This window comes from Populus nigra, chromosome 15 (genome assembly GCF_951802175.1).
Source record: "Populus nigra chromosome 15, ddPopNigr1.1, whole genome shotgun sequence".
NCBI classification, from domain to species: domain Eukaryota; kingdom Viridiplantae; phylum Streptophyta; class Magnoliopsida; order Malpighiales; family Salicaceae; genus Populus; species Populus nigra.
This window is the reverse complement of record NC_084866.1, coordinates 4,855,499-4,927,587: the sequence shown is the minus strand read 5'-3', so window position 1 is coordinate 4,927,587 and position 72,089 is coordinate 4,855,499. Positions and strand designations below refer to the sequence as shown.

The 72,089-nt window shown below is 31.4% G+C and overlaps 3 protein-coding genes and 5 non-coding genes across 15 annotated transcripts; all 8 read left to right on the top strand.

Moving 5' to 3' along the window:
• The first annotated feature begins 26,778 nt into the window (after positions 1-26,778).
• LOC133674766 (zinc transporter 4, chloroplastic-like) lies at positions 26,779-29,881 on the top strand. The gene is made up of 4 exons (XM_062095992.1): positions 26,779-27,074; positions 27,160-27,217; positions 27,607-28,361; positions 28,913-29,881. The coding sequence occupies exons 1-4, from the start codon at positions 27,060-27,062 to the stop codon at positions 29,366-29,368; spliced, it is 1,284 nt and encodes a 427-aa protein (XP_061951976.1). The 5' UTR covers positions 26,779-27,059; the 3' UTR covers positions 29,369-29,881.
• A 12,303-nt stretch (positions 29,882-42,184) lies between these two features.
• On the top strand, positions 42,185-47,332 carry LOC133674279 (probable beta-1,3-galactosyltransferase 12). 8 transcript variants are annotated; one of them, XR_009835185.1, is made up of 4 exons: positions 42,186-44,858; positions 44,935-45,034; positions 45,143-45,256; positions 46,194-46,608. XR_009835185.1 is itself a non-coding variant. In XM_062095323.1 (3 exons), exons 1-3 carry the CDS (start codon positions 44,994-44,996, stop codon positions 46,316-46,318), a joined length of 273 nt encoding a protein of 90 aa, XP_061951307.1. In that variant the 5' UTR covers positions 42,187-44,993; the 3' UTR covers positions 46,319-46,608. The 8 variants fall into 8 exon arrangements, 1 of the variants encoding a protein (XP_061951307.1); XR_009835188.1 differs by lacking the exon at positions 44,935-45,034 and having other exon boundaries at positions 46,201-46,608; XR_009835182.1 differs by having other exon boundaries at positions 44,935-45,256.
• LOC133674981 (small nucleolar RNA snoR69Y) lies at positions 43,431-43,527 on the top strand. The gene has a single exon (XR_009835309.1). It is a non-coding gene; the product is annotated as a small nucleolar RNA snoR69Y (small nucleolar RNA).
• On the top strand, positions 43,724-43,818 carry LOC133674977 (small nucleolar RNA snoR69Y). The gene has a single exon (XR_009835305.1). It is a non-coding gene; the product is annotated as a small nucleolar RNA snoR69Y (small nucleolar RNA).
• LOC133674980 (small nucleolar RNA snoR69Y) lies at positions 43,871-43,967 on the top strand. The gene has a single exon (XR_009835308.1). It is a non-coding gene; the product is annotated as a small nucleolar RNA snoR69Y (small nucleolar RNA).
• Positions 44,024-44,120, top strand: LOC133674978 (small nucleolar RNA snoR69Y). The gene has a single exon (XR_009835306.1). It is a non-coding gene; the product is annotated as a small nucleolar RNA snoR69Y (small nucleolar RNA).
• On the top strand, positions 44,289-44,386 carry LOC133674976 (small nucleolar RNA snoR69Y). The gene has a single exon (XR_009835304.1). It is a non-coding gene; the product is annotated as a small nucleolar RNA snoR69Y (small nucleolar RNA).
• A 7,407-nt stretch (positions 47,333-54,739) lies between the features above and the next one.
• On the top strand, positions 54,740-55,950 carry LOC133673750 (pathogen-associated molecular patterns-induced protein A70-like). Its single transcript, XM_062094638.1, has one exon. The coding sequence runs from the start codon at positions 54,835-54,837 to the stop codon at positions 55,780-55,782; it is 948 nt and encodes a 315-aa protein (XP_061950622.1). The 5' UTR covers positions 54,740-54,834; the 3' UTR covers positions 55,783-55,950.
• The last annotated feature ends 16,139 nt before the right edge of the window (positions 55,951-72,089 follow it).

Here is a 72,089-nt window from a genome sequence, read left to right as displayed (position 1 = left end):
CGGTGACATGTTCTATTCTCTTTAATTTAGGATGAAAAATTGAGACTTCTTGTATCACCTTGTCACATAATTAAAAGCGTCTGATTGCTTATAAATCTAGCGGGGGGTATTGATCTTGAGTGTGTGTGTTCGAATTTTTCACTCGAGCACTGTATAATTTTTGCAAATCAATGGAGTTATATATATATATATATATATATATATACACATACAGGCATGGAGAGAGGTGCTTTACAGGTTTGTGCAGACATATGAGGAAATGGGTGGGCAGAGATTTGCATGGGAGATAGCATCCCCTCTTCGCCTTGCCAAAAGGCACTGTAATTAGGAGGCCTATAGCTAGGGACAGCGACAGCCTCTTTAGTCCCCACACAAATTTCGATCAACTTGTTTAGTTCTGATCTTTCCAATTTTGTTTTAATTACCACCATCTGATAAAAGGAGAAATTGTCCAGCTTTTTCTATTTTTGGTCTGATCTGTCTCTTTGATTCATCAAAGATAGCTCAAATATCGAGATGGAAAGGTCTCTCTGTAGCCACATATATGGACTAACTAATATTGTTCCAGATATGTGAAGGAGCTACCAAAATTAGCTAAAAGATAGAACATGGAAAGCCCTTTTTGGATCTTGAGGTTTAGGACCTAGGGTTTACTTCTCCAATATTCACACGTCGGCACAAGTTGAGTTGCTTTAAAAAAAATAATAATAACGTGTAGTCAATACAAAAATGTTTTAAATAAGAAGAAAAATCAATGTCTGATGAGGAAAATCAATGCAAAATGATTAAATAAAAATAAAAAACAATATTGACCTGAGTTAACCTATTAATTTCATGATCTAAGTTATTTGATTAGAAGCATAAATTTGAAAAAAATTTGAAACTTAATTTTCAACTAATCAAATTTTAAATGATGAAATTTTTTAAAAAAATCAATCATACAAAAAGATTTAAAAAATAGCAATTATAAGCCAAAATAATACCCGAGCCACCTAAATCAACCCGTTAAACCAACATATCAAATTATGAAATTGAAATAACTTGATAAAAAGAAAAATCATGAAAATCATGAAACTCAATTTTTAAAAAACCATTGTTATATATCCTATAAAGCACATGACTTGGATCATTTAATCGGAAGCACCAAATATGAAAAAATCAAGAAGCTCAATTCCCGACAAACTAAATATTAAAGGATGAATTTTTTTAAAGAAAAAAAGTCAACCACACAAAGGGATCCTAAAGAAGAAAGAGTAATTAAAAGCAAAACAAAAGACACGAGTCCACGCTAATTAACCCGCCAAACTCACGGATTAAGTCATGAGATTGTGATAACCCAATAAAAAGGAAAACAAAGAAAACCATGAAGCTTATTTGTAAAAAAAAAAAAATCAATGTCGATTAATGAGATTGAAAAAGAAAATAAGTAATAAAAAATTATATCTACCCTTGTTAGCTTATAAAACTCGTGACTCGGTTCATTTGATTAGAAGCATCAAACCTAGAAAAACTATGAAGTTCAATTTTCAATAAATCAAATGCCAAATGATGAAATTGAAAAGAAAAATCAATTTCACTAAAGCATTAAAAGAAGAAACCATCAAAAGAATTATGACTAATTAAATTCCAAAAAAAAAAAGAATCTGGACTAAAATTAAAAAATAAATAAATTTAGATTGAAAGATGAAATTGAAAAAAAATAAAAAACTTACAAAAGGGCCAAGAACAAAAATAACAAATCAAAAAAGCGAGGATAAATACCCAAATACGCGCAACCAAGAGGACCACCCTAAAATTTTAAATGGCCAATGTGAATCTCAAGGGAGGAGAGAGAAAAAAAAACTATTGGCGACATTCCGTCAAGAACCAACCAACTCGCGTCATCTCTAGAAGATGAGGACACTGCGGGGAATCTATTGACATGGCAGAAGGAAATTCTCACTGCTACAGTTAGTCATACAAGTTACTTGAAGGTAATGGAGTAGCTGACGCGTGCAATGCAAGCGTCAATAATTTTTTTATTTTCTTTATTAAATTACCACATTGCCTCTATGACCGAATAATTACTATGAAATTATGCAGAACCCCTAAAGTCATGCTTTTAGAAGTTTGATTCTAAGGCCGATTGAGTCATTACACCGTGCTTAAAAAAGTAAAAAATAAAAAATGCTCCTAGACCATATTGTTTTTGCTTTTAAAAGTATTCAAGTAATTTTATTGTGCAAAAAATTAGAAAAATACAAATCTACCCCTTAACAACTATAGAATAACAAATATATCTCATGAAAAGATTATTTTACCCTTTCAAGCCAGATTTTCAATTTTCAACATAAAGAAAATGAAATTTAGCACTGAAATGTAAAAACCTAAAACTATAGGGACTAAAAATACAAAAATTGAAATCTTTAAGAATGAAATTCAACCTTTACAAAAACTACAAGTACTTAAAATGAAAAAAAAATTGAGAAACCAAATTGATTTTTCTATAATTTATGGATCAAATTATAAGGACCAAAATATAAAAATCATACCCATCTAACTTATAAGGACCAAAATATAAAAATAAAAACTTGGGAGATGAAATGAAAATTTTTATTAATAAAAGAAATAATTCTCACATGCAACATCAGTTATCTAAATCTATTTCCATTTAGTTGTTTTATAATTAAATTATATATTTGAAAGGAATAGAATGAATTAAGTTTTGAATAAAAAATACATTTTGTTGGAAAAATTATTCTTTTCTTATTCATGGTTTTTAATAAAACATATTTTTTTATTAGCAATATATTTTTTCAATAAAGGTAGCGATACTTAAAATAAAGGTATGTTAAAAACTTTAGTCATTTGAAATAAATAGAAAAAACAGCATCAATCTAAACTCTATTTCCTTATAATTTTATTTTTAATTTTTAATTTTTTAATGAAAGCATGTTTTTTAATCAAAAGTATTGTTTTATAAAAAATTATCATGATCTTAAAGGAAAAGTTTAATAAAAAATATTAAAATAATATCTTAATATTTTATATGTGATTGAGGGAAAAAAAATCATTAATGTTATAAAATCATGTCAATAATTTATGAAAAAACAAAAAAGAAAGAAAATTTTTTTTCATTGAATATTCATGAGCACATTTTTAATTGTTTTTTCATATTAGGTATAAAGTAATTAAAAAACAATTATTAACATTCCCTTAAAAACCTATTAATAATTTAAATATCATGTTATGAATTTTATTTATTGTGCATTTCAATCAATATATATATATATATATATAAAACAATTTTGGAAAGAAAAATAAACTATACAAAGAGGTGAGGTGTTTGGATTTAGAAGATTGGGCTCGCACGTCTAGCAGAATAGAAAAAAAACCTGACATGTGAGCTTACAAGGCTAAGCCATCATCTAGCCTTCATTAAATTTTTTTATATTTAAGGGTAGATAATATGTTATTCATTTTTTTATTTAAAAAAAAAAATAAAACCAACTGCACATTGTTTGCTGCTGGTTTAGATTCTAGCTAAAAAGTTAGGTTTCAAGTTCTTTGGACCTTAAAAACCAAATTTCTAACCTACTTTCACATTAAAACACCTATTAAACACCCTAAAAATTCTCTATAAACTCATTTTCAATCAAAACAACACAAAATTAAACTGAATAAGAAAATGTTTCTTAATTTCAATCTACTTTTTTCAACAAGATGGAAGTTCAAAAACACATTATTGACATCAAGATCAACGCTTGTTTTATTGGACACCACTTTCTCTATCCTCCTTTATTTTTTTGCCATGTTCTCTCTCATGTCTTAAAACTTAAGGGTGGGAATGTCAAAAAAAAGTTTAAGACCTCAATATAAATGTCTAAAACTAAATGGACCTAATATGTTTAAATGAAGACAACTAGGATGAAAATGATTTCAATAAAGACATGAAGATCTCATCATAGAAATTTTTCATTTGAGATATTGGAGACATAGAGAAACATTAGTACTTTAATTCAAAATTTCAAAGATAATGGAGATATAATCTTTGAAAATTATTTAATCTCGAGTAGTGCATCATAAGAAATTTTCCTTATTTGTTCATATTTTATATCCTTCTTTATAAATTATTAGAGGTATCCCAAATAAATCACTCTTTATAATCTTTTTCAAGGTATGACATTAATTCTTTAGTATCATAATTATGGACATAATGAAAGTAACAAGACGTGTTAGGGTTTTTTTGTGTTCATTCCACCCTTTATATGAGATGGTATTGCATGGAATCATTTCTCTAAATTGAAGCAACACCTCATAACGTGTAGTGGTAAGAGGTGTGGTTAAGATCTTAAGGGATGTTAAACAATTACGAATGGATCCCTTAATTCTTTTCTAGGATGCCTTGGTAGGAGTATGATGGTGTTGGGAAGATTCTGCTATTTGAAAACAAAGGTATAAGCCGAGTAATTAGACCATAATTTGAAAAACAAAATTAAAAAAAACCATAAAGTGAATTTTTATGTTTTAAAAAAATAGTCTCGAATGATGGAATTTGAAAATAAAATAATCCAAAAAAAGAGGACATTAACTAGTATTCATATTTTAAACTCATAACTCAAGTCATTAGACCGGAAACACCATGCATGAAAACCAATATAAAGCCCAACCTACAGCAAATGAAATTCCAAAGAATAAAATCAGGATAAAAAATCAATTACACAAAATAATCCAAAATAAAATAACAATTAAAAGAGTGAGGGTGAAAATCAAAATAAAAAATAAATTAGAGGGTAAGAATAAATTTGTTATTGGAGGGTTAAATTGATAAGAAAAATAAATTTAACAAAATAAATTAAAAATCAAAAAAATAAAGATCAAATTAAAAAAAAAACAATATATTAGAAAACTTGAATTGAGAGATGAAATTGAAAATTATCAAAACTTTTACAAAATAGCAAAGGAAAAAAATTGAAAATTATAAGAAGGATCAAATTGAAAAAACTTATATATGACAAATTAGACTTGAAGAATTGCATTGAAAACGAATAAAATTTTAATAAAAAAACTAAAAAATATATTATAAATCAAAAAATTAAAGAACGCAAATGAAATTAACATTAAAAACTATGAGAAAAGACTTTGTGAAAGGCCGAGATGAATTTTTTATATATTTTTTAAGTAAAGACAAACATGTCTTTTAACTGTTTTTCAAGAAATTAAAAGACAAAAAACTCTCCCAAACAAGTTCAAGAAAATCTGAACCGGAGGTTAATGATATTATTTTATTATACAAAAATAATATGAAAAGAACAAATATATCCCAAACAAATTTAAAGTAACTAATGGGAAAATACCAAAATACTACCAATACCAAAGCATATAGTTTTTTTTTTTTTTTCAAAGGGAAAAACAACACAATATTATACTGAATAGTTATTTGTGTGTGAGCGGTCAGTAAAAGAGCCTTGGGGTTTAGTTGGGTTTTTTGTATTATTTTAATTACTCTATAAAGTCTCAATTGTTTATTAAAACTCAAATTATCAGCATGTCCTCTCCAAAACTGTCTTTTAGTAAAGGACTAAAGATTATTGGTAGATTGTTATCTTATGTCAAATTCGACCTCTCAAATCGCATTAAAATTAGCTAAATCATTTAGAAAGAAAGACAAAACAACTGTACGAAACATTATCAGATACCTGAGGAATAAGTGATTCACATAGCTCCTCGCTTTGGCACCACCCAGAGGGAAATGTTCTGTTTCTCTTCATCACAGCTCGATGACTTTGGTTTACCAGATAAATATGCATAATTTCCAATCCCTTTGGATTGATCCGAGATTTTTTAAGTTCGTAAAACAGGCTACGTTTGAGTCACTCCTGTTCATGTATGTATTGAACTCCGACAGATATGACATGACTCCGATGACGGAGGCATCTTCACAGAACAGCTTGAAGAGTGTCTCCTGGCTAGTGCTGTTGCTTCTCTAATAATTTGATTCCTTAGCTAATCAAGGGCTGCCAGGGGCAACAAAAGGGCCTTTCCTCAATGCATGGAAACGTTCTGGAAAAGAGAGAGTTTCAAGCACCATCAATTTTAGTTGCATACTTCGATTATCTGTAGATTTGCGTGCAAATTGACATCTTTGCATACCCACAGGGAAAATCTCTACTATCCATATACTTGCTAAATGATGGATCATCCAATTCTGGGGTGGAAGGAAGTTGTTTCTTGGTGATGATATATCTTTGTATTGCGGATCAGTGTATGGCCAAATCATGCAATGCCATGATGCACTGCGCCTGGATAAACTGCCACACATGCAATATGATTTGATGGAAATGTGAATCAAGCTCCCATTTGAGCCCAAGTTCAATAGAATGTGACATTTTTGACTAATTATTTGGCCCAAGAAAAGCACAGGACAATTATTTCTGCTAAACCTTCTTTATTAACATCTGCTAGAACTTACTTTTCTAATTCAATAGTCACAATAAAAAGGAATGAGGGTCACTCATCTCTCTCTTCTGTAAATTTGATAATGACTAATACATATGTGAAAAAGATTTTAATGCCATTTATAGACATTGAATTCATTAACCAAAGCTAAAATAAAAGGGATTTTTATTGTAATTTGTGAGTGAAAACATTATTTATTGTTTTGCCCCTCACATCAAAAGATTTAAAACTGATTATTTGTAGTATTAAAGTCTTTTCACAAGCACATTAGTTATTATCAAACTAACCAGAGAAAAATAAGTTTTTTTCTCATCTCAATTGCATAGTAAAATGACTAAAATATAATTAGAATAAAAAATATAAAACTAGAGCCAAGGGGTAGTTTTGTGTTTTCATAATGATTTTTTTATAATTATCATATCAGACGAGGGACAATTTGATATTTGACTAGACATAAAAAATAATAATAAGAAAAAAAAACACAGAGCGAAACGACTAAAATGTCTTCAAAAGCAAAAAAAAAATTAAGATTTTGCCTTATGGGGCTTTTTTGTCTTTTACAAAGGTTTTTTTGTTATTATCAAATCAGCAGAGGGACAATTGGGTCTTTTAATTAAGAAATCAAATAAAAAAAATAGTTGACACGAGTTATGCACGTGCCAGCATGTGAGAGGCGTCTACATTTGATTTCATCCTTTAATATTTGATTGATTGAAAATTGAATTTTATGATTTTTTTTAGATAGGGTGTTTCGGGTCTAATGATCTAAATCATGGGTTTGAAAAGCTTACGCGGGTTGACATTTTAAAAAAATTAGGTTTTGTAATTTCTTTTATTTTTTTTATTGGGTTATTTCAATCTCATAATCTGGGCTACGAGTTCACAGGATAACTTAGGTTGGCTCGGTTTGATTATCGAGGTCACATGTTTGTTATGCTATCTCGAGTTAACCAAGGCTGATTTTTAGGTTTTTTGTTTACCCTATTTCATCCTTCTTTATTTAATGGCTTATCAATTAAGTTATTATCTCTTTTTGAAAAAATAAATTCTCAAGGTCAACATGATTATTTTTTAAAAAAAGTAGCTCATCTTATATCTTTGTTTTTTTTTATCATCTAATAAAAATAAAATCAATTTATTTAATTTAATTAGGTTTGACCTGAGTCATGAATTCTTTTTATTTTTAAATTATATTTGCGCTAGTTGAATATTGTTTTTTATGGAAAAATAATAGTCTAGCCCTATAGTATAGCGCGGGTCCACACCAAGTACAATATACTGGGTATTGTAGAGATGGTAAATTTGTAATTTTTTACTGTAGTAATGGTAAATTTTGTAAATTTTGTTTTTGCAAAAAAAGTTGTTTTTGTTTTTTATTTCCTTTTTTCTTTACACTTAACATATTTATCATTTTATACTTAATCAATTTATCACCTTTCTTTTTGTTTTTATCTTCGTTCTTTTGTAATTGTTTTTTTTTTAACCTTTTTATTTGAAAAGGAGTTTTTATTTCTTATTCTTGACACTTAAAATATTTATCACTCTATGTTTGCAAACCCGCACATGTGAGCCTTTATTTTTATTTTTTTTAATGGGATAGATAACATATCATCCTTGCTTTTTTAAAATGAGTTAGTAGTAGTAGTGCATGCGAACCTGACTTGCCAGTTCTAGTAGCACATGAATATCTTTTTTTAATATGTTTTTTAAAATATATTTTTAATTTGTATTTAAACTAGAGCACTTGGGCTGCAAACACAACAATAATAAAAACAAAACACTAGTAATTCCTCAAAACAAAAGAAACAAAAAAGTATTAAGATGATTAGATAGGTACAGGTAGGAGATTCATACATTTGAGGAGATGGGGAAGAAAATAGGGCTTTGTTCATCAATGGTTGTTCTGCTTCGAGATGAGTGGAGATTAAGGTTTTTGGTTTTGCAATTAACGAAAGTGTTTTTTTAATATATCCTCAATTGTTGTTGATTGTGCTTCTAACACCTCGTACATATGCGCTCCATTTATTTTTATTTTTAAGATAAGGCTTTACGTGCCTCTTTCTTTCAAAACAACTGTCATGTACCCAATCAACTCAATGTTTTGTGACTTTTCAATTGGCCCATGTACTAGCAAGATGGACTCAGCAAAAGGAAAAAAAATGTTGTTCACGTAACTTTAACTTAAAGTTGAAGAAAAAAATTGCTTTTAAAAATATGTTTGTTTAGGGTGGGTACAAATTCTTCTAAATTGGATTTTGATATTTTATATGAGAATTTATGGATATTGATGATGTGATTAGAATATGACTAGAAATTAAATCTAAAAAAAATAAATATTATCACATGATTCTGATGGTTATTGCAATAAAAATATAATCATGAATTTATTAGCAGTTTTTAATAATTTTTTTAAAAAATATTTTGTGGATGGTAGAGAAAAGGTTGAAGATTTTTTTAGTCATGATTTATTGAGCGCTTTAAATATCCTAGCTGAATTACTTGTTGATGTGGTAATTTATAGATCACATATGATATTTTTATTTGATATTGACGGCAGAACATTTCAATTTGACACACCTCTAACATTTAGTATTACAAAAGAAGTGTGAAAAACAATTAACATCAATGAAGCAATTTATAGTTGTGGTAAATAACAACAGTTTCATCGATTATGTTCACACCTAATTATATGATGTACTTTACAAAATATGGACTATGTGCAATTTATTGATGATCTTTTATTAAACTTGTCATACAAAAATACATATAGTCCATGTTTTCAACTCATACTTGATACATCGTTATGGCATGTATATATTTTTAATTCAATTATATAGATGTTTAATTATATTGTAAAGGCTAATAATTTATTTATACATGATTTAAACGAGGCTTGGTTCGGACTAGAAGAGGTTCTACTATTTCTAAAAGTGTCAGACATATAAAACCATCTATTATTAAAACAGGTCTTAATAATAGATCAATTCTATATATATAAAATTGGTGTCGTTTATCGTTTAGATGATATTTAACTAGAGGGTCGATCATAGATGCTAAATAGGGACATGATCAATTTGTCTTTTGTAGCTATTGTATTATTGTATTTGATGCTTGTATAGATTCAATATAATTTATGAAAGTTTTGTTGAGGCTATAGTAGTACTTTGAAACTGATTTTTCCATTTAATCAAGTAGCTAATTATTCTGTCTTTGATTTATAAATATACTTAACATTTTAATGTTCGATATTTAGTATAACACCCTGAATTTTTTTGGCCCCCCTGGAATTTGTTTTAGTATTTTGTTTTAAGTTATATATCACAATGGATGAGTGACCAAAGGGGGAATAATTTATTACCTGGAGATATTGTGGTTTGACTGGATTTAATATCACAAGTTCATGAATGTCGGAGTCATCATTCGAAGCGGCCTGAGCTGCCCTCTTCTCCGATGATGAACACCGGTGAGAGATTTTCCAAACTGGGCCTATAAGTTTGGCATTTGTGTCACCTCTAAACGAAGAGGTTTTCTCGTAATAGTTTGGTGTAATATTCTTGTGTTATTGAAAGTTGATGGTCCTTGTCATAGAAACATGATGAAGACACATGAATTAACTATGCTTGGGGTTCATGAATTCAACCTCCAATGGAAACTGAGTAGTAGCCAGAATATGCTGGAGATGGTGTGATAGTGTCGGTGTGTGGATGACATGCGCGGTCTATGGGTGTTCCTTGACAACAACGGTGCGTGTAACTCACGTGTCTTCTTTAACCTAAAAAAAGCGCCGAGACCTATTATGGGAAAAAAAGACAACAGACTTCTGGTTGTGGGTGATGGTTTATCAGAAGAAAAGCACTGGCAGTAGCTGCAAAAAAGGGTTGGTTTGGGAGATTGAAATGACATTGTGAGGTCTGTTTTCAGGTGGTAGTGGCTATTTATAGTGGTTCAAGGCCGGGAAAATGGTGGGAGATGGAGTTACTGTTGGGTTGATTTTCGGTCGGTGTCAAGGAGAAAAGAGCTTTTTCCATTGCTGGTTCGGTTGGGTCCTCCACCGTCGACGTGGAGGGGACAACGGAGTGGTGGCTGGTGTGCTGTGTCGCTGAGATAGTTAAGGAAATGGGCCTGTGTTTCTTTGGTTTGGTGGAGAGAAAATAACGGTTAATTAGTTGCGTTTTTTAATTAGTGGGTGCTTATGGGTTTTGTGATGGTAATGGTTATGATGCAGGTGAAGGGGAGAGTTTTTGTCGGCAAAGGAGAGAGGTTGAAGATGAAGATGTATTTGACTTGTTCTTTTTTCAACGAGTGTGACAGTGTGTGCTGTAGAGTGAGTGGGGCTTGTTTTAGAAGATGAAGGAGAGGGAGACTGAGGTGAAGAAGTAGATTTAGATGGAGTTTGGTTACTTGGTTCGGCTGCGTTTTAATTAAAATATAATTTGTAGTTATTTGGTAAAGAAAAAAATTAATTTATTGTGCATGGATCTCATATATTTTTTTGGATTCAAAACGCTGTTAATAAAAAGCAATGAAATCCTACTTTTCATCCATTATGCATGTTAATTGCATTCAAAACACTGTTTTTTTCATTCAAAACGTTGTTAATTACACTGTTCAATGAACAATATAATTAACATGAACAATGTATATTGACACATTGTTCACTTAAAAAATAATGAACAGTGTAATTCACTTGCATTGTTCACACAGGTTGTTTTTTTTTTAGTGTTAATTTTATTAAATTTTAAAAAAACTAGTTTAGAGTAAATTAAATTGATTTGCATTATAATGTGAATAATATTTTTTTTTCCCGAAAAAATAGTATAGAGTGAATTAAATTCACTCGCACTGTAATATCAATTTTATATCTGATAATATTTTATCTAATTTTATTGCACGCTCAAAAAATTATGAAAACTGTAGTTCTTATCGGATGAATTTTGTACGTAATGGAATTATAAATAGTTTAATTAAATAATAAAAAATATTTTATATAAAGTATTATTTATTTCATGATATAATAGGAGTAATTAATTCTAGAATATTTAAATTTAAAACCATCAATATTAATATATATTTTTAAAAATTATTTTATAACCTCAATTTCAAAAGCATTCTTAACCAAACACATTAAACTACTTTTTTTTCGACCTCAATTTCAACCACAGTTTTAACGAAACACCTATTTTTTCAAACCAACCTCAACTAAAAGTATTTTTTATAAAAACAACTTTTTTCAAACCACAACCACAACAGCTGCCGCAATATCAAACACATTCAGGCTTTTTAGGTTTAAAAAGTGTTTTTAAAAGATTTTAAAAATATATTTTTTTATTTTCAATTAATATTTTTTTAGTATTTTTAAATTATTTTATTTCATTAATTTTAAAAATAAAAAAAATATTATTTTGATATATTTGTAAGTGAAAAAAAAACTTTAAAAAGAAACACAACCATACTTCCAAATAAACAGTTAATTTTTTTAAAATGTTTTTTTATTTATAAATAATAAAATAATATTTTTTTAATTTTTTAAAATTTATTTTTAACATTAGTAAATAATTCAAAAATATATTAAAAAATAATTTTAAAAATACTGTTTAACAAAACAAAAAAAAAAACCAATAGGCAATAGCCTTCTTCATTTTTTGTAAGTGGTGGCTGAGGTAGAAATTTTTTGCTAGGTTTTTGAGTGCGTGGCAGAGAATGTGATGGGGGATTTTTTGTTTTTTGTTTGGATTTTTGGGTGAGCGTTTTGTTTTTCTGGGAAAGAGTGTGGTGGATAATTCTCTAACTAATTGTCTACGTGTTTTTTTTTTTTTTTTGTGTGGCTCTCTTGTAATGTTCTAGCTATTTTTTTATCAAGATTTTTTAATATTTATGAACTAAAATTTTTTAATTGTTTAGTTCTCAAGAAACTTAATTTAATTTAATTTTATTATTTTTATTTTTTATGCCTTTGGTCCCATTGTCTTTTTAAGTATTTTTTTTAATATTTATAAATTTTATTTTTTTATTTTTCCCAAGCAACTTAAAATGTTGAAAAATACACGAAGACGTCAAAAAATATATTCTTAAAAGAAAGAAACAAAGCCAACGCTGTCATGGACTGATTACAGCAATCCTCTAAAGTTTAAAAAAGAAAGTTCCAAAGATCTCTAGTTCAGGTGGCCCACTGCTAAAGTGGTGTGGACGGTGCCATTGGGCTCAATAGCCAGTCCAAAACTGAAATATGGGCTTTTTCATATATATATATATATATATATATATATATATATATATATATATATATATATATATATATATATATAAATTTGATTACTCCAATGCATGGGCTTATTTTACAGTTCATCTCTTGGGCCGTTTCGTATTTGGTCTAGCTAATGTTTAAGTGAGCCTGGATTCGTTAAAATGGCAATTCGTATTAAGATTTTTTTTTTAGCATAGTTAAAATAAAAAAAATAATACAGTTGAGAAAATAATTAAAAATCTAAGACACCTTTTCATGTCATGGAATCTACAACTTCATTCAAAATTTAACCTTGGAGACCCTTTTCTTCTCTTGTTTCTCTTTTCCCACAACTATATGCCTTTCTCTTCTCATCGTCATTGCAGCCTTGCTCTCTTTCTCCCCCCCACCCCTCAACGCCAAAAATACTTGCAGCAACTCTCTCTCTCTCTTCACTGCAATAGCTCTTTATTTTTCTAGTCAAAACAGCCACTACAGATCACCATCACTACCAACATTCTATAATTAAAGGTATATTAAACACTTTCTCTTTATCAATTTGATGTAATTTATGTTTAATGTGTGTTAATTTGATTTTATTGAATGTTAGGATTTTGAATTAGGGATTAAGTTCACTAGATATAATTTAAATTGATAATTAAATTATTTTATTAAATAATCAATGAACTTAGGTTATTGTTGATTGTGAATTAACAAAATTATGTGATGGGGTAGTTAGTGTTGATTTAGGTTAAATTATAGATTAGGCTAATTAGATATAGTTTAAGTTGATAATTAGGTTATTTTGTTAAATAATCAATGATTTTAGGTTGTTGTTAATTGTGTATTAACAAAATTATGTGTTGAAAGAGTTACTATTGATTTAAGTTAAATTATGCATTATATCAAATTACGTATACAATAATAATACAAGCTATGAAATACATGAAGTTGATTGATAATTTTATTATGATAGTGAAATTTGACGAATGCAGGTGTTCGCCATTTAATTTAATGAATTTATGTTTTAGCTGATTATATTATCATTATGATTTTGTTGATAAATTATGTACTTTGATTAACATCAGGATATTAATAAATTAGAATTGTATTTTGTTGTGTTGTTTGACAGAATGTCTGATAATTTAGGAATATTATTCTTCCATGGTGGTATCATTGTCAATACCGATAATAGTATCACTTATAATAGAGAAAGCTATAAATTCCTAACTGTTATATCAAATTGTCCCTTAACAATTTATCTGGAACGTTAAGTGATCGACTTTGTTGAAATATGTTTGAAATAAAAGTTGAAATTACATGGAGGATGTTGCAAATCAAGGTCAGTCAAGCTCATTATGTTAGTGTACTTTAGTGACAAGAGTGTGATTTCAATGTTTGAGTTTATGAGGATTAATGAGATTAATATGTTGAAGCTCTGCTTGAATAGTAGACCTAGACGAGGAAACTCTTCTAGTATAGAGTTGACTCAAGTTCCAAGTAACTCTCATACAACCATACAAGCTTTACGATCAATTAGTTCATCTAGGTTAGGTTGTAATGCTAGTAGACAAATGTCGGTGTAGAAAATTATTAATATAGAACTTCAGTTGGGTTTGATATTTGCTCCATATTGCTATGAAGAATCCAAACCAAGTGATGACGAAGATGACCATCACACTAATAGAGTTGAGGTTGAGGGGGAAGATGGGGTTGATGGGGAAGATAGGGATGATGAGTTAGTTGAGTTTGTTAATAAATATGCAGCACCTTTCGGTCCTTAATTTAAAGTTGTTAATGCAAATGACCATTATGGACACAATGATTGGGCTAATAGTCGTAGGCATTCGGGTTTATCAGTTGATGAATTGGAGGTTGGAAAAAAAATTTAGAGACAAGTTTAAATGTGTTAAGGGCTTGAGGCAATAAAGCGATGGCATGTAAAAAACTAATTTATAGATGGTATTTGCATGGGAGATATAACTAAAGGTCTAATTCATAAGAGATTTCAAAATTGAAAGGGTAACACATGTTAGAATCTTTTTATTTTGCAATGTCATTTTTAGATTGATTCAGATTTAATTGTTGAGGTGATGTTGATAATTGTAATGAGGAAGCTAGGTAAAAATGGTGCAATGATTCAAGGTACTATGGAGAGAGATTGTGGGCGTAAAGTCTCCTATTGAAAGGCGTGGATGACTAAACAAAAAATATTGGAGCAGTTATTTGATGTATACGAAGAGTCATTTTAAAACCTACCTAGAATGCTACTGGTCATCAAAGATTTAAATCCAGGAACAGTTGTCACTTATAATCATAAAATGGTTGATGGAAATAACATAACATTTAGGAGAACATTTTAGGCATTTGGTGCTTCAATTGATAGGTCTCAATATTGTCATCTAATTAATATTGATAGTACTCATCTTTATGGTAAGTACAAGGAAAAGTTAATGGTTGTAATTTCTTATAATGTGAATAATATAGTTTATCCGTTGTATTTTGCTATTGTAGAAAAAGGGATGAACAATATATGGAGTTCATTTTTATATTTACTTCATCGATATGTAATAAGCTGTAACACCCCCTACTTGGAGATAAAAAAAAAACAACACTTATATATATATATATATATTCATGGTTTTCATATTAAAATTTACTGAAATTTCGACGGAGTCCCCCCTATACCGGAAGGTCCCAAGTTATTGATATGTAGCCTGTTTACACTTCTAATAACTCGCATTTCATAACTTAATCCCGACCCAATCGTCTTGGGTTTCAATTTCCACAATATTCTCACACCTATTACCCACGATATTCATTATATATATTATATAACAAAATATCATTATGGATGAAAATAAAAGTAACTACTTAGACATGAAAGATGGTTACATGAACTACCGAGATTAAGTTCATTCAATCAAGTTTAAACATTAATTATACAAATTAAGTTATACAAACATTTTCATGTTTACAAAATATAAGGGTATACCCCCTATAACCTAAATTACAAAAAGGAAAACATAAGCTAGGATCTACTCCTGTCGTGCATGTGATGTTCCTGAAACAAAATACATATTATTGAAAGGTGACTATCACATAAAAAGAAATAACAACACGAAATCAAGCAATTTTAAAAGGGTAACATGCATTCATATTTTGTTCCCTTCTTCTCTCTGGTTTCATTAGAATCTCTTCCTTATTCAAACTATTAATAACCGTTCCCTCTTTCACTATTAACCTCCATTCCAGACTTTATAAGATCAAATATGATTATCTTCGTTTAACCCATTTTCGATACCCCCTTCACTGGTATCATCATCATCATCCCATAAAAGTCGTTGCAGGGTGACCCCCTTACCCGGGATCCTAACATACACTGAATGTATGCTAGCCGAAATATGGCGATCCCTTTACCTGAGATCCAAACATACACTGAATGTATGCTAGTCCAAAATATGGCGATCCCCTTACCCAGGATCCTAACATACACTAAATGTATGCTAGTTTACGCCTCAAATCACACTTCTCATAGTTCATTTGTTAGTGATAATTCCATCACTTAGCAATTCACACAATAACCTTTCCCCTTGAGTACACATACATTCAGTAATTCACATTTTACATCAGTAATATATATTAAAACATGGAATTTACGTAGAAGGTAAAGGTGTGATTCACCTACCTGTAATAGAATCTCTACTCGTGCTCCCCTGCTGCTGCTGTTGCACCACGCCTGTGGTCCCTCCTATAAATCATAGGTTTATCTCATAAATTTTCCTCACTCAAAGATATGTTTTATAATAACCATATCAACAGCTAATAAGTCTTTCTTTTAGTCATTTCTTAATACTTTATGTTTTTCTCATTTCACTCATTATTATTGTCGTTCTTTGTGCAATCCTAGTTATAATTCCTTTCTTTATATTTGGACTGTCACTGTCCAACTGTTACTACCTCGTTTTTAAACTGTTACTATCTGACCTCTCCTTGGATTTTTAACTATATTTGGAGTTATAGAAGTCCGATTCAAGCAAAATTTATGTCGTTGGAAAGATAAGACATGAGGCTACAAGTTTTATGATTTGAGAAAAACCCAGTTCTACCTCTAAGATAGTCAAAATTGCTTATCAACAAACACTTGGACTGTTACTGTTCGTTTTTTGAACTGTTACTGTCTGACCTCTCCTCATATTTTTAACTATATCTGGAGTTATAGAACTCCAATTGAAGCATAATTTATGTCGTTGGAAAGATAAGACATGAGGCTACAAGTTATATGTTTGAGGAGAATCCAGTTCTGCTTCTAAGATAGTCAAAATCGCTCATCAACAAACACTTAGACCGTTACTGTCCGTTTTTTGAACTGTTATTGTCTGACCTCTCCTCATATTTTTAACAATATCTAGAGTTATAGAACTTCAATTCAAGTGGAATTTATGTTATTGAAAAGATAAGACATGAGGCTACAAGTTTTGTGATTGCAGAGAACCTAGTTCTACCTCTAAGATAGTCAAAATTGCTCATTAATAAACACTTGGACTGTTACTATCCAACTGTTACTATCCAACTGTTACTATCCGTTTTTGAACTGTTACTGTCTGACCTCTTCTTAGATTTTTAACTATATCTGGAGTTGTAGAACTTCGATCAAGTGAAATTTGTGTCGTTGCAAAGATAAGACATGAGGCTACAAGTTTTATGATTTGAGGAAAACCCAGTTCTACCTCTAAGATAGTCAAAATTGCTTATCAACAAACACTTGGACTGTTACTGTCTGACCTCTCCTCATATTTTTAACTATATCTGGAGTTATAGAACTCCAATTGAAGCATAATTTATGTCTTTGGAAAGATAAGACATGAGGCTACAAGTTATATGATTTGAGGAGAATCCAGTTCTGCCTCTAAGATAGTCAAAATCGCTCATCAACAAACACTTAGACCGTTATTGTCTGTTTTTTTAACTGTTATTGTCTGACCTCTCCTTAGATTTTTAACTATATCTGGAGTTATAGAACTCAAATCTATAATTTAACATCCAGGCATCAATTAATAATCCACTTTAAAACAACTCATAAAACCATGTTTAGAATATCTTACTTGATACGAATCAAGGTCTTCATCCCTTCTTTTCTTTCTAATGACAGCCTACCCTTTCCTCTTCTCTTCTTGTTTAATTTTTTTTCTTGTTAATCCCTTGCCTACCAGTGTTTATTTTTACCTATAACCCTAAATCTTGGATGGGTTCTTGGAATTTGGTGTTTCTCTCTTGATCTGTAAAAATAGATACCGAAACTCCCTCTCTTCTTTCTTCATGATAGTTGTAGATCTGTTTTTGGTAAGAAGAGTAGTATTTATGCTCTACAATTATTCTTATTTACATTTAGACCCCATTTTCTTTAAATATATTCGTTTTGCCCCCACTTCCTTTTAGTTTAGTTTATTTTCTTTAATTTAATCCAGCCTTGATTATCTCGGGATTTATATAAGCGGACAAATTAAGTTATGTATTATATTAGATTTTTCTTAAGCTTATTGGATATCATTGATATTGTTCACAACACTTTGAGAGTAACTTTAACACAAATTTCAACAATGTTGTCTTAAAAAATATATTGCATAAGATGTGTATAAATGCTTCTAAATGGGAGTTTGATATTTTATATGAGGTGTTGTTAGAGACTAATGATGCAATTAGAGCATGGCTAAACGTTGAACCTAAAGAAAAATAGGCACTGTCATATAATTATGGTGGTCGTCATTATGGAAATATAACCATGAGTTTGTCAAAAGTTTTTAATAATGTTTTAAAAATTATATGTGGCTTGCTTGTTTCGGCTATAGTGCTAATAATGTTTTTTAAGTATAATAAATATTTTGTGGAGCGTAGAAAAAAGTTGAAGATTTTTTTTAGTCATGATGTATTATGCCCTCTAAAAATCCTAATTATATGGATTTCAATTTTATTTCAAAGGCTAATAATTTTTTATATAGGACCTCGAGAAAGACATTATTCGAACTAGAAGAGGTTCGTCTGCTTCAATGAGTGCCGACAGGCAAGACAACCTTGTTATTGAGGCAAGTTCTGATGATAGGCCGGTTTTATATATGTAGAATCAATATCGTTCTAATGATATTTGGAGTGTAAAGGTTACATAAATATTTTAATTAAGCATTGTAAATTATTAAAATATTAATGATTTCAATTGTTTAAATAACTAAATTGATTGATTTTCAGGGCAATGATTCTATAACACCTCAACAATATACTTTAATGGAGTTGCGTGAGCTTATCCACCTGTTTGTTATCGACGCTAGTTTTTATGAGATCAGTCAGTCAGCTACATGACATATATCTTGACCACGCATTGATTGCAATATTAGTTGAGCGATAAAGGTGTGAGACACACATCTTCCATTTATGTGTTGGTGAGATGAAACCCACACTCTAGGATATTACAATGTTGACCAGTCTTCTAACCTATGACAGGCCGTTGAGGGTCTATTGACAGAGATATTTTATGTGATCATATATTAGGATAGGTGCCTCTAACCGATGCTTATAGGAGTGACTGTATCAAGTTAACATGGTTGAACATTAATTTTATGACCTCCTCAGCAGATGTGATAAAGGACTAATTGATTATGCATGCTCGGGCATACATATTACATATGTTTAAAGGTAATATTGCTGGCAATGTAATACCGTTGTTCTTTCTAACACTACTTGGGGATTTTTGGGTCATTTCTAATTACAGTTAGAGGACATGCTTACATATCTATATTAGCAACTATGTAAAGTATGTCTAAAAAAGAGAATACAAATTGTTGTGTGTCTCCTATTTCTTCAAGTATATATATTTTAAATTATTTGATTATTAGAATTAATAGCATTTTAAATATTAACTTGTAATTATCAATGTTAATTAATATACTTCTGGTTATAGAAGCATATCAATATCGGATGTCCAGATAGTTTTGGTAATAATATGTTTGACGTTGTCACTCAGATGTTGTTATCCATTGGTTATAGGTAATGATAAAATAAAATTGATTATAGTCAACATGTTATTTATATAAATTGAATGTACAAAAATATACTATTTTTTTAGCTTATCACGTCAAATGGTGTGGGGCTAGATATTATATGGTAAATACCACTCATATCCACGAGTTTTACTGAGATAAGTTGGATGCACAATTTTCACATTAGGTATGTGTTACAAATGTATTAAAAAAAATTTGTTATTTGAATGTAAATTATTTAGTTTTGATTTGTTATCAAATATAAGTTTTTTCATATGTTCTGATAGGTCATATGGATGTTATATACAAAGAACTTGATACTTTCAGTTTCACCTACATGGCGTAAGGGATCTAACATTTGATTAGCACAGGTCCTATTGCACTGCTTTGACATTATTGAGATACATTGTCCAGATCAAGTAACGTAATAATTTGGACTATTTCAACATATATTGGATTATATTGATACCGGTGACGAGCTATATAGTATTATTTGGCAGGGTATGCTCGAGGGGAATTGGTTGGTGATTTATGTATCTTACCTAGATCTATGAGATGCTAAGAGAGATCGTGTTTTATGGAGCGACATCCAAAGATTGATGTAGATATCTACATAAGATGGTACATGTTGATTACGCATTGTTTCTTTACACTTATCTAGTCATGTTTCCTAAGGTGTCCATGCAATCCAATGCATTATGCACCCAGATATCCGAGACATAATCAATTGATATGCAATAATATTGTTTTAATACAATATTTATTATATATCAAATTAATTTTATTATGGATGATGACTACTAATTATTGATTTTTAATGTATGTATATAAATTCATTACTTGGTACGAGAGGCTCATACAGTAATAATCACTATCCGTGAAGGTGTCGATGAGATAGGATGTATTGTGGCCAACACCACGCTTAATTTATATCATGGTGGACTTCAAGAAGTTGAACGTCTTGAAGTGGCATTACTGGAAGGTAAGACTACTTATCATGGGAGTGTTGAGGATGCTTGTCCGTCCACGAGCATCCCAGACTCGTCCATGAGCGTCTTAACTCGTCCACAAGCATCTCAGGTCCGTCCACAAGCATATCAGGTCCATCCACAAGTTAGGATGATGTTGGTCCTCCTCACATCAACATGGATATTACAAACTTGTTGTTGCACGTGTCCGCGCGGCGTCACGACGATCGTTCCACCCTCAAGTATATTGTAGTGTCTATCTGAAAAGTATGGGGAGACAAGAAATTCTTATCTTTTATCGGTGGAAAATTTGAATGGGAGTCGCCACCTAGTATTCTGGTCATTGGAACCGTAACTGGTCTCAGAGATCAGGTACGGAGACTGGTTGCGTAAAGGGAAGGTATTAGCACCCCAACTATGCCCTACCTAAGGTAAGCTACGTTGCTTTATTGTCTAATAAAATCTAAGGTCTTGTTATGGTTTCTAATTGTCGGTTTGTCTACGGTTTAATAAAAGTCCTTCTATGTAAGGAGATCTTTATCTTATGAGGTAAAACCAATTGATCTTTGTCGTCAAAAGAAATATCTTTTTAATATCGGGAATACGTTTTATGTATAAATTCATAATCCCTGATACTAAAACAAAACAAAATATTTTTTTGAAATATTGGCCAAATTCTCGTGATTTTAATAAATTGGTTATTAAAACCTAAATGCATGCTAAAACATATTTTTTGAAGTTTTCTTTGTTGAATGAAAATACAATATGATTTTTAGCTTTGAGAGACCTGGTCGTATGCATGAAACAATTTTTTATATATGTTTTGACAAAAACCAAGTATTTTAATACCGAATTTGTATTTTTACAGTATAAAAATACAATCGATATTAACCAAAATGGATAGAAAAATACGTGAAAACATCACTAATGTTTTTTTGAAAATATTTTTAATTGGAACGAGCTGGGCCTGGTCCAACATAAAATTGGGCCCGCACCGACCCAACCTAAATATGGGCCAGCACCGGCCCAACAGTTTATAATCAGCTGGTTACTGTGGTGCACAGTAACCAACTAATTATTTTCATTTGTTGCAGAACATGAATTGCTCACGTTCTACATCCAAATGAAAGAAATGGGAAGATGGAGCAGATAAGGAGAGAAGATTACCTGAAGTGAAGGGGCGTGTTTGTTGTCGTCTACAATGGTTTGCGATGGCAGAGACGGTGGCGCTGCTATTTTTTCTTCTTCTTCCTTGTGCAGAGGTGTCAATCCTTGCGTCTTCTCCTTTTCTTTTTCTTTTTCTTTCTGTTTTCCTTCTCTCAGTTCTCTCCTCTCTATCTCTGTTCTTCTCCTTTCTTTTTTCTCTCTATTCCTCTGTTTTTTTTTCTTCTTTCCTCTGTTTTTTTTATTTCTCTCTCAGTTTTCTTTTTCTTCTTTCGGTCTCCAGACCTTCCTTTTTTTTGGCAAAAACAGGGGAAAAGTGGCAGGGGAGCCCCTATGCAGTCGCCTAAAAAACCGCTAGAAGGACATGTCCCCTCTGTTTTCCACACTGTGGTAGGCCACAGGTCAGAGCTTAGGCAAGTGGGGCCTTTGGGTCGGCGTCTTTTTGAGTTTTAGGAGAGAGAGGGAGAGGAGAAAAGCAGGGGAGAAAAATCTTCTTCTTGCCTTGCCTCGAGCATCCAGGGGAAGAAGAAGACCCATAGTTCCATTCAAAATGGCACCATTTTGGGCTTCTCTTTTTTTTTAATAAATAGTGTATGAAATGACGCTGTTTTTTCCAAAACATGTCGTTTCATTTAAATGGAAACTAACACCAAAACATGTCAAATTTCAAATTAGGCCTTCAATTGGCGCATTGTTTTCATTTTGATCATTGATTTTGGATTTCTTCAATCAAGTTCCTAATTGGCCTTCAAACTTCAATATATATGCAATTAAGCTCCTGATTTGACCAAATCAACTCTCAAAAATTATAATTTAATCCCATAACTTTAATTTCTCTCATTTAAAGCCCAAATTGACTTAAAAATCAATTTTTCTTGCAATCAAACTCTCCATTAATTCAATTAAACCTTCAATAAAATTTAATTGAGTCCATAAACATCTAATTTTGAACTTTTCTTCCTCAAATTGAATTTTCTTTATCAACATGGCTCTCATCAGTCAACAAAATACTCTCAAATTTTAATTTTTATATTTTTTAACCTCCTTAACCAAATTCTAATCATTTGCAGGGAACTTCGACGTCTTCTTCTCACTGCTATTATTTTTTTAATTTTTTTGCATTTTCTTCTTTTTGTGTGTAGAGACCTAAAAATAGGTTACAACAATTGTCATCGAGTTGAAAGAGTTGGGGTGATGCTCTAGATCCATTTACGAGTGCTCCAAACACTTTTACGATACGAGGCGATTATTAGATATAATTACATATTATTATATGTTATGAGAATTATGAATAGATATATAATTGATTTAATTTCAATAAAATATTATGTTATGTTAGTTGTCAGTCTAATTTTGTTACTTATCATTAAATATATTATGTGCTACTTATATAAATTGTGTTATGATACTGGAAATTTGATTATTTGAATTAAAAAATTTACTCTTTTTAATATAAAGATAATGATTAAAAAAAATTATTCTAATATTAATTTATTAAAAAAGTCAAATATAGTATCTACAAATAGTTGTGAATATAATTTAATCAAGCGTGCTGGTTTCTTAATTATTTATTTGCGCGTGTTATTTTACTTAAAAAAGTGTCTGACTTTGCGAAGTTACTAAAGCGCTCCGTTTTAAACTAGAAAACAATTGGCAATCAAATCGTTGACAATTGCCGTGATAGCCACCTTGCCGTGCCTCAGTGTTCAATGGACGTGGACAACATAGCTCCACTGAATAATAATGAATTTAGCGAGGGAAAGGACCTTTGGAAAGATAAATTTCTTTTTTTTGGAATTATTGGAAAATAACTTGTGGGATAACATGAAATTATTTTTCATTCTGTTTCTTTTAATTTTTTTAATAAGGAAAATAAAAAATATGTTCATTTATAAAGAAAAAAAACCTTTTTTTACCAAAAAAAGAAATTCAATAAAATTCTGATCATTTTTCATAAAAAATCCAAACCATAATTTGTATATATCATCTTAATATTTTATATTTGCAATAACTTAATCTTAGATCATTGATTTCATTTTATTTAGATTTAAAATCATCATAAAAAGTTTATATCACTCACTGAAAAATATATTTATATTAAAAATTAAATTTATAATGCTAACTAAATATGAAGAAATTACATTGTTAAGAATGCCTATATATATATATATATATATATATATATATATATAATTGTTAAGAATGCCTATATATAAAAAAAAAATTATTGTTTATGTTTTTTTTTTCATTTGAAAAATAATGAAAATTTTATAAAGAAAAACTCTGGAGAGTTTTGAAGATATGTTTTTTTTAAGCCAGGAATAAATTCAAATAACTAGTTTCTTAATTTTCTAAATAAAAAGATATTACATTTAAATAAAATTTCTTTTCTTTTTCTAGACTTCAATTTTTTAAAAAACAATAAAGTATTAGTTTATTACATGACTTTCTCTAACGTGTGAGCAATGATTGTTGGAGTATCCATCGTGATGAGCACATCATGGTGAAATTATCCTGCCTCCCGAGGAGATGCATTCCAAAACCAACACGGCATGATGCAAGAATACTAGAAGGTACACGTAAACTAATTAGGTATTAAATTTATTTTACAGAGATAATCATTTTAAATTTTATAAATTTTAGAATAATTAAAAACTTATATGATCATTAATTTTAAAACTTATAAAATTAATTAAGATACGCATAAACTAATCCAAATATTTATATTAAAAAAAATTACTAGTTATATTTTCCTCTTGGCTATGAAGTCAATTTAGTCCATAATAACATAATTTATGACCAGAATTACATTACTACATTATTACATTATTACATTACAATTACAACATTTACAAAAATATCTATGAAAAATACTATAGCAATTTACAATAGTCAAAAAAATATTATTTTTATCCTCAAGTTTTTTTTTTCAATTGTAGTCTTCTATGCTTAAATTAATGATTAATTTTTCAAAATTTATTAAAGAGTTCATGATTTAAATCACAAGTTTGACATACTTGAGTTGATTGAAAATTAAACTTTCTAATTTATTTGATTTACTTTCATGAAGTTATTTCTGTCTCAAAAAAATATTTCGATACTGGATTAATACTTGATTTTATAAGTATCTATTTTTGTAAACATATAATTAAGTTCACAAAAAGGTTATTAAATCTAGTGGTGTCTAGGACCCAAGTCATGGGTTCAGCGAGTTAAGTTGTGAAACTTAAGTCGATCTAATATATTGTAATCTTAATATTTAAGAAAAAATATTGTATTGGAATATTTTTTTTTTAACAAAATCATATTTTTACCGGTCATTTGAGTTGTTTTTCGACCCATCTAGTTAATTAGATTACATCTAGGCATGTCTTACATGATTTCAAGGATAACTTATTATACTGATTTGAAGGACATTGTTGAAGAGTTTCCTATAACATAAATATTTTTTTTATATTAAAAAAATTTACTAAAATATCTAGGAAAAATAAAATTATCTGGGAGTCCTACCTAGGATCTCATTAGATAGATCTAGAGTTGTTTAGAGATTTATTACCTGAAAATGTGATCTTCTTCGCCTTTGAATAATTCTTTAAAGGTTGAGTTGTCATAAATAACAAGTTGTCTAATTGTCCGACCTCTAACGGTTATCTATATGAACCAACAATGAAAAATCTTTTAAGTCCCTATTTGGTAAACTATGGCTAAAGTGTTAACTCTAATTTTATGTTTATATAATTGTTTTTTGTCTAACCGACAACCTCATCACAAATAACAAGTTTGTTTTTAAATTAATTTAAAATGAGTGGTTGTTTTTTTAACTCTATTTTGATAACAACAATGAATCAAAGGTTGCCATAGGTTGAGATTGTTTTTTAAAATATTTTTCATTATAAAATGCATCAAAATAATGTTTTTTTTATTTTTTTAAAATTATTTTTGACATCAACACATTAAAATGATCAGAAAACACCAAAACATATTAATTTGAATCAAAGAAAAAAATAAAAAAATTTAAATTTTTTAAAAATCACTTTTGAAACGCAAAAATAAACAGGATAAGCATGATTGGGAACACGATGAAAACCGTGCTCCCTCAAATTTTAATTTTTTGTGTTAAAAAATATTTTTTTTATATTTTCAGATTATTTTGATATACAGATATAAAAAATAACTTTTAAAAAATAAAAAAATATTATTTTAATATATTTTTAAGCAAAAAACACCATAAACCATAGCTGCTACCACAATTTCAAATAATTAATAAACCGATCATGCACTAACTAGCTTAAAAAGCATCCTAGACACACAAAACTACTAGCACTATAACTACTTTCTCATGATTCCTAGTGGTAAAATTATAAGAGGTCGTGGATGAAGGTGTGGTTTTCATCATAATTGGAGGACTAATATGGAGGTTGATCAAAACTTTATTTTTTGTTCAGTTTTTATCAAAAAAAAAAATAATCAAATCGATTTTTTTAAAAAACTGAAACTGATTTCTTTTAAAAAACCGAAACCGGTTCAAACCTACTGGTTTCGATTCGGTTCGGTTTTTTAAGACAAAGTTTGGCTCAGTTTTTTTGGATTTTTTTCGGTTTGGATTCGATTCGGTTTGGTTCTGTTTTAGGCTTATAAAATTAAAACCAAACCAAACTGGCCGAGTTTTTTAAAATTTTAATTGGGTTTTTCTTACCATTTAATTTTTACAATTATTTTTTTTAATTTTCTCAATTTTCTTGATTTTTTTTTTTTACTCACCCCACTCCAAAACCGAAAAGGAAAAACATAACCCTCTGAAAATAATTTAGTATTGGCGGTAATAATATATAACGCTCTGAAAATAATTAATGAAGAAAAGAGAGAGAAAGAGATTAAAAAAAGAAAGTGACAGAGATGGGGAGAGTTACAAAAAGTGTCGACATAATCGGGCTCATTCTCTACCATAAAGTGGCAACTGTAGAAGCCACCTCTTTGCATTCCCTTGGCTTTCGTCAAACAATGTCGACACTCTCTCATAATCCCCAGGAAAATATTCCCACTCTCGCTCTCTTCCTACATATTTCTGCAATCCCACAGTGGCGCTACACGCAGGATAAGACTTTTCCTATACCCTTTCTCTCTTTATGATCGCGGCTTCTGCTGCTTTTCTCTTTTTAATGTTTGGAAATTGTGTTTCCCCATCATATTTCAACCACCTTATTTATACTCCCCGTATTCTCTTTCCAAAATCCCATGTTATTCATCGAGGTTGGTAGCTAATATATTTTCTTTTTCTCTTATAAAAAAATACTTGATGGTTTTGTTGATTTTGGCTTCTTGGGATTTGTAACAGGATCTTTGGGAATTGCTTTACCTGGATCATTTCCAATCACAAGCTCAAGCCTTTTCGGGTAATTTCTCGTAATTCTAGATTCTAACACTCGGATTGGGTTTTCTTTTTCCTGTTCAAGCAAGGCAGAATTTTGGGTCTTGGGTTTTGTTTATTTATGTCAATAATGTTTTGCAGTGTTAACTTCTTGTGTTGTATCCTTAATTGAACGCAATCCTCTGTTTTAGAACTCCGAAATTGTGAAAAGATGCTACATAAAACCTCCACTATTTTCTTTTCGTTCAAAGATGATGCCTTTTGTTTTAGTGCTATTTGTTGTGTTGTAGATCTATAATTGAGTGGAGTTTTCTGTTTCATGACTTCAAAATCATAAAGAGTTGTAACCTTCACATTGATTGTTGCCAATTTAACTCAAAGCTAACTTATTTTTATTTTGATTTTATAACGCAGACGTTTTATTTGAAGCAATCTCTAAATCAATGTCAAATTCTAGCTGTGGATCCTCCGAACTGGAAATCTGCAGAGACCACTCATCAGCACTCATTCTCAAACTCATTGCCATAGCTTCAATTCTCTTCGGTGGCATAATTGGCATTGCAATACCGATAATCGGAAAGCACAGCCACTTCCTCAAGACCGATGGTAGCCTCTTTGTGTCTGCAAAGGCTTTTGCAGCAGGCGTAATTTTAGCCACCGGTTTTGTTCACATGCTATCAGCCGCGTCCGAGGCCCTTTCGGATCCTTGCTTACCTGAATACCCGTGGAAGAAGTTTCCATTTTCAGGGTTTTTTGCTATGACGGCTTCTCTGCTAACCCTGCTTCTTGATTTTGTTGGGACCCAGTATTATGAGAGGAAGCAGGGGTTGAACAAGGCTAGTGAGGAGCAAGTTCGAGTCGGGTCGGTGGATGCGAATCCGGGTCATGAATCAGGTATCGTGCCCATTATAGAAGTTAAAGAGTTAAATGGGTCTAGTGGGAAGGTGTTTGGTGAAGAGGAGCATGGTGGGATGCACATTGTGGGGATGCATGCGCACGCAGCACACCATAGACATAACCATCCTCATGGGCAGGATGCCTGTGATGGGCTTGTCAGCAGTCGTGACCATGGGCATGCGCATGGATCTGGGCACGAGCACGGTCATGAGCATGGAGAGAGTGATGTCACTGATGTGGAAAGTGGTTTGAGGCACGTTGTCGTTTCACAGGTAAGCATGTGGTTTCTTTTCTTTCTTTTTTGTTGCACGGTTGCTGTACTTGCTAGCGGTGGCCGCTGCTTGTGTAAATTAGCGATCTTAATGGTAGTTTTAGGTTTATGTTACTGTACAAACTACACAGTGATTAATGCCAATACCCATATTCAATGCTGTGGGACCCACAAGGAAGGGTCAATGATGTAATTTGGGTGGCGCGTGTATTTCTTGCTTGGTAAATCTGCAAATAGTTATTAGGGTAAAGCAGTCGCAACTTGCAACTTGCAAGGATTGTTCAATTTGATATTTTTACTTTGTTTATGGTCTTTAGTGGTTGGTCGGCAATGACCTGATTAGTCGAAGGTACATGCACGGCTAGTTCAGCCCGATGTTTTTATTTTCTCATGTCTAATCAAGTGTCCATCTGTCCACGTGGTGAAGTTGCGTCTGGCTTGAAAAAAGTAGTTTGCCAGTCAAACGTATAGTGTGTTGTTTTGATGGTAGGCAAGGAACTTTCTTCTTGCCGACTGTGAGGTTGATGTTTTTTGTTCTGTTTTGATTTGCAGATATTGGAACTTGGGATTCTCTCACATTCTGTGATCATTGGGTTATCTCTAGGAGTTTCACAGAGTCCGTGTACCATAAGGCCGTTGATTGCTGCGTTATCATTTCACCAGTTTTTTGAAGGATTTGCGCTTGGAGGCTGCATATCCCAGGCACAATTTAAGACACTGTCGACTACAATAATGGCATGTTTTTTCGCTATAACAACCCCTGCAGGAATCGGCATTGGGACAGCCATTTCTTCATTTTACAATCCGAACAGCCCAAGAGCATTAGCCGCTGAAGGCATCTTAGATTCTCTGTCAGCCGGGATTCTTGTTTACATGGCTTTAGTGGACCTAATTGCTGCTGATTTTCTTAGTAAGAGGATGAGCTGCAATTTTAGACTTCAAGTAGTGTCTTATTGCATGCTTTTCCTCGGGGCTGGATTGATGTCTTCACTTGCAGTCTGGGCTTGAGCTTATTGGTTTTAGATGAACTGTTTAGTTTCTCTCGTTTTGGCCCTTTCTGGGTGTTCACTTCAGAGCAGAATGTGCAAAAATTCGTCCATCGATTTTTTGATTGCTTTTAGGAAAAATACAAGAAGATATAGGGAGAAAAGAACCAGAAGCTATAGCCTTTGTTTTTCAGATTCATGAAATCACATGTATGTACTACAATGGAGGTAAAAAAAAAAAAAAGATCAAGCGGCGATTCCACCAGTTGGTGGTGGACAAATTCATAGATAACCAAAGCTGGCGTCTGTCTTGTAATGTGTTCTTTTGTACGCACTTTGCTGAGCTGAAAGCACTACATAGCAATATTATCCTCGGCCTTTGTTGTTGTCAAACCTACAATGATGAGGTCCTGTAATGGAGTTGAAGAAGCTAGCTACCTGCCTAGTGGACCAGAATTTTAATAGCCTAACTTCCAATTGTAATAGAGCATGACTTGGCTGGATTGCTGCTATAAATGGACCAGAATTTTTGCCATCAGTTTAGCAATTCTATTTTAACTGTAAGAAGAGTTGATTAAAGACAAGATTACCCAGCTAAATGTAGCTCAGGAATGAGGATTGGATTAGGAGGGATCTCACTATAGGACTAGATGATTCAGAAGTGGCATGTTGTGGGTTAAGTTAATTTTTAAAAAAATATTTAAATGTTATTAATGTTTTTTTAGGGGAAAAATAATAAATTGTGTAAGGGTTTATTTGATATACCTCGGTTGACTTTACTAGTAAAAAAAACAATCCATATAACCCGTGAAAATAATATTCAACTAAATAAAATTTCATGATTCTTAATATTAAAATAACAACATATTGAATTGACCTGGAATAACCCGAGTTAACGTGTTAAATTCGTGACTTAACTATGATAATTCTATAAAAAACAAATCAAAATAAATTATTAAGCCTAATTCTCAATCTACTAAATATTAAAGAATGAAAATGAAAAAAAAAATCAATTAAAAAGGAACTTAAAAAAAAACCGAGTTAACATGTCAAACTTGCAACCCATGTCATAAAACTAAGATAACCCCATGAAAAATAAATTATGAATTTCAATCCCCAACCACCGCAATATTGAAGGATGAGATTGAAAAAGAAATCAATTAAAAACAAAACATAAAAAACAACCTGAGTTAATCCACAAAATTCATGACTCGAGTTATCAGACTGAGACAACCTGATATAAAAAAAATAAAAAAATGACCTAATTTAACTTGGGTTAACCTATCACTTTCGTGACTTTGGTCTTGAGAATGACTGAGATAATCCCATAGTGAGAAAGTCAAAATAAATAATAAAACTTGATTCTCAATCGTCCCTGTCGGACCTAATATTGACCGATGAAATTTATAAGAATCTTAATTAAAAAATGACATAAAAAGTAAGTCAAGTCAACCTAAGTTAATCATTAAGCATTATTTCCAGGTCATAAGATCAGGATAACCTAATAAAAATTAAACCAAAATAAATCATGAAGCTTAATTCCTAATCAAATACAATATTAATTTATGAAATTGAAAAAAAATCAATTAAAAAGAAAAAGAAAAAATAAGTTAATTAGGTTAACCTACCAAACTCGAAATCCAAGTCATAAGACATGGACAACCCAATAAAAAGTAAGTCCAATATTGAAAGACTCGTGATTTGAATCATGAGACCGATATAACATTTTAGAAAAAAAATGACCTGATTTAACAAAGGTTAAAATGTCAAAACTCGTGACTTTAATTGTGAGACCAAAATATTATAATGAAAAACAAATCAAAACAGATTATAAAGCTCAATTTCTAACCGATCCAATGTTGAATGATAAAATTAAAAAACAAATAAATTCAATAAAAGACACAAAAAACAACTCGAGTCAACCCGGGTTAATCTGTCAAGCTCTATTTTCGGGTCATGAATAATGCTTTGTGAGGAGGGATACAGTAAATCCCCTTTCTCTTTTAGCTTATAGTTAAAAATAATCATACATGAGCAAAAAGACCCTAAACCAATCTTGATGTTGGGGCACATGTATAATTCTTGTAGGGACCATGAGAGACTAATAAGATGTGTAAACAACTCTATACTAAACAAAGATAACTCGCTCATTGGTTCTCGCTTTGCTATGAGTTAACAAATTTCTTTTTAAGTGTAAAAAAATAATGTTAAAAGCATGAACGAAATTTTTGGTGATGTTATTAAACCCAATTAAAAGGATCAATTTTGAAATCTCATGAATCGACTTTTTGCCTAACTCAAGTTTCCAATTAAATCACGTGGGAGTTAACCTGACATGAATCAGTCGATTTTACAGGTTCAAACACAATTTTAATGACCGATAAAAACATGGTTTAGCTTTTAATTTTTTTTTAAGATGATAATTTTTTTAAAAAATAATGAGACGATGCCATATTGAATTAACCTTGCTTACCCTATAACTGGAGTCATGAACTCCATTGAGTTTAATAACTTTTTTTAAAAATATTTTTCTTTAATTACATGATAAAAAATAGATGTTCATAAAATTTAGCATCAACCCTAAAATAGATGTTTTAATTAAGATCGTAATAACCCTATAGAAAGCATAAAAAAAATAAATCATGAAGTATATTGAAGGATGAAATAAGAAAAATCAATAAAACAAATTAAAGTACCAAAAACTAACAAAACAAACATATCGGGTTTGGTAGGTAAACCCATCGAATCCGTGAATCGAGTAACCCGAGTCAACACGTGAAGCCCACGAATTGGGTCATGGACTCCATTGGGATTAATAACTTGTTTTTTTAAAAAATATTTTTTTATTTAACTATATGATAACAAAAATAGACAATTACAAAATCGAGTATCAACCCAATATCGAGATGTTTTTTGAGATCGTAATAACCTCATAAAAAGAGAAATAAAATAAATTATGAAACTCAATTTCTAATTATTCCAATTTCAAAGGATGAATTTGAAAAAAAACTAATTAAAAAATATAGAGAAAAGTTAAACCCACCAAACTCGCAAATTAGAGCAACTCGAGTTACCTCGCCAAACCTGTAACTCAGGTCATTGATCCCATATAGTTTAATATCTTTATTTTTTTAAAACCATTTTTTATTTAACTAAATGTTAAAAAGTAGACAATCACAAAATCGATCATCCACCAAATGTTGGGAGGCTTATTTGGCATCACAATAATCCTATAAAAAGAAAATATGAAAAGAAATAAATTATGAAGTTCAGTTCCTAACCAATTCAATGTTAAATGATGAAATTAAAAAACAAACTTGAAAAAAAAATCAATTAAGAAAATTAGGACTAAATCGATGGACTAAACTAAAAGAAGAAGCGAAAAGTTACAACTCTAAAAAAAAAATTAAAAGAATCTAGGACTGAATCAAAGAGATTTTAAAAGTTAAGAGGCTAAATTAAAAAAATGAGGCAAAAGCGCATAGCGCATGGGAAACACTCGTCAGGGCATGAGGGGGGTCATTGCATTTGAGCGGTGAGTGAGCCTTCCTCCATATTCTGATTAGTTCTTCTTTGATGTCATTGGAATATTTGAAGTGTCTTTTCCCCTGTGAATCAATGCATGATGGTAGTGAGAGGTCCGATGTAGCTTTGACAACTCATTCTTCTTCTCTTTCTCTCTCTCTCTTCTCTCTCTCTTTGCCTCAACTTCCCTGACTAGTTTATTCATTTCTCTCTTTCAGGCCTTAATCTTTTTCTATTCTTCAATTCTTGTCCATTGACTCGCAATATTTAGAAAAAAAATAAAGAATATGAACAATATCTTGCAAAATCGAGTATCAAATCAATATCGGAATATTTTTCGATCGATACTACCATAACCATATAATATATGAATTAAAATAAATTATTAAGCACAACAATAATTCACAATATTTATAGGTATAAGAAAACAGTGTTTTCCCCTAAACCTATTTGATAGTTTTTCCCTAAACCTATTTGATAATTGAGAGTGTGTGTTCCTTATGAATTTCTAATCGAACCCCACATTTTCAACCAGGAAAGCGACCACGAAGAAAAAGCATGGCAATTTAAGTGATTTTATTTTTCTTTCCTGCTTTTTTTTTTATCTCATTCACATAAGGATTAAAATTTCTACCCATTCTTGAAATTAATAGAAAATGTTACAACGAAATTTGTAAAGGTTGAAAAAAAAATTCTAATATACAAACTTAAAATTTCCATTTCACTACAACAAATTAATAAAAAGAACTATCATTCCAAGTATATTTATCAAAATTATAAGGGATCATTATAAGGGATCAGAGTTATTTTTTTTTTCTTAATGGGTTAGATTTATGCTAGTAACTAGCTGCATGCACTGTTGGTGGGGGCATGTGGAGAGGCTACAGTCTATAGAACCAAGTGCCAGGCTAGACGGGTGCTGGGCACATCTCAGCGCACACGTGGCGTTGGGGCTCCTGCCTATGGGTTGTGCACTCCCCAGCGCACACGTGGCGCTTGGGCAGTGTTGGGTTGAGGACAAATGGCACTTGGGTCATGGCTCCGGACTCAAGGGGAATGGGTCGGGCGTCAGGACCCATGATCAATGGATCTAGAGTAAGGATCCAATTCTATTGGGTCCTTCATCAAGACTTAATGTTCATGGGTCCTAAGATTCTAAATATTATTATTTATTTTAGAAATATTATTATTTTTATTATAATTAATATCATTAATAAAATAATTAATAAATTTTAAAGAAAATATTATTATTTATATTATAAATTTTTATGGCATTTTTTTTATAAAAATAAAGAGTGAGCCCGTGACGTAGTATTATTAAAAATATTCAACAATTCTAAGTATTAATATAAAAAATATTATAATTTGCGTTGTCAATATTATTATTTTTCTTAGAATACCAAGTATTCATCTCAAAGATATTATTATTTTTGTTATCATATTATTATTTTTATAATATTCAAAGTTTTCATATAAAAAATATTATTATTTGTGTTCTAAATATTCTTGGAATTAAAAATAGTATTATTTTTTGTTATGAACATTATTATTTTTACTATAATCAAAAGTTTTAATATTAAAAATATTATTTTTTGTGTTATAAATATTATTAATAAAATAATTGCTAAATTAGAAAAAAATTATTTTTAATATTGAAAAACAACCAAAGATTTGATTTGAAAGGTAAAATTAAAAATTACTATTAGTATTATTATTATCATCATTAATAAATTTTAAAAAATTATTATTACTATCGAAGAAAAACCACGTGAGGACACTTGACGCTTGGGCTCCTGCCTGGGGTCTGGGCGCACCCCCTACGCACCTGTGGCGCTTGGGCTCTGTCTTAGTGCTAGGCACATCTCAGCGCACACGTGGCGCTTGGGCTCTTGCCCCAGTGCGGGGCACACCCTGTGCACACATGGCGCTTGGTCTCCTGCCTGGGGGCTGGGCACACCTCCTGCGCACATGTGGCACTTGGGCTATGCCTCAGTGCTGGGCACATCCCACCACACATGTGGCCCTTGGGCTCGTGCCTCAGTTGTGGGCACACCCCTGCGCACATGTGACGCTGAGCTATTGCCTCAGTGCTGGACACACCCCCTGCGCACACGTGGCGCTTGGGCTCCTGCCTCTGTGCTGGGCACACCTCTTCTCATACGTGATGCTTTGGTTGTTTGCCTGGGTGCTGGGCACACCCCAGTGCGCACATGACGCTTGGGTACGCCAAGACCTAACTATCCTTGGGCCTCGCATGCTGCAGAATCTAAAATAGCATTAGGTCATTGGTTGTGCAGGGCCCAAAATAGACTTGAGTCTGCATATGCAGGACCCAAATAGGCTTGGGTCCTGCCATTGTCAGGACCTAATTTTTTATGAAAATAAATGGTAAGCCCGCGGCGTAGTGCGGGCCACCTAACTAGTTTATATACTAAAAGGAAATGATGTTTTTATATAAAAATGACATAATTGTAAATTTTTCCAATTATTTTTATTGTAGCAGTGATAAAATTGTAATTTTCAGGTTGTTCTTTTAATTGTTTTTTCTTTATACTTGATATTTTTATCATTTTACACTTGGCTTATTTATCACCAATATTTCCTATTATCTTCATTTTCTTATAATATTTTTTTAGTTTTTCCTTTTTTCTTTACACTTTTTTTGGAAAAAATATAATTTTTTATTTTTTACACTTTGAATATTTATCATTATACAATTTAGCCTATTTATACAATTCTTTTGGTTCATATCTTTATCATTTTGTAATTTTATGTAATTATTTTTTTCTATAAGAATGGTATAATTGTAAATTTTTGCAATTGTTTTTAGTGTAGTGGTGGCACAATTGTAATTTTCAAGGTTGTTTTTTTAAAAAAGTTTTTCTTCTCTTTATACTTGGAATTTTTATCATTTTTTGTAATATTTTTTTTGTTTTTCTTTTTTTTAACAGTTTTTTTTAAAAGAAATATTATTTTCTATTTTTTACACTTTGAATGTTTATCACTCTACACTTGGTTATTTATACCATTCTTTTCGTTCTTATCTTTATTCTTTTTTTATTTTTTTTAATTTCCTTTTCTTTTAAAAAATTATTATACAAAGACTAAGAAAATAGTGTTTTAATATAGCAATTGCAATATTGTTCCATTCTTCTGCTACGGTAAAAATTAGTTTGAGATCTTACGTATTTTTTATAATTAACGTACATATGATTCTTAATATATTTAATTAAATCCATGCATAAGCCTTTTGATTTATAATTAGATTTAAAAAAAAACATTTAAAAAGCTTGTATAATTAATTTTTTTTCAAAAAACATTATCCGACTCGTGGAAAAACGTTGGTAAAATAACTAGTAGATAATCTATATGCCATAATCATAGCATCATTTTGAATTACATTCATTTTTTTAGAATCTTAAAGGGTAATTTTTTTTTTAAATACAATTGACATAAAGTGAAGTGGATGAAATGTCCCTTTTATGCATTCAAAGAGAATGTTATTAAAATAAAAAAAAAAATACTAAAATAGATTAGGTTTTTACTGTGGACTTAAGCAATATTTCTCTCGGTAAATTTTGTTAATTCTCGCAATAAAATTTTGCTTAGTTTTGTTCGATCACTCGAGAGGTAGAGTTTGTAATTTTTTTGTCTTTTTGGTTGATGTACACAGCTGCTCCTCCATCATAATTTTTCCCATGTCTTTTTGACCACTTGGAGCTTATGTTGGGTCCCAAATATCATACACGCATTGAAAACAATAAAACAAGATTATTCGAGAGTTTTTATGATCACATTAGACAGATCTAGAGTTGTTTGATGATTTATTACTTGAAGATTTGATCATCTTTAACTTTGAATAATTATTTAAAGGCTGAGTTGTCAAAAACTATAAGTCGTTCAATTATCCGGTTTTCAATGGTAATCTACATAAATCACCAGTGATAAATCTTCTAAATTCTTATTTAAGAGAGAGGGATTGTTATGCATAAAATGCTAGTTCTCTATTTTGTGACTTACATAATTATTTTTATCTAATAGACAACAACCCTAGAATAAGAGGGTTCAAACATAGATTGATCAAAGTTTAGCCATTTGATCAAAATGAGAGGGTTCTAGTTTGTACTTATGTTGGTTTTTCAATGGTGGTTTTGCAACAAACTTAGTTCTTGAAGGTTTTGGTGATTTTTCAAACTTGAAGACCAAGAAGCTTGTTTCTGGGCTTTTTTTCTTGAGAGAAACGTGACAAACCTTTGATAAAAACCCACTAATAAGGCTTAAAGTATGATGGCTAATTGGGGACAAGATGTTATTGAATTTATTGAAGAAAATGAGATGTAAACGTTTGATGAGAGTAGCTGATCTTTGTAGAGGGGGTGTTCATAAGTTGAATGGTGGTGGTTATAGGTCAAAGGTGGTTGAAAACACCATATTTATTCGCTTGAAAGTGCCTACTCGATCAACTAAAACAGTCGAAGAATGAGCTAAATAATGGCTAAACGATGCGTCGTTTAGGTTAAACATTAGAAATTAGGGTTTTTAATTTGGGATCTGATATATTTCATTTTAACCCCTATTCTTCTAATTGTTTTTAATTGAATTTCCTCCTATACTCTTAATTTCATGCAATTTCTTCCTTGCCAAACTCAATCATCAGCTCCAAAGTTTAGTGCCATTTTCATCTTGGTCTTGATTTTTGATTTGTGCACTTGGACCCTTTAATTGACTATCAAACTTTTAATTTTTTTTTTTAATTTGAACCCTGATTTGGTTAATTTTAACCCCTACAATCTGCGCCTTTTTTAGTTTGGTTCTTGGTTTTGAATTTCTTTAATCAAGTCCATAATTGCCCATCAAACTTCAATATTTATACAATGAAGCCCTTGATTTGACCAAATTAATTCTTTAAAATTGCAAATCAACCCCTGGACTTTAATTTCTTCCAATTAAAGCCTAAATTGACTTCAAATATTAATTTTCCTTGCCATTAAGACATGAATAAAATTAATCAAGTCTTTCAAAATTCTCATTAAGTCCTTACCTATTTAAATTTGTATTTCTTTACCCTAAATAAAAATATTTTTACCAAATAGGCCGTTTATCAATTAGAATTAGGTTACTAAATTTTTCAATCTTAGATATATTGATCCTCTAACTTTTCTATTTGTCATTTTGATCTTTCACCATCAACTTCAACAAATTTCTAGGCTTTTTTTCATATATATATATCCTTTTGTATTTTGTATTTTTCTTTTCTATTTTTTTAATTTTTTTTATAGAATCAAAAGATAAAAAAGAAAAAGCAAGCCCCGAGAAAAAGCTTAAGCCATCTTAAATCAGTAGTCACTTTTGAAAAAAAAAACTCAGCAATTTTCTTCCTTAATCTGACATGGAGACAGGCCAACCATAAGTTATTTGCATCTTAATCCCTTCTTTAGTCTCTCCTATGTGTATGTTATGCATACAATGATGATGACATGGATTTCATTGCCATCTAATTGAATCATCATGAAATTAGATCGCATAAATTAAACACCAAGACTACATCCCCATCTCTCTTTCATGCCTTACCTCTCAGCTTCATTCCCCAACAGTTGACTTGCAAGAGTGAAAAGTAAATGCTTCCTTAGATTTCGATAAAGGCAAAGACCTTAAGCTGAAAACTGGAGTTTAGGGTGCCTATAGAAGTCGGTCTGAACCCATATTTGGTCTGAAATCTCACGATTCTATTATTAGAGATCGGGTATAGGACCCGTGCTTTCTAATGAGCAAGTATTTCCTAATTTCCAGTCGAGTTAAAGCATGGAGATCGACTGGTCTTGAAGATTAGAAATGGATTTCTTATACTCCCGACCATAAAAGCAAAGAGACCTAGCAGCAGCAACAGCAGCATTCTGACTCATTCCTCAACCTGAGAAAGAAAGAGTCTTGGTATTTCACTAAGGATTGGCTCTCTCCATTCTTAGCTCTCTCCATTCTTAGCACATCCACCTCAACTTTATAAATTGCGATTCCAAATGACATTTATCCTTGTTATGAACCCACTATAGGTAAATTTAGGGTAAAAAACTTGTTCTACCCCTACAACTTCATGCTGCAACCAACCAAGGGCAAATGACACTTGTTTCTAGTTCTTTTGGCTGATTTATGTACCAACCACATCACAAAGCTAATTTTCTCCTGGACTAAAAAATACATCAGCAGCAACTTGCATGCGTTAACAGTTAGGATGGAAATCTGACTTGGTTAAACTGGAGTTATGCGTTAGGCAATATGAAAATATAAAGCCACAAACTGTCTTCTGAACTAACTTTTGCAAAAGTATTTTTGAATGTAATGCATGCACGATAATTCAAAGATCCAGACAGTACATCAAACAGTTTTATTGACGGTGACAGTAAAACAAAAGGCTTTACCCCCTTTTGTTAGCATAAATGTCTTGTTGTTTTCCATTCAGTATGGACATGCTAGTTTTCCATGCGTGCTCCAACCAGAAACCATTCCGCAAGCTGTGAAATCATGTGAAGTAGATATATAAATTTAATGAGAGTTTGTTTACTTGGATAGATTAATGGAAGTTGAATGATGAATGCCTTGCTTTGTGGAGCTTGCAAATTGTTTTTCTATTTTAACACTTTGATTACTAGGGACAAGTAATAAGCTGGTTGGGGGGTGTGATTAATACTTAAAAGTATATTTTTATCAAGGTTTTATATCATCATTTTGCACTTAAAGCATCAATAACTCCTTAATTAAAGCATGTTTTATAATAACAAGTCTGATATTATAAGATACCTTTAATTTATGGTAAATGTTCATCTTAAATACAAGCCTATCACATAAATCAAAGGATTGATTGATGAGTTTAACTACTGAAATTGAGAAGACAAAGAGAGGGTTAAACTTAGAAAAGAGATGCTGGCTCAGTCCAAATTGGAACACTATTCAGTCATTGGGTCATATCTAGAGCTGTAGATCTTGGATTTCAATTTGGTTTATATGGTTAGAAAATTAAGACATATGCCTAAAACATTCATGGGAGTCCAAGACTCAATTCAGCTGTCTGGAAGTCCAAATCTTAGCAACAACGGAGAAGTTAGAATCTGTCATGCAGCCCATACACTATTCAGTATTCAGTTCATATCTTGAGTTCTAGAAGTCCAAATACACTGATTTTTTTTTTGTTGGAAAGCTAAGACAATTTCCTAGAACTTTTATGCGGACAATCTGTTCAAATTCTGAAGTTAGCAATGATGTTTTGTTCAGACAAGAAGATAAGGATTGCCACCGAATCAAAATGTGGCCATCCACTCAACAATTAGTCATCAAATCAATTTTCAAATTTTGGCCTATAAAAGAAGGCATTTGCCATGCATTTAGACATCTTAGTTTTCAGATCAAGATCATGTTCTTGCTCTCTCTCTCTTTATATTTATATAATGCTTAAGTTTTGTTTATATTAATCACTTGTTTATGTTTTTCATTTCCTTTCTTTTACTTAGTTAACTTATATCTTATTTATGTTCTTATCTTATTTATTTATGTTTCTCTCTTTCATTATGTTTAGCTAAGTTTATTATGTCAAGGTGAAAAGGTTACACTAATGGTGTAAAAATAAGTATAGTATAAACTCAACATGGACTTTAATGTTTGATACTAACATGTTTTGTATTTGTTATTTTGTTCACTTTTAATACTTTACTTGAAATGGTTAATCTAGATTTATATTGTATAACCATTGGTACAACAAATACTTGGCACTTTCATAGCCCAACCGTATGGTATAACCGACACCTATGTTATGAAAGGAACTTGATTTGTTGTTAACATAAGTTATAATCATGAATACCTGACAACATTTACAAATATTAGCATTATTCGAATAAGATAACTAATGTAATCATGTTAACAATTTATAATTCGATTGGAACCTCTTTTGTGTGTGGTTTCCAGTTGAGTAATAAAAAGAATTTATACTATACTTGTTTAAAATACCATTAGTGGATCCTTCAACCTTGACAATTATTTTATCCTTATTTAATCTTTATATCAATATCACATCTCAAAGCTCTCTTCAACTCTTTTTTTGTTATTATATATTTCTTTATTTGTAGTTTATATAGTTAACTTCCATGTGGTTCGACCCCGGTCTTGCCGAGTTATTTATTATTTTGACACTTCTACACTTGAGAGAAGACATCAACTCTTTGGTTGTGTCATATATATTGACTTTTACCGATGGAATGACCGACGGACACGTTCTGTCGGTATACCCGTCAGTGATTTCGCCGGTGAATGTGCCACGTCACTGTACGGAGATCCCGGTTTGAATCCCTCGATCATTTCGTCGATAAAATCCACATCATCACACCGTTGCAACTTTCCAAAAAAAACTATATAATCTGTTGGTGATACGGTTGGTATATACCGATGGACGTATCTGTCAATATATACCGACCGTATCGCTGTCGGTTATTTTCTGTCGGTATATACCGGCAGAAGGGGAGACATAATTATTTTTATCGGTAAAAATTACCAACAAATTTTTTTTTATCAATAATTCTGTTGGTTTTTACTGATTTTCTAGTAGTGAGATGGCTACATGCATGCTTTAATTTTGAAGCCTCGTCTCTTTTCTGTAAAATCAACCTACAAAGAAAAGGAAGTTCTGTACACGCAAAAACAAAATTCCACAACAAAAACAAAAACAAAAAGCTAAAAAAACTATTAAGTGTCCGACAGACAACTGATGACAAATCATGGGGGAGCCGAAAAGCTATTCCTCTAAAACAGTACGGGAAAACGCAGAGCTGCAACAAAAAAGAGTAACATAGGAAAGCTTGCAAAGAAGGAGAAGCATATGAAACCATGACTAGAAATGAAATGGAAAGAAAAGAGAGCAAATAGGCTCATAGACAGGGATCCTAAAACAAACGTAAACACGCCCTCAAAACCAAAAGAAAAGATGCAAAATCATGCCGAAGAAACACTAACTCCCATAATTTATTTATTTTTAAATTATTTCAAAAACATTTTTTAAATATAAAAATAAATAAAATCTAAATCATTAAAGTCTCGAGATGGATAGCTAACTCTTTTATAACAGGTTGTGAGGTATTATAGTTATTTTTTAAAGTGTTTTTTATTTAAAAATATATTAAAATAATTTTTGATATTAATATTTTAAAATGATATAAAAATATTAAAAAAATAATTTAAAATAAATAATATATAAACAATAAAAAAATTTAATTTGTTTTAAATCACTTTAGAAACACAAACAAATGCCTACTCTAGATATATAAATCTTCTTCATTCTTGTCCCGCCTGCCCCTCCCTCGTTACAGACAGACAACTCTCTCCTCCCAGAATACGAGGACATTTCTGAAACCTCTTTGAATGGGATCAGTTGGTCTTTTGGTTTCTTGAGAGTTTTTGTTTTTGCTTTTCACCTCTGAAAGTAGCTAATGACCCTTTTGTTTGGATGCTTTAGATACATCCATGCACCATGCAAAAACTATCCAACGCCCTCGGGTTTTGTATTTCAGAGCTTGCTTCATGCTCCCTTGAAAATGCCCTGCCCTGAGACTGAGAGTACAAGTCTTATGAATATTTTTGTTTTCTTAAAAAGTTTATTTCATTGTGCAGTAAAATAAATACATAAATTAAATCACAGCGTAGCATTGTTAGTTGTGAATTTTTTTACAACATCCCCAGAACCCTGCTTCTACTCCTGTTTCGCACTTCCTGTCTTCCAGTTCAACCAAACACGTACGGTGGCTCTCCACCAAATCAAATGCCACTCTTCTCCCACCGCTACATCTCATCCTCTCCTCCGCCATCCCAACCACCAACAATCCCAAAACCTCAAAACCCAACTTTATCCCTCCCTTAACCCGTTACCCTCTACCTTTTCTAGTCTTTTCACTGATATCTCTTCTCACTGGCCTTTCTGGGATCGCTATCTCAGATCTGCAGGCTCAAACCGGTTCCAGTTTTTCGTTGTGGCAAATCTGAGGACACTTTTAGAGCATTTTATTCTGGTTCGGGTAGACGGAGCATTGATTGACAGCCCTAAACTTCTTGGGTTTGTTGGGACTCAAACCGGGTTTGAATCCGGTGATCGCCGGGCTGCACTTAGAAGTACTTGGTTTCCTTGTGACCCAGATGGACTTTTGAGGTAAAACCATGACTTCTGCGTAGAAAGTCGAGAGCTTTGAGAGGTAATTTTTTTTTTATCAAGAACAGTGATGATGATCTATAAATAAATATGCTATTCTGTTTTGTTTTGGAGTCTTGCTGTATAAAGTAATCCTATAAAAATGAGTAATTGTATTTTAAATTGAGGAAATTACTCTGTTTAAGCCATGTAGATTGCATTTCATAATAATCAAAATCTGAATTTTATTTAATGGAAATCGCATCCTCATCTCATTACAATTCGTGAAGAACCAAATGGGGGCCATGAATTAATGGGAGGAGAAATGAATACCATGCCTCTCTCTGTTACTGTACATTCTAGTAAAGTTGTACTTCTATAATTTCATGTCTAGAGGAACTTGGCTGGCAATGATGTCACTGATAATCCCAGCTCTATGTGATCTTCAATTGGAAGGTCCAGGAGTATATGTTATCATTTTATGTCCAAGCTTATAACATTGTCCGAGAAGATATTTCATTTTATGTTTATAATTTTGAGTCTCGAGGAACTTACTGGAAATAATGTCATTGATAATCCCAGCTCGATGAGATCTTCAAATACAAGGTCTAGGAATTCTTTCTGAGCCTATAACATTGTTTGAGTACACCGTATTTCATTTTACTCTTAAAATATGGAGCGTTGAGAGGAAATTTCTGGCAATGATGTCATTGATAATCCCAGCTCTATGAGATCTTCAATTGGAAGGTCCAGGAATAGATGTTATCCATTTCTTTCTGAGTCTATAACATTGTTCTAGTAAGATGTTTCATTTTATTTTCATAATTGTAAATCTTGAGGATCTGGCTATGCTGACCATTGATAATCCCAGCTCTATGAGATCTTCAATTTGAAGGTCTAGTAATAGATGTTTATTATTTTTTCTCTCAGCTTGTAACATTGTTTGAGTAAAATATTTTGGTTTACTTTTATATTTTTAAGTTTTGAGTAACTTACTGGCAATGATGTCATTGATAATCCCAGCTCTATGAGATCTTCAATTGGAAGGTCTGGGAATAGATGTTATCGACTTCTGTCTGAGCCTCTAATGCTGTTTGTATAAGATTTTTTGTTTTGCTTTGTAGATTTTGAGTCTCGAGGAGCCTACTGATGATAATACCATTTCTACGAGATCTTCAATTGGAAGGTCTAATCATAGATTATATTTGCTCTCTGAGCCTGTAACATTGTTCAACTAAAATATATCATTGTAGAAACTTGCTGGCAATGATGACCAATGATAATCTCAGCTCTATGAGATCTTCATATGGAAGGTCAAGGACTACATGTTATCAATTTCTATCTGAGCCGATAACATCGTTTGAGTAAGATCATTATTTTTCTAACTCAAATATAATTTGGTTATATTGTTTCTTCATCTATTTCTCCCTTAGTTTCTTTTATTCTGCTGTGACTCTTTGCTTTAAAATTTGGTTTTTTACGAACTGATCATGCACTGATCATATTGAAAAGGCCAAGTTCACTGCTGCTCCATGGCAAGTTGGAGCAAGCTACTGGTTTATCATTTAGGTTCATAATAGGACGTTCAAAAGATGCAAAGAAAATGGCCCTGCTTGAGAAAGAGGTGGATAAGTACAAGATTTCATGTTCATAGATGTTGAGGAAGAATATCTAAAGCTCCCATACAAAGCATAACAGTTCCTTTTTCCACCTTAAGTTTTCTAATACCTTTCTTCTGTCATTATGTTGGCCTATTTCAAAACAGCCTTTCAGCTTTTTGAAGCAGAATATTATGTCAAAACTGATGATGATATCTATTTGCGTCCAGGTATATAGTAGCATATGTAATGATTTATTAGTGAGATAACTGTGATTAATTAACATTGATATTTCTGCTATGTTAGATTGCCTTGTAACTCTTCTTGCTAAGGAAATAATCCATTCACTAACTTATATCTGATGCATGAAGAAAGGACCAGTTATCACTGACCCTCATAAGAAGTGGTACCCAGATATTGCATATTATATTTACTGTTGGATTTGTGATTATTTTGTACAGTTTGTTGTTATGAGCTCTTGCTGGTTAGTGATTTAGGTAATTTACAATTTCAGGTATGAGAAATCTGGACATCTGATTGGAAAAGAGTACTTCTTGCATGCTTATGGACCCATATATGTTCTTGCTGCAGAGGTTGTGGCTTCATTGGCTGCTGCTAGAAATAACAGGTCTGTCATTTACATGGAACTTGTTTCCATTGATTTGTTGTGTTTATCATTCTATATATCCAGTCAGCGATCTTAATAATTTGCACTTCTAATAATCTGCTCTTGCATGGTAACCTAAGAAAAACTTTGGATGTAATTTTCAGCAGACCTCAGCATACGTTTCTTTAATTAATCAGTTGATGGCTTTCCTTGTTAATTGTCATGATGTAATTGAAAATCAAGGAATCATGAGAGGCTTGATGTTGCAACAAATGGATGCTTGAAAATTTAGGACGATAGAGACAAATCAAATTTCTGTTTTGATTTAGGCCTCTATATTCTTTACTCTTGCTATTGAAAATTTTGCTCAAAATGGTTATTCATGCCAATGATAGCTGTTATATAATACTTCAATGGCAATCTTCAAGATATGCTGGACTTTAGATGGTCCCCTGTGGAATACTTTGTATGAGATGAATGACTTTCATATTGGTCTTTGAGAACATGTCTATGATATTATGATGATCAGCTCCATTCCTCGATGTTCTTTCTTGACATCCTAATTCCTCAATTGTTGTCAATGCTGCCGTGCAAATATCTTCCCTATCAGGAGTAGATTTCTTGGATATAGAAGCTACTTGTAAAAAGAAGACAGTACGCTGTGGTTACAAATTCTCACATTAGACAGGTTTATTGTTATTCTGTATTAACAATGGAAAATGAGGTTGAATTAAAAGATGTCCAGTAATTCATCTGGTCTGTTATTTTGGACTGACATACAGATCCAAATTTCCATTTGGATTCAGTGGCGATGTTTTTTTTTTTTTTTGTTGAAGTGCTACTGCTTTTACTTATCTCTGTGTGAAACACAGCAGCCTTTTCTTTCTCTTCCTTCATCTTTGGGTCATTGTCATTCCCCCCCTTCTGGTCTGTCTTGCTAAATAGATGCATCGTTTAGCTTTCAGTTTGAGAATGTTCAGCAATGAGGATGTCACCATTGGATCGTGGATGATTGCTATGAATGAAGACAACCGAGAAATATGTGATCCCCGATGCACTCCAACATCTTTCAGTTTGGGATAGATTTTTCCTTTTGCATATAAGCAATTGGGCAAACACGTTCTCTTGATTTCCTTCTCAGCCCATTGAACTCTTATTGTGAAGAAGTTAAGATTTTACAATCAATATGTTGTTTCTTGAGCTAGTAAGCGGGAATACTTGAAGCGTACATTAAAACAAAGCGATATCATTTCTATGTAGTTGTATGCTCTAAAGATTTCTTTTAATTGTAATCTGTCATGCATTTAACTGTAGTTATGTAATGGAATACAAAGAAATAAAAAATAAATACATAAAATAGACACATTGATTAACATGGAATTCGCTCATGTCATTTCATGCAGCAAACAACTGTGTGATGGCTTGAAGGAAATTCCTTTGCTTAATAATAAACCATGTAATGGAGCATGTAGTAAGAATCCATATGATGGTTTGAAGGAAACTCCTTCACTTAATAATAAACCATGTAATCGAGCATGTATTAAGAATCTACGTGATGGCTTGAAGGAATAAGATCTTTGATTTAAGTGGAGCTCAAGTTGGTTCTTGGGATTGCTTCCATTGCCTTATTTTTCCGTCTGGTGTTGTTAGGAAGGTTCCTGTAAATGGCAATCTCAAAACCATGCTAGTCCATTTGATGAATGTGGAGCAGCCATAAAGAGTACACATTGATTAACATTGTTATTATACAGGTGGCCGCTGATATAAATAGTGGTGAAGTTGCTCGCAGGATGGAGGGATGGAGGGATATAGTGGAGATGATCTAACTAATGTTTGCAGAGATGCTTCTCTAAATGGCCGAGCGCGAAGGATAGTGGGCAAGAAACGAGATGAAATTAAGAACGTTAAGGATGAGATTTCAAATGATTCTGTTGCAATGTGTGATTTTGAAGAAGCCCTTTTCAGTTAAATTTTATTTTTCTCCAGAAATTATATTTGATTGCTTTCGGAAAGGCTACTTCTGAACATGCTTTGTCAGTATATTCATTTGGTGTTTATATGGAGAACAAACAAAGTATCATTTTCAGGCTATTATTATTTACTGGGTCACAGTTTGGCTTGGCTTCTGGTGATCGAAACCATGTGCTTGTGTAAGATATTGGGGAAGACATTGATTCTTCCTGGGGTACTTCAATCGACGTGTCCAAGTGGATCCTTGTAAATTTGAAAAATCAAATAAATTCAGGCCTAAAAAAACCTTCTAAGGCTACAAATCCAACTGTCCCAGACAATATATTTAGACCCATGTTTTATGGGTTTAGCTCAGAGGAAGAGTCCAGTGAGCTCAATCATCGATTTGCAAGGCATAAGCTTTACTTCTGATCTATCTGATTTTTTGAGACATTATTAATTGGTGATATTTATGGAAAATTGATTAAAAAATCATTGGTTTTTTTTCGTAACATTTTCAAGTCATTCTAGGGATTAGCCATCTCAACCAAAAAAATTAATCTGATTATTAAAACTAAAAAATTAATTAATTGTTAAAGATATAAACCTTATTCCTTAGCTATTTATTTTTTAGAATATCATCACAATAGATTGTTGAATTTATGACCTTTCTCTAAAATACAAATAATTATATTATCTAGATTTATCAACTTATCTTATTCTTAAAGCTATCATTAAATTAAATTATCAGTGCGGATATTGTGGTTATTTAATGGTTAAAGTTAGTTATATAGCAGATTGGTTAATTGATTAATGTTAAGAAAAAATAGATATTCAGAATATAAATTGACGTATCGTTTCAATGATCAATTTTGATTTTTGTAGGTGGATGTTTACTTGAGACCAAGATTTTTCTTTTGATAAGTTTTAGATTTATTTAATTTAGCTTGATTATTTTATTTTGTTTACTATAGCATAGTTTAGATAACCTCAAAATCCCCCAACTTTGAATTATCTAGCATAAAGATCTGAACTAAATCTTTCTCATAGATCGACTCCTTACTTGCTTTATACTATCTTGTTTATCTAAGTTAAGGTAATTAATTTGTGTGATCGTTACATCACAACACCTTGACTGTGAATTTCTTTAATTTAGCCTTCAAGCGATACTAAACTTTCAATTTTCTTGCAATTTCACCTCTAATTTGAATCAATTAACTTTATAAAAATTAAGTTTGGTCCTCTAAAATTCCAATCTTCTCAATTAAACCTAAATTAGGCGTCCAAACTTAATTTTTCACTAATTAAGTCCCTAATAAAATTAATTTGATCAATTTAAAGTATAATTAAGTCATTACACTTAATTAAATCCTTTAATTTGACCCAAATTAATAATTAAATCCTCTTGCTATTATTATTATTTTTTATTTTAAAAGAAAAAAAGGGTAATTTTGGGGAATAACCCAAAAATAGGTTATGACAATTACAACAACTTTATAATTTTCTTTGCAAAGTATTTTTGTCCCATGAACTTTATCTTTACTCTAGATTCATTAATTTAATATTATATCAATATTAAAAATAAATTAACAGGGTAAAGGATGTTTTGGTTAATACAAGTGGAATATATAGGTTCAAAATGGTTTTGTTGGAGTTTAAAGTGTTTGAATTTAGTTGAACCTGTGATTTCAAGAATTGTCATGTAATAAGGCCGGGGTTTTGTAAAATTCGAAGGTTTAAAATATCAGCCTAGAGGGAAAATCTTTGATGCTAACACATTTAAATCAGGATGGAAGATTCCATCTTCAATAATTAAAACATTTTGAAAATTGTTTTTGATACAAATTTTTCTTTTGAATTTTTTTAAGATAAATCTATTTAGGAACATGAAGATTTGTATTTTAAAAAGGTTGAAGTAGGAGTTTTTTAGAGGAAGAACATGCTTTGGATTTTGAAATTACCTAAGAGGAATTGCCTTGTTATAATGATTGTTGACTTATATTTTATAAAGCATAAAATAATTCTGAGGATTTGGATAAGGATTCTACATAATTTAATATTTGTGAAGAATGTTATGCCTCCTCATATTCAGTTACTGCTTCATACCAAGATTTAATTAGTTTTGTAGAAGAAATAACTGAGGTAATAGTTTTGTTGGGTTTTGGAATTTTTAAGATTTTGGAGAATCTGGGTTTTGTTAGGGGGGCTTTGCCATTGGACTTTGGTGGCACCAGGACCTATTTTGAAGGAATTCTCTAGTTAGAAAATCAGAGATATAATTTTTATCTCTTTTTATAAATTATATATCAAAATCAAATATACTAAGTATAGCTTTCCATATAGAAAAAATCTGTTTTGATGCAATGTTTTGAACATCTTTATGTAAAACCTCTTTTACTAATTTGAAATCAATTCATAAAAGAAAATTTTGATTTAATAAATCACTTAGAAATTTTGTAATGCATAACACAATGAAAATAATTTCTTTTTTGATAGTAGAATAATTCTTTAGATAATCATTCCAATGTGCAGATGTAAATTAAAGAATTTATTCTTTGTTATTTTGCACTTGCTTAAGAATACCCCCATACCCTAACTCAAAAGCATCTGTGTCAATTATTTTGGGAGCTAAGGAATTGACAATATGTAAGTAAGGAATTTCTTGGACATGTTTTTTAATCTGTCGAATAATTCTGATGTGTTCATCAAACCATAGAACATGATTCTTTCTCAACCTATAATGTAAGGGTTTTGCTATTATGCTCAAATTGAGGTAGAAGTCTAAAATGTAAATAAGACTTCCTAAAAACCTTTGTTACTGGGTTTTGTTTAGAATTTTGTTAAGGAACTTACTAGCAAATATAAGAGATCTCTTAATAGGTGTGATAGTTCCTTGAAAATTGTTCTGACCAAGAAAAAGAACATGAGTTAGGAAAAGAGAAATATTTAATTTTGAAACAATTAAACTATTATGTTTTGCAACATAAAATAATATTGATAAATGTTTAAAATGTTGTTCTATGGAATTGGAAAAAATAAGAACATCATCAATATAGACCATGTAGAATTTTGAATATGAATTAAAATAACATTCATAATCATTTGAAATTCCGAGGGAGTATTTTTTAAATCAAATGACATAAAATTCCACTCATATGAACCAAAAAGAACCATGAATGCAATTTTGTAATGGTCTTTTGGATGAATTTGGATTTGCTAAAATCTTGACTTCATATCAAACTTCAAAAATATAAATATAGAGTGTAATTTTTGTAATAAATATTTTTTGTTTGGAATTAGATACCTGATCCATTTTAAAGCTTTGTTCAAAGGTTTGTAATTTATAACAAACATCGATGTGCTTCATTCAATTTTAGAATTTTTGTTAACATAAAAAGTTGCACATGACCAAGGTGACTTGGACTTTTGTATAAGACCTTTAAACTCTAAATCCTGAATTTCGAGTCTACGATGTTGTTCTAATTCAGAATTCATTTAAATAGGTCTTACTTTTGTAGGTATTTATTTTTCATTAAAATTTTTATCATATGGAAGGTCAATAACATGATGTTTTCTTTTTCAAAAATCATTTGGTAAATTAGAATAATTTGTTTTGAAAATCTAAAATTCTTTTTTGTAAAACAGGACTTTGTAACTGATTTTCATTTTGTTTTTGTAAAAAAACATCTTGTTTAAGATGCATTAGATGAATGTGGTTTCCTTGGATTAACACATTGACATGATTAATATGAATAGAACATGCTTTGATCAAATTTAAATTCCTAGTCTTTGGTTTTTCTAAGAAAGGAAAAACAAGTTTCATACCATTGATTTTTGAAATAATACTTTCATGAAAAGTTTTGTAAAGAGTAATTATGTTAATAAAAGGAGTGCCAAGAATAACAATATGATTAATATCATTTGTAGCAACAAAGAAATTTTTAAGATAAAATCCATTATTAAAACCTAATGCTTAAGTTTTGTATTCAATAAATAATTTAGTATTATTTGTTGTATAAAGTTTTTCAGAAGTGTTCTGTAGAAATCATTTTAAACTATTTCATCTTTAATAGAATTCAAATTTGCACTTGTATCAAACAAGATAATACTGTTTATTTTAAATTCCTTTCAAAAGATCAATGTAATTTTTATGATATACTTTTTTGAAGTAATTTAAATTAAAACATGCAGAAAGTCTTCAGGAACATATTTAATATTTGACAATGTATAACTGTTTACGATTTGTTATTCTGATTCTAGTTCAGAATCAAACTAACTCTCTAACTTTGTGGGAAGGTGTTGTAAAATAGTAAAGTGTTTATATTGGGCTTGTTTAAGGTTTTGTAGTTTAGTCTTAAGGGTTTTGATTTCAGATTATAATTCTAGGATAACAACAGTATGTTTAGATTTCTTTTTCTTGTTAAGGATTTTGGTAAGGTCATATGTATTTGTGCTGCTTGATGGTAACAATACTTTTTTTTTTAACATGTTGTTGTGTTTTTGGTTTATCGAAATTACTCGTGAGTTTGTCTAGATAGTTTTTTTTTTTATCAAAACTAGAAATTGCTAACTTATCTATTTGAAAGGGTTCTTCAGAAGTGTTGGAAGAGTTTGTCTCAGAATCAATGGCTTCAATCAAAAGGGTTTGGATATGATGAATGACTTCTTCTTCTAATTGAAGTTCATGAAGTTATGTATTTACTCAGCATAACCTAGATGTATGACCTTTTTGGCTACATTTATAATAGATAATGATTTTAAAGTCAAATTTTGGCTTGGGTTTTTTTGACTGAGAAGGTTTTGTGGGTTTTTATTGGTCTTTTTGTAGTAGAGCTCAATTTTGGTATAAAAACATTTTCTGTATTTGTGAGTTGATTTTTTATGAGGCGGTTTATTGGGTTTTGTGTTGGGTTTGGAATAGTTTCCACTACAAATTATCTTCTTTTTGGATAAGTTAAATTGTTGACAAAAACTACCTAAATCTTCTCATATCCTATGTAAGGTGTTTTTGGAGTTTAAAGTCTTGATGTATTTGAAGACCTCCTTTTTGTGTAAAGCTAACAAGCCCACTATAAAATCAATTGGTTATATGGAATGGTTTTTGTAGCAAATGTGTCTTTGATTTTATTTCTGACTTTCTCCTAGAAGAGTTAGTAAACCAGCAAGTAATTTTTCTTTCCAAAATGGTTGATTTGAGTCTTCTCAGAGCATGACATGAGTAAAGAAAGTATTTTTATACCATTGAAAATTACTAAGTTTTTTTAATCTAAGGTTTAAAAAGAGTTCAATATTTTTGTCTTTAAGATGGGAAGGATCTCCTACAAAATGTAAAGAAATGGTTAAGATAATGGTTGAAATTATATTTTGAATGGTGTTTTCATCAGAGTCAATGATAAGTATTTGGTCTTCAGTCATTTAGATAGAGTTTAGGATTTCAAGGTATTGGGTTTCTCCAAATAAGTTTTTTGATTTTAGGACTTTCTTCATGAAATGTTTTTTCATATGAAGTTTAGATTTGGTTATTTTGGATAATATTGATATGACTTGTGGAGGTTGGATGATGATTACTAATTTGGGGTGTATTAAAAGGAATTAAGGTGGAAGATAAAGCTTCAAGGTGATTAAGATGGTCTTTGATAGCTTTGAGGAAGTAATTTTTTTAAAATTGGGTTTGACTAATTTTGGTAACCTAGTATGGTTTGAAAATTGGGTTTCTAAGTTTTTGGTCAATAGGCTTTGATGAAGTTTTAATAGGAGAGACTAAAGACTTCTTGATATGCTTTTATAGTCTGGTCAATTGCTTTTCTATTGTGTTGAGGTTGGTATTTATAAAGTTATTTTTGCTAGATGACGTGTTTGATATTAATGGTAACATCTTTATTTGGAGATTTGTAAGGAGCAACTTTTACTGTCTGGTTATTGTGAAGGATTTTGAGATTTCTTAGAAGTGGATGCTCAACTCAATGAGAGTGTCGTTTACTAACTCCCAGACAGAGGTTTTATTTCTAAATATAACGGGGCATGCATGTTTTACAAATAAATATGCAATATGATTTTCAAACACATAATACATTTCAAAGCAATCAAAGAATAAGATTTGTATGTTATGTAATGCAACGAGATCATAAAAACATTATTGTATTTTTTTTTCTTTAATGTAAATTTTTTTTGAAAAACCAAAATCTCTTTTAAGAGTTATGGTTACGGTAAAAATTATGAATAAAATATATTTGTTTATAACAAAATTTGTTTCAAGAATATTCAGCTCATTTTGGATATTTGCTATTATAGAAGAAAATGTTGGTGAGGTTGGTGGAGAAGGTTGGTCATTGTTTGTATATATTGGTTTAGGCATATTTATAGTATAATTTGTTTTTTGAAAACTAGTGCAAGAAATATCAGAGGTCGATTTCTTAGATGGGTTTATGTGGTAAGACATGTTTATAACAGAGGGAATCTCATAAATTCTTCAAAGATTTATTATACTGGATGTAGAAGATTCAACTAAGAATCTAGAACTAATTGAATGTTTATGGAAGGACAATTTAACTTTACCATCACTATATTGGGTTATTTGTTTGAGTTGGATATTTGGTTGTGGTGGTTATAAAGGTTCAGGTTGGGTGACACCTTCAAGGATTTAGTCTTCTGGTATGATTATATTTTTTCACTGGATAGATTTGAATACAATTATATTTGATCTAGAAATGTCTGTTTGGAGGAGTAAGATTTCACCTTTCTAGGATTAGAATTTATATTTATTGACAAAATTAGAAAACATTGCTTTGTAATGGATTTAAAGATCAAGGCTACGAAAAATGATTCTTCAAGTATATTGTAGTTATGAGTTTTGATACGTAGAATCATACTCTGTAAGATGTTTTTTTTTTCAATGAAAGATATAGTAAAGTTCGGATATCAGTAAAAGAAAACATGACCACTACATAAACTGAATTCTATGGAACTTATTAATGAATCATGAAAATTTTAAAATTTAGCATCTCCAAAGATATTTAAGATGAAAATATTTAGATTTTTTTTTGTGAAAAGTTTGATCCCAACTTGTACGAGATCAATATGAATGTGTTTATAATTTCAGACTTGGTATTTTTATAAGAATTTTTGGACTTTATAAGTTGAATATTCATCTCTTCAGTTTTTATTATAAAATTAGTTTTGAAAAGATTAAAAGAATTATAATAAATCTGATTTTAACATGAACTAAATAGGTAATGAATAAGTCAGCATAGTTAAAGTCAGTGTGCAATTTTACCCCCAAAAAACCAGCTTTATAAATCCAGTCGGAGGTCTTTTACTCTTTGATCTTTACCTGTCCCCATCACTTTTGCCCTTTAACGAACACACCTACAGCCTCACACTTATACTTGCATCTAGTCATCTACTTCCCTTTTGTTCACTTATCAGAGACTCCCAAATGCTGCAACGTGTCCCTCGAGATTCTAAAAATAAAAAAATACTCAAAATTAAAATGCATTCCTAACCCTAAAAAAAAAAATTAAAAAAAATACTAGTGTGGGCATCCAATAAATTTGTCCTCGAACAATGCTTTACCTTCCATTCTCTTCTCACAGCAATTAACAAGCCCCATCTCCCTCTCTCAACCATTTCTTCACTCCCAACCTAAAATCATGCTTGGAGAATCCATGTCAATCTGGGCGTCTATGAATAGTTGGTGTACCCCAACTGTTCTATTTGTGCTTCTCAATCTCATGATTGGCACCATTTTTATTACTTCAAGCCTAGCAACCCACAAACCTAGTGACCAACATCAAGAACAAGAAAGACATGTTCAAGCACAAAATGGTCATGGTCTTGGTCTTGGTCATGGCCACCAGCTTGCTAGATCTCCTTCTGTACTACAAAGACTCAAATCTATCAACTTTTATAGTTATAGATCCCAAGAACCTACAACCTTTACTTTTGAAAAACCTCAAGAATCTGACCAGCATTTCACTCTTCATCAACAAACCCCTCAACAAGGTTATCAATACCACCAAAATCAAAACCAGCCACCTATTTCTAGATCTCCTTCAATGTTGCAGAGGCTCAAGTCCATCAACCTCTACAATTACTTCTCCCAAGAACCCATTAACCCCACCATTACTAATAACCACAAAGATCAAGAAACTTCGGCAGCCCATTTCACTTCTCAACAAATGTATGACCACATACAAGAACTTGATGGACAGCTTCAAGAACAACAAGAGGAAGAGGAAGAGGAAGAGGAAGATCAAGAACAGACTCTTGAAGAGATATACAGCAAGTTACAAGGAAATAAACTGAGCAAATCCAAGTCAGACACGAAACCAACTTCTGGTGAGGTACCCAAGAAGCTACCGAAGAAAATGAAGAAATCTGCAAGTGCTAAATCTGCTTTCGCCCATTTTGAAGAAGATGACATTGTTGAATCTCGTAGGCCAGCTACCGTGAAAGAAGGGAAGACCTCTACTGAGTTTGATGACACTGAAGTGGATGCTAAAGCCGATGATTTCATTAATAGGTTCAAGCAGCAGTTGAAGTTGCAGAGGATGAATTCTATTATGAAGTACAAAGAGATGATTACTAGAGGGAGTTGAACTCAAAATTGGTTTTGTTTTCTGGGGTTGGTTTTTAATTTTTTGTTTTGTTTTGGGGGCTTTTGTTGAAAATTTAGGATTTTTATTGTGTAGATCAATCAGATCTCCACCTGAAATTTACTTGCTTAATTAATTAATGTTCCTGCTTGTCGACGTATTTATCCGCAACATGGTCTCCATCTAATTATTTGTTAATTTCATGTACGACAACACTATAATGTGAATGGTGACTCCGAACCCCATTGACTTCAAGAGTTCATGTGATAAAATAATGGCATAAAACAAAATAAAAAAGAATGATTGAAAAAATGGCCATTTGGGTTCTCGATTCTTGGGTATTTTTTGTTTCAAGGTTTCGTTTCCAGTCAGGGAAAGAAGGTTGTAGCTGTTGCCAGGTTGGGAAAGTTAAAGACAAGAGCCCAGTTGCAGTGGGTACTTTGGCAGAGAGCTCGTGTCTTTATTGTATTTTGACTGATTTGCCCAAAGAAATTTTGTTGATGTCAACAGAAAAGTTGTGGGCAGTCTGGTCAAACCAGTTTTGTGTCCCCATTTTGCTATCCCTAATGCACATGGGAGATTTAATTTTGGTACTGTAGGGTCCTCCACTTCACATTTACTTGTTATTGCATCACACCTACATTAAGTATTAAGTATAAAACTAATAAAGTATATATAAAAAAAAAGTATAAAACTAATAAAGTATCAAGTATAAAACTAACTAAAAGGTGCTACTTTTTTTTTTACTGGTTTCACTATTTATTGCAAATGTTTTTTATTTTTTTAATTTTATCCTTATTATTGTGCGGGGAGAGAGAAAAAAAAACATGTCATTGACATCGATTTAGACCATCAAAACAAATAATATTAATGTCAAATTGTTTTTTTTATGAGGGGATTTCATATTATGTGTTTTTTTTACTTTTAAAGTTACTGAAAAAATAGGTATAAGTTCGGGTTGATTTTGGTTTTTTGAATGATTTTTTGTTTTTGTTTTTTGAGCCCCTGAATAGGTTTATCCTGATTTTAAAAGTGTTTTATATGTGTTTTGGGTAAAAAATAGATTGAGAAACGGGTTTTTGGGTAAAAAAAACTTAAGCTCTGATTTTCCGGCTACTATAGACAAGATCAAACGACACGTTGTCTGATTTTTTTTTTTTAAAAAGGTTGGGGTGACATGTCTTATGCCCAATTGTAGCAAAAAAATAAAGGCATAGGCTCGTAGGCACTAAGAAAATGGGTTAGACAGGCTGACCTGACTTGTTATGCATAATGCCTTTTTTTTTTACCTAATTTTTTCTTTGTATATGTTTTTTTTTCAAAAAAATATTTATATTTAGATTAATATCATTTTTCTCTTTTATTTGTTTTAGAGAGCTTCTTTTAAGTGATGATTATTTTTGGTATGTGTTTAATTTTTGAAGAAGTTTTTCTTATTTATCTATATTTTTTTTTATCATTTGTAAAAATGAGTTATATTTTTTAAAATAAAAAATGTTTATTTTCAAATAATATTTCATAATATTTTTTTTCCTTTTCTTTCATTCAATCAATTTAATATGTTTGTTTATTTCTATTATCGTTAGATTGAATAATAAAAATATTGTAATGAAAAAAATTTAATAAACGTAATTGGGTAAATTTCTTGTCTTGTAAGATTAAATATCTTGATTCACACATGTATGCATAAGCTTTTTCATTTGAATTTAAATTTTCTAAACAACAAAAATACATAGAAAAAGCTTATATATATAATTTTTTTTTTACAAAAACTAAAAATATCTAACCCACAAGAGCAAATAGTCAACACTAAAAGGTTAGTGTACAGCCTAAGGATGTCATAAATATCGAGGCACGGGGTGCCACATGCCTCGCCATATCTTCCTCCCTACATCAACTGTGGGGCTGAGATGTTTCTTTGCTGCTCTCATGGGGCAATATCCTATAACATGCGATTAGTCTTTGAGCCGACGTGGGTCCAAATATGGCTTTATCCCTGAGGGGAAATTCTCAGATGATGAATTTAGAGACTACTGTAAGAAATAGTGCCTAAATGAGCTTGAATGTTCGTTCCAAAATGGAAAGGGGATGCTATGATTATAGTGGAAGCAAGAACAGACATGGCGAGTGCTGTTTGCGATCTAAAAAGATGGGGAGAAGATGCCTTGCTTGTTCCCCCAGAACTACTCTTTCATTGGAGCCATGGGATCTTGTGAGAAAGCGACGTCGTTATTCCAGACAAACAACACTGTTACCATACAAAAGACGACTCCAATGCTTTAAAACCAGGACCATTCAGCAGTTCCCTGGGAGGCCGTGGCTTTCACAGGGTTCGGTATAATACAGAGGTTCGAATTATTTAGATTAGATTGCATATAATCTTATGTAACAAGATAGAATAAAAGTAAATGAACTTGTAAATTATATGAAAAACAGAATTATATTATGATTATTGAACATGTATTTAAGGTAATACCTTAATTAGATTAAAGTGAACAACTGAATCCTAACGCTGTGAATATTAATTAAACAGATTAATTTTGTGAGATTTTTGATATTTTAGCTAAAATTTAATGGAATGTTTTTTGAATTTTTAAAATTTATAAGAAAAATTAGGTATTTTTAAGGATTGACACGAATAGATATACACTAAAACTAAAGAAAAAAAGTTTAGGGCGTGTTTTTGTCAAATGTGTTATTAGTTTAAAATCAAAGACATTAAAAATACCTTTAAGGACAATGCCTTATTTTCTTAACAAAATTGATGCTAGCCAAATGTGTTTTTTAGCTTTTTGGTTAGGCTTAGCCCAACTATACAGGCTGAGTCTACTGGGACCAAGGGCCATGCACACGGGTAAAAGCCTAGCCGGACCTGATTTGCTAGGAGACAGACAGCTCAACAGGCCCTCTTTTTATATATGATGTGGGCTGGACCAGGTCAGCCAATGGACTAGCTGCCAGTAACGCAAATTATTCTTTAACGTTATTGGCATGTTTTAGCATGCTTTTGAAGAAGATACTGTCGTAGCTTGGATAGTTACTGTCGTAGCATGGTGGTGCGTGATGGTAGAGCTACTGTCGTCCACGGTGGTGTTGCTTTGGATGCTGGAGAAGAAGTTGCTGGTGTAGGAAGCTTACGAGTAGATGCTTAAAAGGAGGAAAGGAAAACATTGTTGTGGTTGATGGAAGCCCTTGACCACTATTACCAGAGCTGTTGGTTGCTAATTAGAGTTGCTTCAGGTGGCGGCGGCGTATGTTAAGGTGGAGATGCAAAGGTTTTTTTTTCATTGTTCTTTTATTTTCTCCCCCTTTCATGGCTGCCATGGTGTTGATATTTATAGTGGACGAGGGACATTCTGCACCACCCTTCTCATGTCCAAACAACGTCTTGTTAGCGCTTAAGGTTTAAATCTTCTCTTTAAATTTTAATCTTTAATTTTTGATTTATTTAATTAGATTCTTAATTAAATTTTAATTTTAATAATTAATTCAATTTCACCATTACCAAGTTTCAAAAACATCATGTGATTTCAACACGGTTTTCATTTTAGTTTTTGGTCTTAAATATTTTTAATTTTATCTCAAATTAACTTTTAAATTTTATTTTTTTCAATTTCATCTTTATTTTCAACCAAATTAAGTAGCCCAATTCACATACCTTTTTCAGAAAGGTAATTGGTGATGAATTTCTTCAATTTGACTATTAATTGACCCCCAAACTTTAATTTTTTTTTTGCAATATTTTCCTAGATTTCACCCAATTGACTTTGTGAAAAATAAATTTGATCCTATAAAATTTCAATCTTTTTAATTAAGCCCAAATTAGACTTCCAAACTTATTTTTTAATCAATTAAGCCCCTAATGAAATTAATTTGACATATTAAAAGACAAAATTAGTTCTTAAACTTAATTAAACCTTTAATTAGACATGTGATTAAATCAAATTAGATTATTAAAAATCTAATTAAATCCTTAGACTTAATTTTCATGCAAATTCATCCAATAATCATTTAATTTAACCCTAAATCTACATTGTCATTTAATCTTGGGTACAATTAGGTTCCCAATTTTATCCAAAATCTCAGTTCGGTTCCTTCATGCATTTGAAACTCTTCTCAAGTTGGTTTTTTTTTAGCCAAGTTGTCAGACTTTCATTTTTCATTTTTTTGGTTGTTTTCAATTTTTTATTTTTGTAAGAGAGAGACAATTTTTGGGAGAATTCAAAATTGAGTTATAATAGTTGTTCTCTTTTTACAATGCTTACAACAGAAAGTCTCGTGAGAGACTTTTGATAGTAAGTGTAACAACCCCGACTTTAAAACAATGTTCACATAGATTGCAGAATAATAAAAAAAAACAAAACAAAGAATTTTTTTATATATATAATAAAAATCCGACAACATTTTCTTTATATACGCGAATACCAAAATAATGTTAATATTATTTAGTTTCTCATGAATAGTATACTAAATCCTCGGTTCAACATCATGGAATTAAGCAATCATTATTTAACCAACGCTTTTCCATCTATTTAATAAAATCTAATAAAAATACATGCAATATAATTAATTACTCACAACAATTGGAATTCATGCATCATTTAATTGAGATAATAAACATAAATTTACACATATAAGACGAAATTGATGTTAATTACAATCCAAATAGAAATTTCTCCATTAACTTATTAAACTAAGTAGATGTATAAAAAAGGCACCAATACATCAACTAGAAAATACAATGTTGAGATGAACCTACATAATAATTTATAAAAGCACTATAAAATTAATTAAACAATATAAGAATTTATACAACACTTTATCAATTTCTTTTAAACAACTCACTATTCAGTGTTCTAATTTCAATAATCTAATAACAAATTTTTATAATTGCCTATTCAACAAGGCACTAGTTCCAAACAAGAAAACTGGTTCAACCAATCACCAATTCCCAGAGCATCGGTCCTACAACTAGGAAGATAGTCCAACCAATAGCCCATTCATAGAGCTTCAGTCCTATTACTAGGAAACTGGTCCAACCAATATTCATATAATAAACTTGCATAATAAAAATTCTGACATGCGTTTTACAAGAACCTCAAAAACAAATTTATAAGAGACTTTTAAATTAATTATCTAAGGTGCCGAGCATCTACCCGAAATTTGTCCTTTATTGGTTGTCCCCTGCTAATATTTGGTGCCCATGGTCTCACTTGTACCAACAGGTACACTTTATTAATTTCAAGCTTTTTCCATGCATACAAATACTTTTCATTTCCATTCCCTCAATAATTCAACATTTTCAATCAAGAACAACTTTAAACAAAAGTTAACAGTTTATAAATTTTAAGTGCTTCAACATAATTGACTTAGAACACTGTTCAATATTTTGATTATAACTGGAGTTATAGAACTTGGTTTTATGCGTAGTTTTTTTTCTTTGGAAAGCTAAACCATAGGTATACAATTTTGATGCAGATGACTAAACCCAGTTTTGCCATCACCAGGAAGAAATATCCTAAACCCTTTTAGAAGAGAGGGATTACTATATCTTTTAGTGATAACTTTTTTTTGTGTGTGTTTTAGATGTTTCTGTATTGTATTGTACTTTCTATTTATAGGGAAACCTAATTTTATATATATATATATATATATATATATATATGACCAAATATAAACTTGCCCCTTAAATAATATAACATATATTATTTTAGGCTAATTTTAAAAATTTATCCAGTCAAGTCCTTGGTTATTTTTAGATCTAGAATTTTAAAAATAATTACATTCTAGTCCTCAATTTCTAAAACTTATTTACAATCAAGTCACACTTGATTAATCATCCTTTTTTAATATCTAACCAATGGTTCTTATGTTTGACCCATTAGGTTCCCTAATAAATTGGCTTAAGTACAAATCATAATCCTAAATAAAATAAGATTAAATAAATTAAACAATTAAATTTATTATCAATTTAACAATTGACCGACTTATATTTGAAGATCAAGTACAATGTTTAACAACCTGTCATGATCACCCAATTCCTAATAAGTTGACCCAAATATAAATCATAATCCTAAATAAAATAAGATTAAATAAATTAAACAATTTAATTTATTATCAATTCAATAATTGATTGACTTATATTTGAAGATCAAGTATAATGTCTAAAAATATGTCATTATCTCTTAATCCCTAATAAGTTGGTCCAAATATAAATCATAATCCTAAATAAAATAAAATAAAATTATAAAATTTAATTTATTATCAATTGAACAATTGATTGACTTATATTTGAAGATCAAGTATAATGTCTAGCAACCTGTCATGATCTCTTAATCCCTAATAAGTTGGCCCAAATATAAATTATAATCCTAAATAAAATAAGATTAAATAAATTACAATTCAATTTATTATCAATTCAATAATTGATTGACTTATATTGAAGATCAAGTACAATGTCTAGAAACATGTTATGATCTCCTAAATATTAAGAAAGTCATAAGTGGTTTGACTCAACTTTTCAGTGATCAGTTTCTTAATGTAATAATTATCTCTCAATCATGAATGTTCTAATTTAGACATTATAGCATGTAATATATATGTTTTGTTAAATCATGTTAGTTCTCAAAATTATATTCACTGATTCTTTGAATAAGATTTTGAAACTCTTTTCAAAACTCATTCCATCTTGGTCAAGGATTTCACAATCAATAATATTCACTACGAGAATTCACAGTTTTTCCGATGGACCGAATCCGTTGGTGTAAGATTCAGACTTCGTTGGTAATTTTTTTACTGACTAAATCATCGATGGAACGTGTCTGTCAGCATGTCTTTCGACGTAATCCCACATTCCATCGCTAAGTTTGTTGGCAAAAAAAAATATTACCGATGGTTTTATAGACGAAAAATGTGTGCTAAAAAAAATTCTCTCTAAAAATATACCGACGCATATATTCCGTTGGTGATAGTGGCATATAGAGTAAATATTTGTCAACTCTTGGTAAAATGTTGACAGACTTTATCTGTCTGTGAAAATGTCAGTGATTGTGGCATATCCAATAAATATTTTTCAACTCTCGGTAAAATGCTGATGGAATTATCAGTTTGTGAAGGCGTTGATGATTATGGCATTTTTAGTAAATATTTCTCAACTCTCGGTAAAATGCCGATGGAGACATTTCGTCTGTAAATCCGTTGGTGGGGTTTTTTAGATTTTTTTTCAAAAATTATTTAGAATAAATAATATAAAATAATATAAATTAATAGTAAAAAAACCAATTATGCAAATAAAAATTATATTAAACATCAAAAATAAAAAAAAATAAAGTTAAATAATATTCATTACAAATTTAATGTGTTTCCAAAAAAAAAATTAAACTAGAACAATGATAGAGCTGGAGGAGGAGGCTAGTTGTTCCCGGGACCATACGACAAAAAAGGAGTCACACATGTATCATCCTTCTATGATGTAATGTTCATGACCATTTGGCAGAGTTGTTCATAATTCACCGAGAGTTGCTTGTGTTTTTCGGTGAGTTGAACCGTGTGTTGTTCATAATTCGCCGATAGTTGCTCGTATTTTTTAGTGAAATGAGTTATGTGTTGCTGCGAGGCCACAAATTTCTTAGATTGGGTGCTCGATACTGATTGGGAGCTTCCAACGGTTGAGACACTATGGGCTGCGTGCAAGTTATCAGCCGTAGTGTTGGAGAGCCTATACACCTGATTTTTATCGGGGGTCCACCAGACAATCCTAACTCCATCCACAAATTCGGATCGAAATCCGGATGGGTCGAAGGATCATCCCCATATCTTTCCCTCAACCAGCTATTATATGTCTTCTGAAAATGAAAAAAGAAATCATCATATTCAATTCAATAAAAATAATAACTTACGAAATAAAATGTTTGAATGAACATACCACAAAGTGTTGAGTGCGGTTGTCAATGAACTATAACACCCCCTTTTGGCGGTCTTCACTTCGCACGTGCGTCTATAAACACCTCCATTTGACTCGGTTCACGTCCAAGAGACATAGCCTGTAAGAAAAAAAAATTAATTAAGTAACAACAAACTAATGAACGATATATTTCATTTAAATTAATCTTGCCATTCGTTTCGCATGTGCAGCAAACAGAATGGAGCTACCGGTATGCGTTGTCACCTGTTGCGATGTCGCGGTCGCACAAATTAATTATCCTAGCTTCAAACACAACACACAAGATAGTATAGAGCAAGCAAGGGGTCGATCCCACAAGGAAGATTCAAGTTAGATTTTTATGCTAGATGATATGTAATTTGGGGGGGTTTGGACGTTATCTAGGCTAAAGCAAAAGAAAACAGAAAACTATCAAACTAAATTTAATAAAATCAGAAAATTATCAAGAGAACAAACCTTGGTCACAAGCACACATCCACCTACAGAAATCAGAACTGATAATGGAAACGAAACATCAATTTATATAATTAAATTCATTTCTATATATTCAATTACCAATTACAAGTTAAATTCAACAATAACAATTAAAATTCAACAAAGTATTCAATTATTATGGCAATACAAACAATAAAATATATTCAACAAATTAAAAGAAAAAACTATAGACTTTAGGGAAAAAAAAATGCTTACAAAAATAATGTGTTTATTTCAAGACTGTATCTATATTATTTTTAATTATTCCGTCGGTGAATTTTTAAAAATCCATCAGCAAATTTTGAATTTTGCACTAATTTTTTTTAATTACCCTCCATAATTTTCGTATTCTGTCGGCAAATGCACACGGTCAGAGAAGCATTGATTACACGCCCTTTAGAATTTGCATTGTCCATCAGTAATTCTGTTGGTAATTGTGAACTGCATCGACAAATGTCGACGACCTCTATCCGGTGGTATAGACGTCGGTGATATTTGCTTTTCCAGTAAATTCAACTCTTTGTGAAATGCCGACGAATTGTATACGTTGGTATAGATGCCGGTGATAGTTGCTTTTGCAGTAAATGCAACTCTCTATGAAATGCCGACGGATTGTATCTGTCGGTATAGACATCAGTGATAGTTTCATTTCCAACAAATGTAACTCTCTATGAAATGCCGATGGACTATATCTGTCGGTATAAACATCAGTGATAGTTTCATTTCCAACAAATGCAACTCTCTGTAAAATACCAACGGACTGTATCCGTCAGTATCGACGTCGGTGATCGTGCACTGTGCATGAAAGATTATGTTTGTATTGTCTATTTACCTTTCTGCAAACACTTAAATTACAAATTGTCCATCGCATAAAACAATAACAACAGTTAACACTTATAAAATAAATATTTCGTATTACAAAATATCATCCATAATATATATTACATTATAAAAAAATGCTTCACACTTTCCTTATTCTTCAGATAGTTAGTCAGAATTTTCTTCTTTTTCATCATCACTTAAATAATCATCAGCCCCATCGCAATCTTCAATATGGATATCATCATCATCATCATCATCTTTATCGACATTTGCTTGTCCGCTAGAGCTCAAAACAACATTCAACTTCTCTACATTAACATCAACAAGTCTATCATCGAAAACACTAAAATTTGAATTTTCTTCCAAGTCAATCAAAGGAGCAACTCGATATGGTTCAACCAACTCACTAACTTGAAAGACTTTATCTCGCACGCTTGTGTCTTTGTTCTCATCTTGGACAACCTCGACATGACCTCTAGGTTTTGTTTCTAAAACCGATAAGCAATCAACTCTTAATCGGTCCTTTCTAAAAGAAGGGGTGTATGTGTAATAAACTTGTTAACATTACTTTGCGAAAACAAAGACATCGTTTACGTCGTGGATTCTAGCTTTTGATTGATTTCAACCAGACCATAATGGGGATCTTCTCTGATTTCTCTGTCAGTGGTGTCATACCAATATCATTTGAATAAAAATACTCTATTCTGCTCGCTATGATATTGCAGTTTGACGACCTCTTCTAATCTACCGTAGTAGTCAACTTCTAACTCACTACAAGTCGATCCCTTAACACAAACACCGTGGTTGTATGTCTTTCTTCCATGCTCGTATTCTTCAGTATGGAACACATATCCATTGATAAAATACCTGTTATAACACTTAACTTTTCTTTCAGGGCTCAGGCTTAATGAAGACAATGACATAGCAACACTCTTTCCCATTTGATAAACCTTGTTTGTAATGTACAGTAATGAACAGTAAACGAGAATTTTTTAATGACATACAGTATCTTTGTAAGAGATAATAAGTTAGTGATAATACTTACATGTGCTCTGAATCATGTGGCAAATTATTCATCTTGTAATTGAAAGATTTGGGATTCGGTCAGTTGTGAGTTATTGGACACTAAATATTGTCGATGTTGCTTGCAACATTGTTCCAAATTATATAAGTTTATGATATTACAATATATAAATAGTACATTCTTAACAAAGTTTAATTAGTAGTATATATACTTACTGAATAAAAGGTCTCAGTTCATCACAGTTAAATAGAACATAATTGTGTGCTTGTCTGAACTTTATTTCTGACAAATATCTTTCCCTTACGGTATTTTTAGGTGGGGGTTGTCCAGGATTGAAGAATATTGACAAGTTCCCACTAGAAGGTACTTCACCACCATCATCATGCCGTGGAACACGATTGATTCTTGTTCTCAAATAAGGTTTGAAATAGTACGAGATAAATGTTGAGATCTCCTCAACAATATAGGCCTCACATATCAAAGCCTCAACATGCGCCTTGTTCTTAACCTTTTTCTTATGATTGAACAAGTATCTACATTGAATTAATCATATATTTTTAATTAAGAAAAACAAAGAAAATATTTTTATATATGAATGACATTGCAACTGTAATATCTAACCGTTCGAATGGATATATCCATATATACTGGACTGGTCCTCCAACTTTTGCCTCGAATGGTAAATGTATGGGGAGATGCTCCATTGAGTCAAAAAAATGATGGAGGGAATACCATCTCAAGTTTGCATAGTGTCTCGACGATATTTGTTTCAAGCATCTCAATGTGATCAACATTCAACTTGTTAGAGCATATATCGCTAAAAAAATGATTGATCTCCGTGAGTGCATCACATATCTCTTTTGGCGACAAATCACGATAAGCTAATGGAATGAGTGTTTGCATAAACACGTGGCAGTCATTACTCTTCATCCCATACAATCTGCATTCCTCCATATTAACCAACCTTGATATGTTCGAGGCATGTCCATTGGGAAAACGTAGACTCTTAAGCCATTTGTAGACTAGTAGTTATGCATTTTTCTCTAACACGAAGTTTGCTTTTGGTTTTGTGACCCTTGACCCATCACAAACCAACTCTATATTTTTATGGTTACAGAACAAAACTATATCCAATCTAGCCTTGATGTTGTCCTTTGTCTTCCCCTTCACATCTATGACGCTGTTGAAAATATTCTTAAACACGTTCTTTTCTATGTGCATGACGTCAAGGTTATGGCAGAGGATATTGGTCATCCAATAAGAAAGCTCTCAAAAGATACTTCACTTTATCCAATTATGGGTCAAACCAAAACCAGGAAACTTCTGCTTACCTGATTGAAGAACAAACTCAATGTCACCGTACTCTGATACAACATCATGCAATTCTTCACCAGAAAGATGTGGGGGTGCAACATCTTTTTCAACTCTGCCAATAAAGAAATTTTTTCTGTTCTTTCTATACCTGTGATTCGGTGGCAAGAAACGATGGTGACAGTAAAAAAAAGAAGCTTTACCTTCGTTTGTTAACGTGAATGCCTTGTTGTTTTCCATGCAGTATGGACATGCTAGTTTTCCAAACCATTTCATAAGCTGGAAAATCATTAATAGTCCACATCAAAGCCGCCCTTATAACAAAATTATGTTTCCTCGATACATCATAAGTCAAAGCTCTGGAGGACCACAACTACGTCAACTCATTAATCAATGGTTGAAGACAAACATTTATATTTCAGCCCAGGCTACTCGGACCGAGTATGACAATAGATAAAAACATGAACTCCGACCTCGTACACATCCCCGGTGGCAAGTTATAAACTGTGAGTATGACTGGCCAACAAGAATAAGGAGCATCAAATGACTCGAATGGGTTGAATCCGTCTGTACATAACTTAAGACGCATGTTTCTTGATTCAGTCAAAAAGTGAGGATGCACACTGTTAAAGTGTTTCCATGCTTCGCCATCAGAAGGATGCACCATCACTCCATCAACCGTATTATGTGATTGTTTCCATGTCATGTGCTCAATAGTCTTTGGTGACATAAATAACCTCTACAGTCTAGGTGTCATTGGGAAGTTTCTAAATTTTTTATATGCCACAAGAGTCTTTCCCCTGTCAGTTCTGGGTTTGTAACGGGATATGCCCACATGTCATGCACTCGGTCAGATCAGCATTTTCAAGGTAGTATAACATGCAGAAGTTAGGGCACATGTCAATTTTCTAGTATCCTAAACCAATGAATTTCATCATGGACTTTGCAGCATAGAAGCCTATTCTCTTCATGTAAAATGCTTCTCGCCCATTCGATAATTTTATCATAACCGGCCTCACTCAACTTGTGATCTGACTTAATGGTGAACACCTGTCCTACGACAGATAATTTACTGTGGTTCGTGCAGCCATCCCATAATGGTTCATCAGAATCTTTCAACAGATCAAAAAACCTAGCTGCATCTGCATTAGGTTCTTCTTCTACGATTGGACATTAACTGACATTACCTTGGTTCATTCTCATTGCATCCATAACCATATTCCTATAAGGTTTACTATTGTCATTTGCAACTACATGAATGTTGCTAGCACTAGAAGTTGACCCAACCGCCCTTTCTCCCATGATCTTATTAGGAACAAATAGTTCTCCGTGTGCATACCAACACAAGTAATCCTCCATGAACCCTTTGTGTAAAAGATACATCATGACAACATCTGGATGCAAATACTTTTTATTTTGACACTTCTTGCATGGACACCTAATACCGCCTCCGGTAAAATTTCTAGGAATAGATGTTGTGAAATTAATAAAACCCTGAACCCCATTACAATAATCCATCCTTCGCAATCCTTGAGGTGAATCTCGATACATCCATAAACGATCATCCATGACTTCTACTGAACCTCTATAAAATTATGATAACAACATGTATTAATTAACTATGTTGGGTAAATAAATTTGCAAAAATATTGGTTTACCTCGAGATTATCCAACAAACTAATTTAAACTTCTCATAAATATTCATTATCAATTATCAACGTCCATACAAATTTATATAAATTTACAGAAAATACAACTCCGCAATAGCATTGATAAAAATTAAAATGGACCCATTAAACAAGCTATTAATTATTTCACCACAACACATGTAATTCAGTAATTCAACAAAGTTTCAACAATTTAAAACAAATACAATTTTACAAAATCTAAAACGAACCATAACAAGTATAAAATTATACATTCATGCTACAAGTTTGTTTGAGAAATAACAATAAAACATGTACACACACTAACAAAATACATATACTAAAAAACCAATAAAATTGACATTTAAATGTTAAAATTAAAAAAGATAGATTTACTTACAAAAAATGATAAAATCCACAATAAATCAGAACACGGATGTTGTGACCACAAAACTTAAAGAAATATGACTTGTGTTGAGAAGAGGGGGATTTTTTTTGTGGGGGTTGTTGTTTGCAGTTTAGGAGGGGAGAGTTGGGATAGAGAAGAAGAAGGAGAAATAGGGGAGGGAGACAGTCGGCAGAGTTGTGATATATTAACTTTTGCCGATGGAATCACTGACGGACTTATTTTATCGGTGGTTCCGTTGGCAATTCTGACGGTGAATTGGTCATGTTACTGTACGGAGATCCCGGTTTGAATCCCTCGGTGATTCCATCTGTAAAATCGCCAGTAAAAACTTTCATGTCAACGAACCGCATTTTTTTTTAAATTCTATATATTCCGTCTGTAATTCGGTTGGTATTTACCAATGGAATTATTTCATCGGTACATACCGACCGAATTACAGACAGAATAGTATCCGTCAGTATTTATCACCACAATGTACCTACATAATTATTATGTCGGTAATTTCGTTGGTTTTAGGCGAATTTCTGGTAGTGATTTGAGAACAAATGAAATATTTTCTCTAATTCACCTAGGGTGATGAATCCTCTCTTGACTACTCAAATACATTCATATAGTTTATGTTATGCCCAATATCTATACGTTTGTTACTCTTGATTAGAACGTGTAGTTAGGATCAAAGCATAACACTTTCTATATAAGATAACTTAATAATCTCAAGTCTAAAGATCAGTTACACAACTATCACGTGAAAATTTTTATAGATATAAGTGAGCTCTCCATATGAAATTCTCTTATGAGTCAGTTTAGTATGCATGTCATTTGACAATCACCTACATATTAATTTCAGGTATCCCTCATACTTCAGTCTATAAAAGAAGTTGATTTCTTTCATACAGTAAGGAATATAATATATATTAGTCTCAACAACTCTAATTAGTATCACGTTTTAATAAAACATTTCATAATTATAACAACTTTTTATTTCCTTTGCAAAGTATTTTTATCTAATGAACTTTATTTTTACTCCAGATTCATTAATTAAACATTAGATCCCTTAATCAAATATAAATGAATATTAAAGATAAATTTTTTTTATTAATAATAAATATATTATACATAAATAAAATCAGTATTACGTGTGACCAATCGATTAACTACAAAATATATTCTTTGAGATGGTGACCTCGGAACGAAAGTTGAGATTTTGTGGGAGTGGTTTCCTTGAAGAGATGGGCAGCATGAGAGAAGTCAATAACAATATTAGCTTTGATTTAGGATTAGAACTTGCATTCTCTCCATGGGATATACATTCTTTCTGGACCTTATGGCTGGTTTCGACACTTTTGGTTCACATAGTATAGCTCAAGATCATATTAGCAATACCAGTTCCCCAGAGGAAGATGGTGAACTAAACTTTGTTTCCTTGCTTTAAATAAAGTAACTGGTAAGAGCAAATTAATAATGAAATTATGTGTTGACTGTTTTCACTTCCCTTTAAATGCCAGAAGTCCTGTGATGAGTGCTTAAGTGATCAAAACAAGATGAGAAATTCGGAACTAGTTTTAACGAGGTGTGTTTCTTAAATTTCTAGCTCTTTAACATGTTTCTTGATTAAGGGAGAAAATTGTTAATGCTAAAACAACAAAGTTATTATAAAAGAACTTCAAACTTACTAAAATTTGGTATACGTCCATTGATGAATCTAATTTAAAAAAAGAAAAGAAAAAGAAACGCAGCAATGATGAGAATAACAGCGTAAAAGATGGATGTTATTATTTTCTGACGGCGAATGAATTGTGACTAAGAAGCAAGAGTTGAGAAATCAGGAGCTCGAGCATTTCTACCACCACCATCATCTTAAGATGGACATGAAGTTGATTTTTATTTCCATCATCATATGGTGGACATGAAACTGATTTAACAATTTACTCTTGATCTATCGTTTCGTTCTCATAGAATATCATGTCTCTTTTGCTTCTGAAGATTTTCCTACCTTCATGATGTTATCGAGCCAAAGATTATTCATCAGAACTTAGAATCTAGCAGTATGTTGCTTTATCACCAGTGGAATTCTAAAATATCTGCTCTTCGGACTGCTAAGCTTTTGGTCCTCGATGGATCCATTTGACAACTCGCTGGATGGAGAGATCTAGGTGGGTTTCTATGAATCAACTTCCTTATCACATGGCAATTTTGCCATGGTTACTGTAAGTGAACTTGGTAATTTACGGTAGCCATGCAAGGAGGACGTGTTTACGGTCGCCATGGCAATCTAGCAGTATGTTCCTTGTGAATGTTTGGTGAAGCAGTTGAGAGGTATCCCTAATTATTTACAAGATATGGAATGTTGTGCTTCTTTTATTATTCCAATCTTGCGAGTAAAGAAACAATAGCTTTTATAAAAAGATTTTTGGCTTGGTGAAAGAAGACTTGAAATAAAAAAATTAGTTACAATCTTTGGCTTTAGTAATTGAGGGTTAATTTGATGGTTCGGACCTTCATCAAATTCATAACTTGTCTTGGATTTGAGAATAATAATTATAAATTATTTCCATTTTAAAGTAGTTGTTCTATAACCTAATCATGAGTTTTAATTTATTTTTTTCTCATAACTTGTAAAGTTTATTCTATATTAAATTATCTATAAATTATAATAAGCTAAAATAACATAATATAATTAGA

Bases quoted from the DNA above. Each gene is read 5' to 3' on its own strand.
- LOC133674766 (XM_062095992.1), top strand. The intron at 27,218-27,606 runs GTAATTTCTCGT...TTTATAACGCAG, and splicing joins ACAAGCTCAAGCCTTTTCGG to ACGTTTTATTTGAAGCAATC. The intron at 28,362-28,912 runs GTAAGCATGTGG...TTTGATTTGCAG, and splicing joins GGCACGTTGTCGTTTCACAG to ATATTGGAACTTGGGATTCT.
- LOC133674279 (XM_062095323.1), top strand. From the start codon at position 44,994: ATGAAGAAAGGACCAGTTATCACTGACCCTCATAAGAAGTG. The intron at 45,035-45,142 runs GTACCCAGATAT...TTACAATTTCAG, and splicing joins ACTGACCCTCATAAGAAGTG to GTATGAGAAATCTGGACATC. The intron at 45,257-46,200 runs GTCTGTCATTTA...TTTAGCTTTCAG, and splicing joins GCTGCTGCTAGAAATAACAG to TTTGAGAATGTTCAGCAATG.
- LOC133673750 (XM_062094638.1), top strand. From the start codon at position 54,835: ATGCTTGGAGAATCCATGTCAATCTGGGCGTCTATGAATAGTTGGTGT.